We start from the raw sequence: 71,428 nt of genomic DNA on the forward strand, positions 1-71,428 counted from the left end.
TTGCAACATTATCAACACATAAATATTTTTTCTTTTCTAACAAAAAAATAAAAAATACCGAGTATGAGTTTAACTTTTTTTTTTTTTTTTTTTTTTTTGGTATTTTGCATAATTTTTTTTAATATGAGAAAATTGAATTATAATTTTATAATCATAAAACTTATCACAGTAATTGATATATATATATATATATATATATACACTAATTTTTATATGTGGCTGGCCACATGGTGTGGCCAGTCCGTTTCATATAACGGACTCCGTTATACCAAACGGGTCCGTTATTTTAAATTAAAAAAAAAACGTGTCTTTCTTTTTTTTCATTTTATTACATCAAAAGGTTCTTCTTTCCCAAAGTTTTCTCATTTTCTCTGTTCCATTTTCTCTCTCCTCAAACTGTTCTTCTTCCATTTTCTCTCTCCTCAAATTCTTTCTCCTCTAAATTGTTCTTTTCATTGATAATGACTAAAATCAAGATAATCTTCCCTAAGGGAAAGAAAGGATCGACATATACGCTGAACTCTCCTACTTCTAATATAAATCAAACCCTAATTTTAGTAATTTTTCGATTTTCCTGTCATCTATGCTCTGCAATTTGAACAAGCATCGAGAGATTGTTTTTGGTGGTGTGAAAGAATTCGTGAGTAGAAATCAAGCAATTTATGAAGAATTTCTAGAGAATGAAAAGAAAAAAAAAAGGCAGATGAAATGGAGGCTGCTAAGAAGATGCTGGAGGAGCTTGCTAATGTAGAAGATACAGCAATAGTTACTTTTTTCATCATGTAGGGATTACTTTTTAAAATTACAGTGTACTTATTTTAGGGGTTACTCGTTGGTTTTATAGGGAGGGGTTACTTGTTGATTTTACAAGGGTTGTTTGTAAAGTTTTAGGGGGTTACTTGTTACTCATAGTTTATTAGGAGTTACTTGTTAGTTTAATTTTACAGAATTTGTTGTTAAGTTAGAGGGGTTACTTGTTAATTTTTGTTGTTAGTTTTATAGGGGTTACTTGTTAGTTTTATAGGGGTTACTTGTTATTTTTAGGGGTTACTTGTTAATTTTTGTTAGGGTTACTTGTTTATTTTAGTGGTTACTTGTTAGTTTAACAGGGGTTACTTGTTAATTTTTGTTAGGATTACTTGTTTATTTTCGGGGTTACTTGTTAATTTTTTGTTAGGGTTACTTGTTTATTTTAGGGGTTACTTGTTAATTATACATGGGTTACTTGTTAATTTTTGTTAGGGTTACTTGTTTATTATTGTTAGGGTTATTTGTTTATTTTAGGGGTTACTTGTTAGTTTAACAAGGCTTACTTGTTAATTTTTGTTAGGGTTACTTGTTAACTATTGTTAGGGTTACTTGTTTATTTTAGGGGTTACTTGTTAATTTTTGTTAAGGTTACTTGTTTATTTTAGGGGTTACTTGTTAGTTTAACAGGGGTTACTTGTTAATTTTTGTTAGGGTTACTTGTTTATTTTAGGGGTTACTTGTTAATTTTTGTTAGGGTTACTTGTTTACTTTGGGGGTTACTTGTTAATTTTATAGGAGTTATTTGTTAATTTTTGTTAGGGTTACTTGTTTATTTTAGGGGTTACTTGTTAGTTTAACAGGGGTTACTTGTTAATTTTACAGGGGTTAGTTATTAGTTTTACAGGGGTTACATGTTAATTTTACAGGGATTACTTGTTAATTTCTTCAATTTCATTGTATCTATTTTCATCTTCCAGATCCAATACCTGATTACTGGTTTGGATTTCGAGATTCATCAAAGAATCTTCAATTTGTTCGATCTTTAATGATTCTTGTGAATCAGGTAATTTTTCGAATTCTTCTGCCATTGTTATTCTTGAATTTCTGGAAGAAAAATTGTGTGAGGTTTCGCTCAATTTTCGCATTCGTTCCTCGTAAATGAGTTGTTATGGGTTTTAAGGTTTAGAAATTTGCGCGTGTTTTGTTGAGCCATTTTGTTCAGCGCTTGTTTCCTAATCCCGTTATACGCGCGTCGTTCTCCGTTATTTTGCTGACTTGGAAGCAGGCCACACGGTGTGGCCTGCTGTACCAAAAAGGCGCCGATATATATATATAGAGGAAGGCTCATGTAAGAACCCTCCTCTATATAAGAACCCATTATATATAAGAATTAATCTGGTCCGTTGATTTGTTTTGATCGAACCGTTAATTTTCGCCCTTCAGTAATGGCATTTTCGTAGTTTTTGCAGCTCTCGTTTTCTTTTCCCTTATGTTTCCCGCATCAGTGCATCTGCATCACCTTTTTTCCCAAAAATTCAAAGTAGTTACTTGTTTCTCTCTCTTCCCAGTTTATTAGGGCGGAAATCGTCAATTGCATACTGGTAAGTTTGTCAATTTCATCCTCAAATTCTTCACGTTAATCGACTGTTTTAATATATAATGTTCGGTTCTTTTAATTTATTTTCAGTTTTTTGGTTCAACTCTTTAAATTATTGTCGATTTTTTCGACTCAATTTTTTTTCAATTTTTGTTTGATTTTTTCGGCATTATTTCTTAAATTGTGTTAGCTTTTCTGCTTAATTGTCAGTTTTTGTTGAATTATTTCGGCTTAAGTTTATTAGTTTGTGTTTGATTTTTTCAATTTCTTCATCAAAATTTCTGAAAATTTTAATGTTCGATTCTTTTGTCGTACATACTTCGTATTTTGTGAAGATGTCGAATTGTTTTAAACTGTCTACAACTTGATTAGTTAACCTTCCCTTGACATAATCTTTTTGATTTACTGGTGTTTGTACATGATTTACTGCTTATGCAAGGTTTTATGAAGTATGCTCACAAAAGAGGGGACTGTGTCTTCATCACTACAGCTTTGGGAGGAGTTGGGCATATTGTTGGGTAACTTGCTAAATTACATGGTTGCTGTTGCATACATTTTATGTATGATTGTATGAACTTAAATAAGAGCCATATTAGTTACTGAACTTTAATTATTTGCTATGATTTGATGTGCTAGTTTGGTAAGCATTGGTTGTAATGTGTGGTTTAGTTAGTGATGATCGTTTAACTTACTCTTCTGGTAAGAGTGTGTATATGTACTTGCTCTTAGTTTCTGTCGTTCCAGAGAATGGTAAAAATAATGTTGTTTTGGTCTACTCGTTAACTCTACCTTTTATGTTCTAAAGTTTATCCTTTTATGTTCTAAAGTTTTTTCTATATGTTCTAAAGTTTATTCTATGTTTTAAAGTTTAAGCCAAGGTTTCTCGAAAAAGTTTAAGCCCTTATGTTTGTAGTCATTGGCATAGAATCACTATAATCATATCCACTTAGAACTTATTACTTTGATGTTCCTGATTGTAACTTGTAAGTTGATATGATATTATGATGGATAAGAACATTATACTTCAAGAGAGTAGTGCACATGGCAATTGGTTGGTTTAATTAGGCAAAGAATAATTCAAGTGGGCTATAATAATTAGTGATTAGGTTCTATGTAACTTGGGATTGAGCTGAGGCGAATGTAATTTTAAATAAGTATTATTCTTCAATTGTGTCGATGAGTTAGTTTAGTCTAGTGTAAGTAAAGGTTTGGGTTTAAATGTTTATATACATTAGTCTTCTACCTCAATAGGTAGAGCATTGTGCAAAAGCACAAAAGATGTGGGTTCAAATCTCACGCAAGTTCATGTATAACTAAGAAAAATTTAAATGTAGGACAAAAATTTTGAATATAAGAAAAAGTTTAGAACATAAGATGAAAAATAATTTAGAACATAAGCAGAAAAATTTAGAACATAAGATGGAAAAAAATTTAGAATATAGGGAATCATTTAGAAAATAAGTAAAATAAAAAAAAAATTACATTAGCCTACTAGCTCAATAGGTAGAGCATTGTGCAAAAGAATTAAAGATGTGAGATCGAATCCCACGTAGGTTATTTGTAGAACTAAGAAAAATTTAAACATAGGACAATAATTTTGAACATATGAAAAAATTTAGAGCCTAAGATAAAAATAATTTAGAACAAGGAATAATTTAGAACATAAGTAGAAAAATTATACAACATAAGCAGAAAAATTTAGAACATAGGGAATAATTTAGAAAATAAGTAAAAAAAAAAAATATTACATTAGCCTACTAGCTCAATGGGTAAAGCATTGTGCAAAAGCACACAAAATGTGGGTTCGAATCCCACGTAGGTTCATTTGTAGAACTAAGAAAAATTTATAACGTAGAAAATATTTTGAACATAAGAATGAAAAAATTTAGAACATAAGCCGAAAATTTTAGAACATAAACAAAAAAATTTAGAATATAAGATGGAAAAAAATTTAGAACATATGGAATAATTTAGAACATAACGTAGGAAAAAAATTTTGAACATAAATTTAGAACATAAGCAGAAAAAGTTTAGAACACAAGTAGAAAAAATTTAGAACATAAGATGAAAAAAAAAATTTAGAACATAGAGAATAATTTAGAACATAACGTAGGAAAAAAATTTAGAACATAAATTTAAAATTTAGAACATAAGCAGAAAAAGTTTAGAACATAAGTAGAAAAAATTTAGAACATAAGATGAAAAAAAATTTAGAACATAGAGAATAATTTAGAACATAAGTACACTAGTTTTAGAACATAAGCCGAAAAATTAAAACATAAGATGAAAAATGAATTATAATATAAGGTATTAAAAAAGTTAGAACATAAGAAAAATAATTTAGAACATAAGTTGAAAAAAAAATAATCGTAGCATAGGTAAAAATTAATAACATAATCTGAAAAAAAAAATAATTTAGAACATAGAAAATATTTAGAACATAAGCTGAAAAAATAATTTAGAACATAGGAACAAATTTAGAACATAATCTAAAAACAATTTAGAACATTAAAAATAATTTGGAACATAAGTACAAAAAATTTAGAATATAGGAAAAACTTTAGAACATAAGCTGAAAAAATAATTTAGAACATAGAAAAAAAAAGTTTAGAACATAAGCTGAAAAAAATAATTTAGAACATAGAAACAAATTTAGAACATAATCTAAAAAACAATTTAGAACATTGGAAAAATTTTGGAACATAAGTAAGAAAATTTTTCGAATATAGGAAAAACTTTAGAACATAAGTTGAAAAAAATTTAGAACATAGGAAAAAGTTTAGAACATAATTAGGGTTCTTACATAAGAAAGGGTTCTTATATAAGGTGGGGTTCTTACCGGATCCCTCCCCTATATATATATATATATATATATATATATATATATATATATATATATATATATATATATATATATATATATATATATATATATATATATATATTTTAACAACAAAAATACAGATTATGAGTTTAATTTATTTTATTTTTTTTTAAAAAAAACTTTTTTAAAAAATCAAAAAACTTATTAATATAATTGATATACGAGTTTAACTGCAATGCCTCCCTTTGTGATGATGGCTGGGTAGGGTGGTAGCCAGAGATTGGAAAGGGGATGTTTTTGCTTCATCTAGGCGTGTTCGAGCCTACTGGTACAAATAGAAATTCCAAAGTTCAAACCCCGTCTAATTCCTCAAAAGCAACATGGGGTTTGTATCTCATCCTGAAGACCTGAAGTACAAATAGAGCATTACATTCTAAAAACCCGTTGATTCAACTAAAGCAGAGTACGAAGCATGTTCATCATAAATTGATTGTTTTTGCTCTACATCCCTCTTCAACACACCAGAGCTGGCTTTAAGAAGCAGCCCAGGATCCAGACCAGCTAGCTCGTATAATTGCAATCTTTGTTGCTTGGCCTCATCTAAGTCACCTTCCCAAGCGGTTTCAGAAATAAGTTCAAGAGCTTTCTCTATCTGGTTCTCAGGCAGCAAATTTCCATTTTGTAGTAGGACAAGATACACTTGTTCAGCTGAAGCCTTCCGTATCTGATACAACAGATAGCTTAGATGAATCCGTGATAAGTATTACCATTTACTCCCTTAGTCACAATATAACAGGCCACATTTCAATTTTAGCTGATCCCAAACTTACTAAATTTACAAAGCAGCCTCTTCAAGGTTAGTAATTTCCAATTTTCCACAGCATCTTTCCAAGTTCAGGGTCATTAAAATGAATGTCAAATGTGAGTAAGTAAGAAGTTGAACTTACAGGGTTACTAACCTAGTGTGAAAATTTCTCAAATCCTAGTTACATTTTGAATTTGGCCATATCTACCTTACTGATACCCTCACAAGATTTTTAAGGAAATATCACATTGGTTAGGTGATGTAAAGTTTAGATACTGAAGGTCTGAAGGATAGTTATGGCATATTAGTTAAATTTCTTTAAAAAGACCTCAAATCAAATGTGGCCTATTATAAAGGGACACAGAGTATAATTTTTGGCTAAAAGAATAAAAATGCAGAATCCAAAAACTCGAAAAACTGGCGAACCTTTGGATATCGATGCCCGAGGAAAGAGAGTAGATGGGCAAAGGCTTGCATGTTAATAGGTTCAGAAATAGATGCAATATAACCAAGTAGGGCAATTCCTGAATACAATTTCATAAAGTCTTTGCATGCCCTCAGCTCTACTTTAATTGAATCCAACAATCCTGCACAGAAAGTTGCTGTATGGGCCTGAAACCAATGACCAAAGGCACATTAATCAGAAGCATCATCACACCAAACAAACAACTAGCAGAAACCACTCAATTAATGGACGTCAGGCTTCTTATGGCGAATATAGCAAAGACACGACTTTATCTCTTCACAAGCATGAATTTCTAACAGAGTATTGGATCCAGGAAAAGGCAAATGCAAAATACAGAGAAATTACACTTCAACAATTATATCCATAGATACCAAATCTAAATACACTTGATCCTTCAGGAAGTATGAGGTGTTGTAAATTCCACTTGAAATTAAAGATTTTGTTGCTTCACAACTAAGTTTCAGGTTCCTATTGTACATCTTAGTTTATAGACAAATACAACAGTCTTCCTATGTTGTAACAAGAACATGATGAGAAGACCAGGGGAAAGTCTATCAGCAATAGATTAAACTAAAGAGACATTACAGAGAAATACCTCCATGCTCAGGAAGAACTTTTTACTGAAAAGAATCTCTATAGTCTGAAACAAAAAGGCAATTATATTAGAATGAAATTACTCTATGGTTCTATGCAAAACAACTTTAATATAACAGAAAGAATACAAAACTCCAAAATACTTGCAAGAGAACAAATAAAGCCACTAGAAGCCAAAGGCAATAAAACAGCTCAGTAAGTCAGTAACACATTTTCACAACAGCTTCTTCAAAGAATTATGATTATTGGATTTAATAATTTTTCTCATATAAACAAATTAATAATTATTTCACCGACATCTTCAAGACCAAACTTCAAGCAGGCCAATATTTTAGATTATGCTGAGAGCACGAGCAAATGATACAAAACCTTCAATTTTTTAAGGGTGATTCTGTAATGATCTTGCATTGATAAAAAAAATATAATAAGAAATTTACTAATTTTCAACTTGCCTTAAATCAGACTGAATAGCATCAGCCAATTTTTTCTCAATACAAAAAACAGAAGCCTTTCAAGGGGAAAATAATATACAAGAAAAAGAAAAAAACCTAACTAATCTGCATGCTCTTACAGGTTCATTGTATTATTAACATATGTCCTGTAACTTTAAGAAGCAGCTTCAGCTCTCATTTTAATCCGCAAGCTGAATCAAATAATGATTCTGAGTTGCATACTTGTCTGTAAGAAAGTTTAAAACATTTTGGTCTTAGAAAAGAAATACTTTAAAGAGAAGGATTGATTTTCAACAAAGTACCACATCTTTGACATAGAAGACACAATCCAAACTACAAGGACAATCAAATAACAATTTCTCTTTTTTGAAAATATATATATATATATATATATATGAGAAATTCAATCTTTTGTTATTTGCTGGAGCTTACATATCTCACACAAGGCAGCTAACTATTCCTGGACCCTAACCTAGACACAAGCCCAAAATGTATTGATATACTGAGCACACAAGGATAGTACCTTTTTCTGAGCATGTGAAAGGATTTTATTTACAAAATTTGGCTACAAGGCTACCAGGAAACAAGGATACAGGTGGAATTTCTATTTGGCAAATTCTGCAAGTCTTTCTACAGGACAGCATGCCATCAAAAAAATATCATAATTCTAATTTATATTTCAAGATTACGACGAAAAGTATATACACAAAGTCTCGCTGCCACCACAGTCAGCGAAAGGGATTGGAAGCACCAAAATCTATAATAAAACACCAAAAACTGCATCACTTTTAAACTTGAATTCTAATGCTCAGAAGATTTGCGTGATACTAAGCTATCTAAACACCTTCAGACAGGCTCAATAGGCATAAAAGTTATCTGTTGATAATAATAAAGATACCACCTCAAAAGTACTTCAGCAGCAAACTTACCTTCATAGTTGGTGTGATGACTCTATCACATCTTTTATATTCCTGCAGGACCCAAAGTATGTCTGTGGAAAGATTAAGTTCACGGGAGACTCTTTCATCAGCATTTTGAGCTTTGGTAACTAGCAGAAAATCTAATAAAGCTGCAAGTGATGCTTTTCCAAGAAACTCTTGTAACCCACCAATCGCTACAACCAGTCCAGATAGTAAAAATCTACTGTAACATCTAATCTCAAGTAATTGTATAAAACGAGGATATGAGAAAGTAGCAACCTGCAAGAAAAATCTCCATCAGGAAACAATCAATCTCTCACAAGATTGATATAAAACAATGAAAAAATACTTACACCCCACTTCAAATCTGCATCATTTGGTACAATTTCTTCTAACTTCTCCCTGTAAGGTATGAAGGGGATGAATATTGTTTTGTTGTAAAGAATTCTTTGAAGAACCTTGGCAGCAATTTCTCTCAACTTGTCCATTTTTTCTACAGCTTGCTTGAGAATTCCTCCAACTAGATTGATAGCTAGTTCTTCATTGAATAATGAGTTCACCTGGATTTTTCTGATTGCATCTAGTTCTGGGACTTGTGAAGCTTCTTCTATTTCTCTTTGATCGCCTACAGCATCACTTCTACAAAGTATATACGTGCATCTCTCAAGGGCAACCATAGCAGCCTCACGAACCCAAGAACCAACATCACCTCTGTTGTCCACCGAATAATCATCAAGGGCTTTAAACAAACTCCTCATAACTTCATTCTTAATGAGAAGAGGTGCCATATCATCTTCCCTAATATGCAGAGATGATGTGGCTCTTGAGTCAGCCAAACTTTCACATACAGCAGCAAGACCTTTGACAGCATTTACCCGTGCTTCAGCATCCCGATCATCAGGATTTTCCTGAAAGTCCAGTCCTTTTAGCTTCTCCAATCAACCTTAAAATTTTCTGAGCAAAAAGGCATAAAGAAGGTTTAGTTACCTCAATTTCACACGACTTTGAGAGCTTTGTGAGTACATCCTTCCATCTTTTAGCAAGGAATTCACAAGGTAAAATACCAAGTGCCAATGCAGCACCTCGTCTTACCGCGACATTAGAATCACTCAGCTGCTCGATATACTTTGATGTAATATCAGAAGAGCCTTTACCATTAGCCGGTTGAAGGTAAGCCGGAACAAAGTGTTTCAGGGCATCAACAGCAGCTATCTACTCAACACATTAAATAATAAAGTGAGGTTTCGGATCTAAGTTGTAATCACAAACACACATAGGTAGAAGATTGACCTGTATCTGAGAATTTGGATGCCTCAGATTCTCATTGAGTGTTTCAAGCAAACTTTGTTTTATTTTGTCTGGTAATTGTATATGGGCCAAAGAGGAGCACTCAATGAATCGAGAAACAGCTGCACGCATTATTTCTCCACCCTTTCCACGATAAAGACGTGCTTTTTCAATAGCAGGAACAAGGCCAGCAAGTTGTTTCTGCTTATCTGCAATAGAAAATACAAAAGTCTAACTTTTAATTTAATTTATATCTTTTAAATCTTTGGATACAGAAAATTTCAATAAGACCAATTACAGCAAAGAAGGGCCAGGTCCCATAATTCACAATCAAAGAATAAGATCTAAACATACTGTATATCAGATCAGAGAGAATGTTCCAGTATAAACTACAAGGCCGCAAAGGACTATAAAGAATCTGAAGAATTTTTTGAACAATGCATTACTAACAATTCCAACTATTACAGGTTACAAGAAAATTTGATCAGATTTTCTTTGAAGGAATCTGGGATATACCTAGCCAATGAAGATGTATTAGTAAGTAGTTGCATGACTTGCACTAGAAGGAAAATCTTCAAATATCAAAATAAAACTAAAATAAAAGTCTACTATTGTGCCTTTTATTACAGTTCAGGGAGGCCAGACTAATTTTGAGCACTCCAAACAAATATATTAGAAAGATTGAAGTGGGAGAGCAAAACTTTGGAGCTCAGACAATGGTTACTAGTATGACTGCTCATTGTTTACAGCCAAAACATGAACAAACTCACAAACTCTATCAAAATGAGATCCTATGGGTAGCATACTTGCAGCCATTTAGGAATTCAAGAAAGTTGGCAAAATGAAGATCAAGATTAGAACATTCCATATTCAGAGCAAAGTTTTAAAAGTTAAACAGCTCAGAATTGGCTAATTTTTGTTCAACAATATACTACCTCCGTTTCATATTTTTTGCAACTTTTGCCAAAAAATGGATGCTACACATTATTTGCAACTAATGTTTTCTTTCCTTTTTAGGTTATCATTTCTCTCTATCTCTCTCCTCATCACATGCATTTCTATTTTTCTCTCTCTATCTTACACTCACAAACAAATTTTGCCTAGGAGTCCGTGCACCCTTCAAAGTTGCAAAAAATGTGAAACAGAGGTAGTAGATTCACTTGCGTTCAGCATTTTAGACATAAAAAAATGAAAGGGAAATTTTCATTAGTGGCCATTAATTATTACTCATTCCATTTGTTAGCCATAATATTTTGTAATTTCCATGGCAGCCTTGTGTTACTAATTTTCTACAACATGACCTAAAAGATAAAATTTTTGGTTCATAAATCCATTTAGATCTAACTTATGTTAACCATGATTATCCCATGCACTTCAAAAAGAAAAAAAAGAAAATTCCCTCCATCTTCTGACCATCTCACCCATCAACATCATCTATCATCTCCCAGTTGCATCTGCAAACCTGCTTCCAGTCTTTTTGCTCCACTTAAATTGACAGTTGAGATTTGAAAATCCTGTCAAGTTCTTATTTTCAGTTTCTTTTTCAGGGATTTTGATTTGCCCCCAAATTTCCCTGTAGTTCTTTTTTCTTTTTCCTAACCCTCCCCCCACCCCTTCTCTCCATAATTTACCCATCACGGCAATACACAGTAGAGTAACATTTCTGCAGAAAGGGTTATCCACTTCAATGAAGGCCGGAAAAACATAAATCTGAGGTATAGTGAGGTCCATACAACAAAAACAACAACATTTGAAGCCTTAATCCCAAATATAAACTGAGGTCCATGTATGAGTTGTTTACAGTAATAAGCATGACGTTTTCATTTAAATAATTCAAAATCACAATTAAAATGTAGTGATATACACAAAAAACTTTCTGACAGTAACATCTTTAAAAAGTAAGCTTAGAAGGAGGATGCCAAAAGTAAACTGCAAACAGGAAATTCTGATGTTAGGAAGTAAATTAATTCCATGACAATCTATTGAATAGGAACACTGCAATCTATTTTGTACAGGAGAAAGTCTCTCCTCCTAAAGATAAATATACTATCTGCAAAAGCTTACATGAAGGAAACTAACCAGCAGAATGGGTATGATTGAGCTTATGCAGAGCCAAAACAACTTCTCCAGCTGCTAATGTTGCACCATGGCGCATGCACAAATCAGTTGATAGTGTGCTCGGTATTATTTTCCCTAGGACTGAGTTTGCAAAATGCTCTGGATCATAACTTACAAGGGCAGAAAGGGCTTTAGCAGCTAGTTCCCTTAAGCCTTTATCCTGAAAATATATACAAGAGTCAAATTATAGAAAAATTATGCATAAAAAAATACAAAGAAAAGACATGAGTTGGTAATGTTACACATAATGGAAATGATGTATATAATAGTATTATACCACTAGATTAAACATGCGCATATGACAATAATCAAGATTGTTTCTTCAGGCTCCAGCAAGTTATACATATAACAGTTTAAGCTAAAAATTAACAAATTTGATGGATGTGACTATATGAGTCTATATGGTGCAAAGTTAGGCCCAACTTGGCCCCTAAAGTGATGTGTGCTGTACATTCATAGTCACTTAAGTATTTGATATATTAATAAGTTATACCACTACATTAAGGGCAGCTCTCTTCACCTGATGTTTACTGGATTCAGTTTTAACCAAGTAAATCTTATCAAAACTAATACCATTCTTTTTACTTATTCAATTGAGTCTCTCATGAGCAGTTACAGATTAATACTGAGTTTTTACCAATAAAAACTGATTTTCATTGATCATAACTTACTCACAAATTAAACTGAATTTTGCTCATTAAACAAACAACTAATGATTATAACTATTTTTTCACTGGAGTAGTGGATATTTTTTATTCTTAATTGAGTACATGGCTTAAATTTCCATTTAAAATTTTCGTTCAAGATACCCTCCAGCAACCGAAACCCATTCTCAAGAAGCAAGCAAAAGACTTATGCCCCAACAAACAAGAATAACTGACAGCTTAAGTGCATTCAAAAGGAATAAGATCAACAGCTCCCTATAAGAGTACTGATTAATGGAGGATATGCTGTAAAATTTCAAAGCACATAGAGCAACGGGGATAAAATAAAAAAATAAAAATAAAAATAAAAAATAAAAACATAAGCCAGAGGGCAGTTAAGTACATTAACTATGTCATGCATAGCAGGAATATAGCAAAAAGCAAGTGGGGAAGGAATTGCAAATGAGCAGAGAAGATGCTTTGGGGCTAACCTCTAGACATTAAAAGCCAATCAGGTAATTAAATATCAACAATTCGCAAGGTTTGAAAATGAGAGAATGACATTATACTGATAGCAAGACAACATCATCATGAAATATAAAGAATGAGCAATATTACAACTTAATTGACATGAAATATCTTTAAGCGAAACAGTACACATATATGGTAGGAGAGTCGAATTTAGGAAGTCATACCCAGTGACACATTTTGCTATTTAGCAGTTCATCCACAAAAGGGTAAAGATACCCCTCATACTTAGCAATGCCAACGGCCACATTCAGATATGAGTTTGCACGTGATGAAAGAGCAAAGTAATCAGCAGTATTCACAATGTCAATACCATGCGGGTAATTTCCTTGTCTTCCTACATTTTCCTGAAAGGCTGCTGCAGCTGCTCTTCTACAGTTCACCTGAATCACATTTCAAAAGATTCAGCTGGCAACAAGAATCAATCCAAGTATAAATACACCATAGATAAGTAGCCACCTCACGGTCATAACAAGCAACTGTCAACAGATGAGGAGCAAGTTGTTCCAGTATGCTTCTCATGTCAGCATGGTAGTATGCACGACCAAATGCCCAACAAACATAAGCAGCAGCATCGCGAACATGAGCCCCAACACTATGTGGGCCCCTTCGAACATCATAATGCAGTGCCTGTAAAAATGAAATTAATAAATATAGTCATCTGCATAGCCCCAAAAAAAAAGGCCTTTTTTCTAAAAGGATGGAGTTGGATGAGGTCCTTCACAAATATTCTCATCCAACTTTCACTTCTACGATTCTATCCAGGGCTACATGGTTTGCAAAACCGCTATTTCATGGATTGTAATAACTGCATCCTTACAAGTCTTCTTCAACCTACCTCGGCTTCTTTTAAGATCTTTTTCATCTTGACCCTCCACCTTCTTTACCAGTGCATCCTTGAGGTCGATGTTTTACAAAACCAAACCAATGTGTCAATTCTCGCTTATTCTATCCTATATTTGCAACTCCAACTTTCCACCGTCTATCTACATTTCTCCCCCAATGTGTTTTCATACATCCATCTCAACTTACAAATCTCTTCTACACTCATCTTCCTAACATGCTCCTTAAAAAGCCCAACATCCTAAACCCGTATGATAACCATGTTTTAATTGTTTTATGGTAAAAAATTTCTTTTAACCTTAAAGACAAGCTATGATCGCAATCACAGTATCACACATAAACCCAGTCCCTGCTCTCCATTTGAGCCATTCAGACTCAATTCTACAAGATTTGATTAATCTGTGAATCCTTACATATCAGAGGAGGGGGGGGGGGGATTCTAAGTAGACATATATACATATTCTTCAAACCATGTGCTACATGTTCAACATTGTTCTTTTTTTATAATTTTAAGGCTATGGAAGATACATATCCACTGGGAATAGGATGGCATAGAGAGCTTAAAAGACCATATAGAACATTAATTTTATCAGAACTGTTATTTACTTGTTTCTGCATTAGTTGTCGTTATTACTCCCTATCTTGTTTTCAATTCGTTCATTTAGGGCACCGGTTCTTTTGGAAAGGAAAAAAAAAAGAGGGGGGGGGGGGGGTTGCATAGGCGGGCCTATAGCTAGAAAGTGTTAGTTTTGTTTTCATGCACTGCACATGTTAACAAAAAAACATATAGTCCATGTGTTGGTATTGTATTCAGCTTCATCTAGTAAGCTAAGGTATGGATGGTAGTTGATATTATTTGACACTTTAAAGACACCAAAAGACTAAGAGATGATCTTTCAATTTATTTGTCATAACATCACTACACCAGATGATCTAACCTTAACAACAACATTGACAACTTTTGGAAGACTAATTGGCAACAGCAACCCCCGACGAGCAAGTTCAGCTAAAGCTAGGCAGCCTCCATGCCATGAACCATCTCCCTGGAAAGAATAGCCAGAAAAGCCAATTAATTTTCAGCATATTACATACATATACAATGTAAATAATAATCTCTAACTGTTGAAGCTTCATAAGGCTGCAGAAAATTGATAGGAAGACAAAAGGTCTCCATCGGCCCCACAAAGGAAGGGCTAAAGTGGTGAAACATATCTATGTTAAATGAAATTGTATCCAAGTCTTAGAGGCCTGGCACATGTACCATACTGTTCATTTCCAAAATCTTATGTGAAAAAAAAGTTCTGAGAGTTAAAAAAACTCATAAAATAGCACATAGACGGTTTTTATTTGACAAGAGATGAAGAGATATATCAAAAACGACACCACAGAGGAGTCACCCATCAACAAAGGATGAAAGGGGCAATGATAAGCAACATAATTTGCAAAGTCCACAGAAAGTAGATTTCAATTTGGAAACTCATCATGCAAGATTTATTACTAAAGCAAAGACAGCATACCTCACGAGGTGAAAATAACTCCAGCACAGATGAAAGGACTTCATCAGAGAGGGAAAATGTGAGACGTGAGGTCACACGGCCAATACCTTTCGCTGCAGACCAACGAACAACAGTGTCCTGCAAATTTTTTATTATAATATCACTACAAGGATGTTGAGGACCAGAAGCATGGCTAAAATTCAGGTGGATATATTAGGTGGTGCCACAACAATCATGGGATTAAGGGTTGGGCCAAAAACTTATCAATTTAACTAAAAGAAACAAAGCACTAAATATGTAACACAGAAGAAAAATTATTCTTCGGTAAGAGAGTAGGAGGAAAAACTTGGGCCATTCATTAGCCTTATCAGCAAAAAGCATAGAGCATGGAAGCTCTGCTGAGCTCTTTCACTATGTAAAAGGTATTGTAATGTATTATGCAGATATACTAAGTTACTGCATCAAGATATGGCATAGACTAAGGCAACTGATGATGTGTATTAAGTTACCAGGGCTAAATATGGGTATTGAGAGCATGTCTAACTTGCCATGGATCGACAATTTTTGAACTCATTTGATCTTCAAATTCAGGATGGATCCCTTTACTATATTAATCATCAAATTTTGTGGGCTTTTAATGTCTGGAGTAGTATGTCATGGATGATGAAAGGGGTGGTGTTGGTTAAGGATCATTGGACCTCATCTACAGAATTGCAAGCTGGCAACCAGTAGTAATTGATGGGAAATTTTGCATTTAACATGCCTACATGAAACATAGAGGGGTAAAGGTCCAATGGAAAAATCAGGTGTGTTCAAATAGGACCAGCCCAAGAGCTGTGTTTGTCCCATAAACGAGGATATGGCCAACTCTAAATACAAAAGAGAGAATTGTGAAATTTAGGATTAATCATGATCCCTATTGTGTTTTGCATGAACGGGTTGTGGAAAAAATGGTGCACAAATCTTTGAGTGTGATTTTAGTAAGAATGTTTGGAAAGATATTCTTCAATGGCTTGGCTGCTCTTGAGACCTTGAGGTTGTTTGGTTGCAACAACTTTGACAGAAAAAAGTACTTCAGATACGATCTTGACGAGTTGCTCAGCACAATCTATGTATGCTATAGGGATAGCCAGGAAAAAGAAGCGTTCAAAATGTTGATTCCTGCATAGCATGTTCTGTTTTCAAAGGGTAATTCATTTATTTTGGCAGCCTAGTCTGGGATTGTAATGAATGAAAGAATTCGGTCCTAGTGTATGATAACTGCTTTGGTTTTAATAAATCTTTTTTTTTTAAATAACATATATGTGTATAGCCTCCAAAATCAGTAACAAACACAAGACCTATTGGAGTGCTCTCTTGTTAAGACCATGCTATATTGAAGCATCATGCAATATGATTTCTGTTTCCGAGTTTAATGCACAAGAGTGCAATGGAAATTGGATAAAAGAAAAAGAATCTCACCCCTTCAAACATACCGTATCTTTCAAGCCAGTCAGTAGCACTTCAATAATCTCTTCTACAAGTTCTGGAACATCAATGCCTTCATCTTCTTCACTGTTCATGCTTTGATCTATACTGGATGATTTCATATCAGCACTATGACAGCAGTGATCTGTTCCTTTCACATCATTGGTTAATAGATCCTGTCCCAGTGATGCGACTTTACCCTGCAGAGAAGCATATATATGTGAGCTTCTTGACAAAATTGAGACAGACCATATTTTTTTTTATAATTATATATGTTTCAGAAATTAGAACATATTATCCAGTGAAAAAAATGAGTAGAGAAAGAGAAGCGTGATAAGAAAACTAAATTACAAATCCTGTCAATTTCTTCAAGCCTATCTGATCAAATAATTCTTAAAGCCCCAGCCACCTTGACCCATAAAGACACTAGATTACTAAATTATGAAGGATTCCTCATCTTATACCGTTATATGTTCATACTGTTATTTTGATGAAACACTTTTGCCCTATCTTAGGAGGTGGGGGCGATTACACTCTCTAGAATATAACCGCACACAGGGTACATTAATCATACACATCGTCGGTTCTTATTATAACAGTTTTTTTTTTCCAGATATGATAAGTGGAAGACTGAAAGTTAATAAATGTTCGGATGAGACCGGAAGTTACTATGTAATTTTTTTTTTTTTTTTTTTTTTTTTTTTTTTTTTTTTTTTTTTGTGTAATTAGAAATTAAAAATTTGAGTATTATTAAAGGTTTGGAGACTTGCAGGTTAAAATTAATCCTAAATTGTTATACAAGATTAGACAGCTATCAAACTTGCTAAATTAGTAACTCAAAAAATAAGGGAAACACTCAATCCTCATAATCCACCTCTGACTAGAAGAGAAGAGTACAATCCTTTTCCTATACTATTTTTTCTCCATCACAAAAGGGGTCAAAAATACATATATTTTGCAAAATGGAAGAGATATTATCAAATAATGAATTATGTTCACAATCCAGGAACACACAAGCAAAGGACGTGCACAGTTACAGAATCAACGAACTAGGAGTTTCAGTTGTCCTGACCTTATAATGCCAAGATAGAGAACGATGAGGAAGGCAAACAAGACCAATACGCTGAGTTAGCTTTACAAGATACTTGCGAAGCAAAGGGCTTCTCCCTGCCACACTGGACTTCATCAGGGCAGATACATCATTCCAGACAATAGGAACCACATCAAGTAAGACTTTTCTGCTACCAGCCTGCATCAAACATTATCTGTACATTACTCTGTGGCAAACTCAGCTTTGAGTCCTAAAGAAAGAGGAACTAAGAATAACATGGAGTGAATCAGATCCTAACAGAGTTATTAGACACCCCAATTAGATGTATAGCACATATCAATTCTAAAAGTCCTTCTAGTCTTGCCAATTGTTTGATCCCCTCCCCTACTCCCTCTCCCCAAACTACCAACCAGCAAAAAAATAAAAATAATAGTTCAGCCAATAAAGAGAAACCAGTATAATAAGCAAGAATCAACCTTTAAAATGGCAGCCAAAGCTTCCACAGCACCAAGCAAACGGAAATGGTCCATAACATTATCGGATGACAGAGACAATACTTCATGAGTCCATTCAGTGAAGCTGAAAAACAAATCAGATTTTTTAATTTCATTGAGTTGAGTGGTAAATTTTTACTTCAAAAATCAATTCAAGAAGCAAGTCAAACATGTTCAAAAAAAGATTACATCAAAGAAAAGGTAACAAAGTAACTAAAGGTTAGTCATTATAAAACACCTAAAATTAATCACTCTGTCAACTGATATTTCTCTCCTTTTTTTTTTTTTTTTTTTCCTCTATTAAATGTCCCTAAATGTTTTTCAAGTTTCTAATGCTAAGAGAAAATTGTTGTAAAGCCACAAATCTATATGTTGATTACTTATTCTTGTTAAATGCCCTAGATATGACAATAATATCTGAGAAGGTTCACATTATGCTCAAATACAATGCTTCCAATTTTCAATTTCCCCATTACTTTTCATTTGATGACCTAAAGCTCAGGAAATACCCCTCATAGGTGCAGAAAGCAAAGGACTACTTGTGAAATAATCATCGCAAGGCTTGCTAATCATACACAACAGGCTTGAGTGGTTGTAGGACAGCACATGGATGGCCACATTCAGATGCAAAATAAACTATAAGGACAGGAAGCATTCCTACCCAGTAGAATCTCCCTACTCCATGTCACTCTCAAGTTTTATGCATAAATTTGAACAGGTAATTAGCAATTCCCATTTCTTTAACAACTTTTCTCGGGTTGACAGATGATACAGCCTCTTATTAAGCAAACTCCTAAAAGCAAATCAACATAGTCCTTTTATAAATTTGCTCAGGTAGTAACCATTCTATGAATTGACATCTCAAGTATATTTTTTTTTATATGTGAATTTTTATGTAAGCCTATCACTAGCTTCTCTTCAAATTGTTGAAGGCAGTAATTTCAACTTCCATTTTAAGAAAATTCTTTTCTGGACTCTATTCCCTAACAAGTGACTTCTTTATCTAAAACCTTTCTTCTTTTTTGTAAAATCTTTTTTAATAAGGGATTCGTAAGGGATGAGGCATCATTCCAAGTCGCAACTACTTAAAAATAGAAATGTGAGGAAAGGTGTTGTATTCCTTAGAATTCCTTCAATAAATATAAAATGAGGAAGGCCTTAAAAGTAAGCAACAATGAAGAAAATTCACCTAAATTTGCATCTAGTCAAAAGTCATCTAGTGATCTAGTTATACAAACAACTCAAATTTCATTAGAAGTAATGCACTCTGCATAATCCAAGAAATCTAAGAGCAGAGCAACACCAATCACCAATTCAAACAAAAAGCAACCTGACGATGGTCCCTGTTATCTCATATTCTGATTGCTCTATCTGCAGCCCATATGCATAAGTAAATCATCTATGGCATCTACTCCATTTTACCTGGAACACACGCAGTTTTAGGAAGATTTTAGAGAAGGTAAAGGACAGCTTAATAAAACTAACTTTAAACCTTAATATCTTCTTATCAGTGTTTGATTTATTTTGATTTAATTGTACAATTACCCTCTCTAATATCTTCCTTGAACTACGTGCCAAGAGGCTAACAGAGGATGTATGATCTAAGATGATGAAAATCATATCATCCTCAACCCCACACGCAAGCCGCACCTCCATCCTAGCATACACCTATTCTTTCTTCCACTCAAAGACTTGAAACATTAATCAATAGATGAGTGATCTTAAGAAGAAACCTGATAAAAGCCTTCAGCATATCAGGGCGTGTCAAAAGTCTTGAGAGTAGCAAGCCAGAAATGGTACGCATGGGGCCTGCATTTGAAAGATAATCCTTGCAGAACTCCAATATCCTTAGTACCAGGGGTGATGGCTCATCTCCTTTTAAATGGCCAGTTTGAGCAATACTTGTGTCAACTGAAGATATGTCAAACGGAACCAGAACAAGAATAGATAGCCACAATAGTATAACACATTTTGCTTCCATCTCTCCAGTGCTTTCATGGCGCAGGGATGTTGTCGTATTTGAAGAGTGGCACTTCTCTAGGAGAGATACAGCAAGTTCTAAGTCAGAAACCTGATGTGGGAAAAACTTGGTAACAGCCTTGTATCCGCAAACAGTAACTAATGTGTAGATTATTATGCAAACAGGCTTGACCACTTCAAGAATCTCGTCAGACTCTGTTCCTAGTTCAATTATCTTGGAACGGATGATGAACATCAAAGGAGAAACTATGCTTTCAAGGTAAGGCTCCAATAGTTGTCCTTCCTCCTGATACTTGTCCATCTACACAATAAAATAAAACAATCTTCAGTACTATGGAGAAGCAAGCAAGAAACACAGCATCATTGACCAATAGAAATAATGGTTAGCCTCAAAAATGATATTAAAACACCAACAAAAGGCCACAAAATGACCGGATTGGATAACCCTGCAGGAGAATCTATAACCAAATTAAATTTTCTGGGACTAGCATAGTCCCCTGTTGACAAGTTTTTACGAGAAATTAAAGCTTTCACATTTCTTCATCAATCCCATGGCTACAGAGTACTGCAAACAACTCCATGCTGACACAAAAGAGTATTGCACAGGACGATATCTAAGGTGCTTTTAGCACATTAGAAGAGGTGAAACGGAGAAAAACAAGTGCTAGAAGAGTCACCTTGAAATAAGGATGCTACCACAATATCAAGTAATTGCATTTATAACAAATTTACGTGCACCCTTAAATAAAGATCGAACCATTTGTGGCCTGTGGATATTATCTTAGAAATCAGGAGAGGCCCTGTGATTAGGTATGAATTTTACTCCCACAAGTGAATGAGAAAAATCTCTACATTTCGACTGGGATATTCCTTGATAAAAATTACTCGTAATCCTACCATGGTCAGTAATTTATAGCCTCAAAACAAATGCCTGACCGGACAGAAACCTTGAAAAAATATAACTGCTCGAAGCCCCCCCCCCCCACCCCACCCCCCACCCCACCCCCACCCCCACCCCCTCCCCATTCTTCCAACCCAACCAATCTCTAGTTCTCTACTCTTACCAACAACTCACAAATCTATGTCCAAAAGATATCTCAAAATTGTACAAATCACCATTAACATCACTCGGGACCTAAATTACATCCTCTTGACCCGTCCCCAACTGATTTCTTGTATTCCTTTAAATAATTCAACAAAAATAATGGCATTGCAACACGAGTAAAAAAATATTCCTATACATCCACGCATTGACGCTATTCCACTTTTTGAAATCATCCGACGATACGGAAGCCAAATTCAGATTAATGCAACTATTAAAAAATAATAAGCTCTAATGAACAACCAATACAACTATAAAGGTGCAACTGTAATAACTAAATTGAATTACTACGTAACTAATACGCAGATCAATTTTATCATATACAGAGTAATTACTAATAAAAACACAATACATTGATCAAAAACCAGCTCCATCCAAATGCAACACTTACTATAGCAATCAATTTATAACCAAAAACCCTAAAATCAGCTCCTAGCAACAAAATTACGAATCAAAACAACAATAAATAACAATCAAACGTAGGAAAGATAATCAATGATTGAAAGAGGGAAAGAGAGATTACAATGGAGCGGATCTTGTAAGCGGAGGCAAGATCGGTGACACGGCCAGCAGAAACGATGTCGTCGAGAATGGATTTGACGACATTCCATTCTTGAAGGAAGTACTTTTGCAAAACCCTTTCTTTGCAATCGTGTTCGTCATCTTCTTCAACCTTCTCATTTGCAGTTTCTTCGCCATTGTTGTCAAGCTTTGCTGCTGTTGTATCTTCCATCACCACCATTTTTTCTCGTGTTTCTGTTTCCCGCCACCAGTTACACACTTGATAGTGAGTTTATAATTTTATTGGGCTTTAGTGTTCCTAATACGTAGTTCTCCGTATTAGAGTGATTAATTGGGTGGTTGAAATGGGTACGATTAAGGTTGATTCAGCTCGGGTCATGTTTGAGATCTACTCCGTAGAAGTTTGAGCTATATTTGGGTGATATGTTATGCAATCGGTTTGATATTTTGGATTGAACGACTTTGAGTCAGAGTGTTAGACAATTCTTGGAATATGTTGTGGGTAGGAAGTTTATTTTTCTCATGTCCGTCACTACGCCACGTCAATAACAAGTATAGCAACAAAAAAAAAAAAATGAGTGTACTTAAACAAAAGTCTTGGTGCATTTAAGGGAGGTTCAATTGAAATACAATTGGTCAAAAATAATGAGTCAAATTCAACAAAAAATAAACTACAAAATATCAGTCGATTTCAGTCACTTAATATTACCTAAGCTACTAGAGATTCACTCATCAATTATTTGTTCATTATGGCTCGTATAAAAAAATTGAGGTCTTATTATATCATTTTCCAATGTTTGAACTCAATAAGGAGTTTTGTTATTAATGTTCTTAAACCTGTCTATCATGTCAATGTGTAAATTGCAAAATTTTAACAATAAACTAGTCATTATTTTTTATTTTTTTTGAAAGAACAATAACCTAGTCTTTTACTTATTGATAATAGTGTAATATTCATTTAAACTTATTTAAATTAGGTTATCTCTTATATAACAGTTAGAATACATGTGTTGAGCAAACTATCCAAACTTATTAATGAAAACATTTTCATTAGTAAATTCATCATTGGAAGGGTAATTTCATTGTAAAAATTCTATAATGTCATTCTTTTAAGTTTCATTTTTATTCTTGTAGTTTTCACCGTACACATTTTTTAAAGTTGAATTCATAGATACACCGTACACTTAAAAGTTGAATCTGATATTACTTTTTTTTGCATTAATATAATCAACTTTACATCCCCTATACATACAAGCTATTAATAATTAGAGGTTCTCAAATAGTTTGAGTCGCCACATTTTAAGGTATATTCCCTAGTGAGTTAATGGAGTACACACAAAATGTTGTTGCACCTTTAATATGAGCATGGGACGAGTACCCGTATCATTAGTACTAACGGTTCGGATACCCGATAATCAAAATCCCTAAAAGTGATATTCATAACCCGAACCGATAAGTTCGGGTACCGGATTTCGGATACCCAAATTTTCAGATCAGTTATCAGGTACCCAATAAGATACCCGGCCAATAATGATAATTAAACTTAATTATGTAGTTATTATGATATAATTTACCACTAATTAACAACAATATGTCAATATCATATGACTTTGACCAAATTATTAATAATATACTAATCATTGATATTATAAAGTAGTTATGAATTAAAGTAAGAGTTTAGATTTTAAAAAATAGATTTAAGTAGGAAAAACAAGCAAAAAAAATGCTTACCGGATCGAATAACCGTTAATTTTAAAATGATACCCAATAACCATACCCGATAATAAATTATCGAAACGGGTACCCAAACCGTTATGGTTATCGGATCGAATACCCTAATTTTCGGAACAGTTACGGATCGGTTTTTTACGTTTTCGATTTTTCGGTTAGTTTTGCTCAATATGGGTGGAAAGCTAGATAGTCAAAGACAACTGTAATTAAAATACTAGTAAGCAAGATTGCAAGATATATAGTTGTTGTCCTAGTAACACTAACAAAAGTGTGCAAATGAAACAAGTATCCTTCCTTAGAACAACTCTTTCACAGCTGTGATTGCTTTTAATTTCTCCACCTCCTTTTATGGGAGGATTCCAACATCACGTGGCTGCGCCTGCGCAACTTGAGTTCAACATAGGAGTATAATCGTTGACTTTGTTCAAGTTATCAATTAATTAAGTTCAAATCTACTTTTTCTTTTATTTTTTATTTATTTATTTTTTTTAACAAAACTCAAATCTACTATTAACTCAACAATATTTATTCGGTATGTTTGTACAACTTACTTGAGTACATGTTTAACTTTTCATATAACTATATAATACGGAGTAGATCATATTTTAGTCTTACAACACGACTTCTATCATATATAACCAAACTGTTATAATACAACTCGCCCTTTATTATTAAGTATATGTACAATTATATCACACAATATTTTGTAAATTATTTCGTACATTGATATGATTGATTCGTTTTTATAAGCCATATGGTATGAATAATATATCAAACGAAAGTTTTAGTACTAAATATAACTAATTTTGTATGATAATAAGTTACACGTACTTCGAAGTTCATGGTAACACAACTCAATATCACGTAATTAATTGCTTTGGAACTTTGTAAAAAAAAAAGAAAGAAAAAAAGACATGATCAAGATGCTCGAGGGATATGTTCAAGCATGAACTAACATAGACTTTTACACGATCTAGCGATCTTAGAAAATGCTTATTGTTCATAATTCATAAATACATACTTCATTCAAACTTCATATTGAGTAGAAAGTGTTACCTTTTGCTGCAATTTGCATACGATTTTCATATAATATTATTATTACAAAACTTTGCTAATATTACCAATAATTACAATCTTTTCATTATTATACATCTTACTTTGTAGGTCGCGTTAACTTTGTAGTAAAGACAACAAACAAAGCATTTATAGATCCAGAAAAAAAATTCAACTAAAAAACCATGAAATAATAATTACTTTAGTATATATATAAGACTAATTAGTAACGAACATTTAGCCATGCAAACAAAATGATCATCACAAAAACATCCATCTTAATTAAGGACGATGGGTGCTACGAGAAAAACGATGTCTTGTAACGTAGCGATTAACCAAAGCCAAAGCATTACTTGTGACCTTAGTAACACCTTCAACCTTTGCCTTAACCATATTCCTTACAATCTTCCCATGAACGTTGTCTTCAAAAGTCGCGACACAGTTAATTTGATCGGTAAGGGCTGTACTAGCCCAAGTCTCGACGTTACTCATATACCACATAAAATCATCAACACCAACTTTGTTGGTACATTTTCGGAGCTCCTTTAATGATAATCTAAGTTGGGCAACACTATCATTAATTTGGTCTATGCAATCCCCTATGGCTTGGGCCTCTTCCAAATGGGCTACTTCAAGCCTACTAGCCAATTTGGTCAAGTAGGATCTTGTAAATTTAGCCTCAGTTATACTAACCCTTAATGCGATCTGAGCTAGTTGCAAATGGCCAAGGTCGGTTGAGTTAACAAATTTTGCTAGGGACTCTTCACACACTTTGGGGAAGCTAGTGGCACTACATGACATGATAGTGAAGGCTCTAGCCCTAGAACACCGACGACAACTCATAACATTGCTTGCGAGGAGGAGGAGAGAAATCGATACCAACAAGAAGGGAATGGTGTATCTTGCCATTAGGTTGATATGGTGATATTTCTTATGAAGTATTGAAGATGTTAGAATGAATGAATGATTTTGGAGGTGGTGTTTGAGAGGTATTAGAAGGGTGAGAAGGTGTATATATAGAAGGAAAAATTAGTGTCTTAATTATATGCCAGCTTTAGTTTAGGGTCAATTGTTGAAGGTAATCCCATGTGCATAATTAAGTGCAAATTGAGCTTAGCTTAAGGTCAAAGCACTATATATGATATGCTTAAGAGATGGATCTTTTACTAATTATTTATATGAATCTTGTTACTAAGAAGGAGACCTAGAAAGATCTGTAGTAGATCTCTCTAATTCTATATAATTTTTTATTCATTTTATATAAAATGTCAAGGTATACGCATCTATAAAAATCTGGTGAGCAAGATCCCTTTGGAAAAAATAATTATTTTTTTTTTTTTTTTTGAAACACCTTTGGAAAAAATAAGTTAATAATATGGTTGGATACATAAGAAATGGAGATGTTAAATCTAGGGTTTCTCAATAGTAAAAAACATGCTAATAATTTAATTATTGAAAGGAAAAAGATTAAAAACCAGCTCAAAGTTAGAAGAATTATTATATACAGCATTACAGCATATAGCAGAATAAGAGAGCAGAATTTTTATTATTTTTTCCAGCAAGTGGTTTATAATTTACACATTTTATACAAAGTACATTATTTAGAAATTTTAATTTTTTTTTTTAACTTTTAACCACACCACTCTAAAAGTACAATTCTCATAATCCAACACTTCTACAAAATTTTTTAAAAAAAAAAAAATAAAAAGAAAAATCCCATATATTTTATTTAGCCCAAATCTTCCCTAAAAATGGTATCACAAAACAATTTTTAATCCTAAAATGGGAGTAAAAAAATTGGTTTTTTTTCCCCCCAAATGAATATCCCTTTACAGTTCTACTCTAGTATACACTAGTACATATTTTTTAAATAAAGGTAAGAAAAAGAACACTAGGTATCCTCATGAGGGGAAGTATATATTAACTGCAAGTGTCCATATAAAATTATAAATAGATAGAGATGCCAAACTTTAAATAATTTTGGGCCTTATCTAAAAAGTTTTTTTTTTTTTTTTTTTTTTTAAAAAAAAAAAAAAAAATTGGGTCTTATCTGAAAAGAATTTTAATAAAATTTGGGTCTTATCTAAATAGAGAAAAAAAAAAAGTCTTAATAATTCACATATATATTTTTTTTTTGAAGGATAATAATTCACATATATCACCTTCAAATATTTGTGACAATCACTTCAAATACAAGCAAAGGTGCTAAGTACTTATATCCATTGTATATCATGATACCATAATGCTAGCAAAATTAAGACCAATAGCATGAATAATTATTCCGACATTAACCACCAAGCTTGCATCTACTTCCATCTGTCTGTCAACTACTTATTATAAAATTAAAAATATATCAAAATGAAAAATTATTAGCCAACAGAAGCAGTACTTCATGCTATTACATTAACTGTATATGAAGTATATGTTACTAACACACAAGCACCCTATTTCCTTTGCCCCTTCCATCTTTTTTTCCCAACCTCATTTTAACAGGATGGACTCGTAACCTTATCTCGTAACCTTATTAACAGGAATTTGAAGTAAATAGTATAAATACACAAAATCAGTCCATTTTGCAACTAAGGTAAACTCCTTTCATTCGCTAGAACAGAGTCACAGACCTAACCTACCCGGAGATTCAAACTCAAGACATCGAGGTTGAAGCAAGGAGTTTGCACCACTAGACCATGCCAAAGCTTGGTGGCAGCAAGGCAAATAATTAATTTGAAGAAGTTTCTAGCAACTAACTAGAATACACAACCAGAGACAAGGAAGGCAACATCAGGTGTAAGCAATGCAAGCATGTGCTTGAACTTGCACTAGCAGATACTGGTATATGCACGTGCTACTTGGAACAACCGAACAAGAGAGACTAGTCAATGAGATCAATATTACTCAATGTACCCCATATTATAAGGGTCAGTGTCCCAATATTTGATACAGCCAACAATTTTTTTAAGGGTGTTTTAGGTGTCACTCGTTTAATGTTAATTCAAGTAATTCCTCTCTTTTTCCCTACTCAAGGGAGTTTGATGATAACCAAAGTATAAAGAATGGGGTCTTTCGGTCATGTGCCATTAGGGTGCTCCAAGCCTCCAAATGTGAGAATTACATGCTCCGTAACAATTAATCAGTAGTTAAAAAAAAATTAGGAATACTTATTTAAGAATGAAGGGTAACTATTAACTAATCATAGTAGCTTAAATTGCTAATTACTCCATAGAAGCCAAGGAAAGAAAGATCCAAAAGGTAAAAGAACATGAAGTATACATGCATTCAACAATTTCACTAAGGTTTTCGTATCATTCCAGTCCCTATATAGTATTTATTCCCAAATTCTTCACTTTACATACATTATACAATTCTTTATAACCAATCTGAGCCTAAGCAAAACGTTTGGCCCGAAGGAAAAATTTCATATCATGGTTATCGAATCAAAACCCACCAAGGACCCTTGACGAAGAGGACTCCCTGACCTTTACCCCCCCCCCCCCCCCCCCCCTCATGCTTGATTATACTGTAAAGGGTTCCAAGACTTCCAAGTTCTGACCCAGTGAGGCCTCACCCACTAAAAACAAAAACAAAAAAGAAATCTGAGTCTTTCCACAGTGGTCAGAAACCAGCCCAAAGTAAGAAACCAATATTGCAAGATCAGGAATTCAGGATCATAGAGTTACAAGAAAGAAGATGACAGGGGAAGGCTTTTCTTTTTGGGGGGTGCAATGCAAGGAGCCAGGGGAGGGCAAATATGTCATGGCAGAAACAGAATAATACAAATAATTCAAATGTGAGTCACAAGGCAACAACATACTAAGAAAAGGTATGCACCGATCATCATATGCTATAATTCAAGGACCACCAGGTGCACAAATGTTGCACCAAAATTGCCTTACGCAATAAGCATTACACTGAAGAACAAGCATGATGATGTAGATTCAACATAACAATTGAGACACCAATGCCACTAGCCCTTGTGGGCTTGAGACCTCGGAACAATAAGCACATTAGGATACAATTACTCTATTCCTACAACTACAAATTGGAGTAACACGCTTAACAAAGAGGCACTAAGAACAGAGCAACCAGCAACTACAAGGATACACTTAAACATTTAGTAAAGTAAACAGCAATAAATTACATATTGAATAGCACAATGGGATTGTGACCTAACCGTCAAAGAGAATACTCACTCAGCAACTTTCATGCCTGTTAAGTAAACTTTACTTTGAATTACTATGCCACCAATCCAAAAGCCGGGCATAACCATCAACCCTGCCTTTGGTTTTTGCTCACTTTCATCAAGTACCAGGTTTTTCACCACACTTTCCAAGTAAACCTCAGAGAACTCTGTTCCCTTGTTGACTTGAAATACCTTGACACTCGGATCAAAAGAATGTGCGAGTCTATGCAAGAGCCAGATTGATTTTGCCAGTTTTAAGAAGGCCTGGTAGAAAGGGGTGCGAGGATGTCCACCCCCCATCACATAGTTCCGCTGATCCAAATTACCAAAGAAGGAGGCCTCCATTTTGGGGTGTACCAATATTAGATACTTGCTCCTGCAGAATTTACCAAAAATGGAATCAGGATTCTGACCCAGAGCATCTAAGGGATCCATTTCTCTCAAAGCAAGGTACTGGTGAAAGAAACTCTCTCTGTTCACTGAAAGATCTTCAGGTTTCTCTGTGAAGCTTTCCTGTTGAAATCCCAAAAACATTCTTTGGCATATGCATGATTCAAATGCATATTTCTTGTGAGATCTCTTTGCATAAACAACACTTGGTTCAATCGACTGAGCTGCAGCATCAAGGTCCCAACCAGCAGCCTTCATCATGTTAATCAATGGTTTTGAGAAGTCATGGATAGCTTTGTACACAGATTCTACAGTTGAAATGAACAGATCAGGAGTTAAATCCACAGGGAAAAATCCATTTTGCTCTCCAGAAGCCTCTGAATCTCTTGTTGACAAGCCCCTAAGCTTGAGATTCTTTTCGAGTTTCTCTCGCTTTTGAGTAGCCTCTTCTATCTGATGCTGCAACTGATTTATCTCAGAATCTTTGTTCTGAATTTCTGACTGGAACTTTTTCACCATGACCTCATAGGTCTTCAATAAACTTTGCTGCTCTTGGATCTCTGCAGCTAACCGAGAATCTTGAGGAGACACACACATAGGTTTGGGATTGTTTTCCCGGTAAAAATGCTTAAGCTCTGATAGATTCTTCAGCTCTGCAATGACTTGTTTATCAGCAACTTGAATTTTATCAGGATCATAGGGAGTATGAGCTGATTGAAGCTGGATATAAGCTGTCTTCAAAGAGGAAATATTATTAAATATCCTTGATATTAGAGCATCTATAGCTTCGACACTTTGATTCATGGCCTCCTCCATTGGTTGAGGGTGTACTTTTTGGCTATTGCTCTCACGGAGTTGACTTTCCTTCACTTCACTGGGTAGCATAGCTACTTCAAAAGAACAGGTGGTCAAACAAACACCACTCTCCCCAGAGCAACAACTGCAAGAATTATTCGCACAATTCACACAGCAATAATTATATAGAGGGACAATTTGAATCAAATGAAGTATTAAAATAAACCAGACATTTCATTTCATCACTGATAATTCAGCCATTAGCATATGGAACACAACTCAATGACGAAACAAAACCGGCTTATAATCGATGATCAACGATATTTAACAGTGATCTAGGAATGCCTAACAATGGCAATATAACAAAACCCAATTAGCATTTACCAGACTATCATATCATTTAATGCATCAAATTCATCTAAGCCAATATAAAGTGGTTTCCTTCTCCAATTCCTATTGTTAGATCCAAGGCCGCCCAGGCATGGGCATTAAGGGTCAATTTAGGGTTCGAAACAAGCCCAAATAGGAATAGACTCGGTTCGAGCTTGAAAGGCTATTTTCGGATCGATTAGTCTAAATATGCAACACATTAGCAACCAAATTAGACTTAATTATCAAATTAGGGTTGAAAAAAATCACATGAAATCATTTCCGCTTAAAATATCAACGTAAATAACAAAACGAAAATACTAGCAACAAATTCGGGATATAATCTTTCATAAACTCAGTAATTTATAATCAATTGTTCAAAAATTCACCTTAGAAGAACCCTAAATTGGACAATTAAGTTAACGATAGTGTGCAATTAAAACCCTAGATCGTGAAATTAATATTCGATGATTTTAAATTTGAAATCATCTTACCTCAGAAGCAGTATTAATGGAGGAGAGAAAGCTAAGAAGCCACTTCAATGGAGAGCTCGGAAGCCACTTCAATGGAGGAGAGAGAAAGGTGCAGCGTTAGTGAAAAGCTCGAAAAAGGGAAAAAAAATTGAAAACATTAATAAAGATGATTAATGATGCGCATTATACCAACCGTCAGATCTAAATAATGCTCCGTATCAACCAACAATCAGCATTCATTGGTGTTTTTATAATCCATTCTCATTATGATGTCGTTTTATAATGGTCGTATCATTTTCCTATTACAGGCTTGATTGGTTTGATATACTCGTAAATCATGATAAAATGCACATCCAATTGATCAAATTGGTAAATAAAAAACATTTTTAGCGACAATTTGGTATAAAAAAAATAACTCCGGCAATTATTTGGTAAAAAAAATCTAGCCCCAAGCGACAATTTGGTAAAAAAATAATCTCAGGCGACAATTAACCCATAAATAACAAAAAAATCCGTCAACCTACTCGCAAATGCTTACATTAGTTCATTTATTCGTGGTTTTCTTACCCAAAAAAAAAAAAAAAAAAAAAAAAATCATTTGAACTTCTCAAAACTGCTAGCAGGCGTAGTAGCAAGTTAGCAACCTTTTCAAGGCCAACAACTTGAAATACCATGTCCATTATATTACTAACATATCATTTCCCCCCAACATTTGAACTTCTCAAAACTGGTAGTAGCAACCTTTACCTTAACCGTTTTCCCCCAAAATTTATAGGATATCATGATCATTCGTAGTCATCCTCAATCGAGGCCCTATAATTAGGCAAATTATGCAATGCATTTGCAACGTGTCATGGGTGTGTACTGCATCAAGCTAGTTACAGTTCAAATTTTGCTACTTTACCCCCTTGCTAGTACGGAGTGCTAAACAAAGAGAATTTCAACAAACATATCTGTTAGCCAGTCTATATATTAGTCATATAGAAGTGGCCTAGCCACTCTAACTCAATCTCCATGACTTCATGTTGAAGAAAAGGAATAATGGAGTCAAACAGAGGTGTCTCGAATAAGATCTCCCCCTGCTGCTGGGCCTGGTGTTTAGCACAAGCCAGCTTGTTGGTGCAGCTTTTTAACCGATGAATACTTCCTGTGTTCTCAATAAAGAAGTCAGGCCATTAGCAATATCATCTCCTAATAACCTCTGCGAAGTGTGAATTACTCAAATACACATACAGTAGTACATGCCAAACTTTATTTGCGCATGGTAATTAAGTACAATTTTGCTATACAATCTACAACAGTCAAAGGAATGTATAACCTTTGTTTTTCATTTAGTACAATTTGATAAAGCAGCCATACAGGTATGACTCTATGCATCAATCTAAGGCCTTGGATATGCAGCTTAGATCATTAATAGCTTCTCAGCTGCAAGCCTGCAATAATCTGATTACCTCTGGCCAAAGACCTCATGGCACTAGTTGACAATGGAATTCTTGGAGATATTACATATACGTCAAACTCTGTTACAGCGGGTATGTACAAATGTCATAGGAGCATTCAACCTGTCAGCTTTTTTCTAGAACTAGATCAAGCAGCCAGAAAATATAGACTATGCATCAATCTCAGGCCCTGGATATGCAGGTAGGCTCATTATTCGCTTGTCGATGACTGGACCTCCAACTGTGAAGTGGTAAAGACTTTGATAATCTGATCCTTTCAGGCCAAGCACCTCATGTACTGAAACAAATTACGGAACTTATTAACTATACTTGCAAAGTTGCAATTCGAAAACAAAAAAACTTCATCCTACAAATCTACAATCAAAAGGTTTTTATTATTAGTATTTATTTATTTTTAATTAGTTTTAGCACCAACTGCCTCCATGACATTTTTTGTTTCAGATTCTCCCAACCCTCTTAATATTTGCTAGCTGTTTTACAATAATTTTTGCCTAAATTAAATACAATAGGAAGGTAAGTCTACTGTCTGCAATGTGTCACAAAAGATTGTAACTTGCTTCATGATTGTAAATACTTCAATGATTCAACCTGAGATTTCAAGGTAAGGTATGAATTGGAGCCAAGAGCATACAATCATATACGTCTAAGAATTCTGATATACGAATGAATTTGTCGTACAATCCTAAACTAATAAAAAAGATCAATTTGTGAAAATGCTTATTTTCAGCCCCAAGGGATACGTATTTCATTACCCAATTACTAAATTAGCTTCCAATAATTTTTTGTAATACAGATTAGTATCCAACGGCAGAGACATCATGTATTGACAGTTAGTAATGCAAGACATCACTAAGAAATATGATTGGGATCTTGAAATAGCACAGAAAAGAAGTAACTGTAAACCTAATTTCTGCTGAATGAAACTAAAGGTCTCCTAAGTCCTGACCTGATTTTAAAACTTTTTATACTGATAGAGTAATGATGCAACAAAGAAGAAGAAAACACACTTTTTAATCCTTTTCTATGAGCCTAAAGGGTCCAGTGACACAAAGTGGCGATGTTTAGCAATCCTCTCAAACAACTCAAGCAACAGGGAAATCCAATTTCAAACAATTCTCCAAATTTCAGTCAAGCTATATTAAGTAATTAAATTTAAAGACAATTTAAGAGGACCAATACAAAGAAATAGGAGAGCATGAAGGGGAAATTTTATATCATTACCAGGGTCGTCAAAAAAACAGCCAATTCCAGTGGCAGAAATGCCCACTGCATGAGCCTCTAAGTAAAGCACTTGTCCTAGAACACCAGTCTCCCAGAAAAGCCGAGGATACATCCATGCACCCTTTGCCTGCAATGTAGGCTCAAAATGCGATATCATGCCAAGGCTGAAACATCCATCTCCAGCAATGTCCTGTGTTCAAAGCCAGATGTAGATTCAAGAATTGAGTTCGAAAGAATTCTAAAATGCTACAATAATATAAGTCTAAGAATTCTGTAAATTGATTGCCTTTTCACTTCTTTCTCTCTCCCTCTTTTTTCCCCCTATGATTCTGCCTCAATCCTTTATAGCAGTGTTCAACTCAGCACAACAGATCCTAATCTATGAAAATGCATAACTGCAAATACTGTCAACTCATATGAGATGGTTTAAGTAGCTTTTGCTAATTTCCTTTCATTCACTCAAAGGGGTATAACCAACACAGGAGTCAATACATAATGGTGAACAGGTCAGACTACATGTTGTGACCTGTAGGGAAAAAAATCAGTACTTTTTTGTGGAAATTAAAATATATTTATCCAAACAATTACTCGTACTAACTAAACCAATCAGATTCTTTTACATCAATAGCAACTTCAATTCACAACATGAAAAGAAGAAAAACAAATTGCTAATTTTACAACAGTACCTGATGGCAGGAAAGTCTTTTCGAAAGCTCCTTACAGTCACCAGGTGCAAGTTCATAAAGAGGAAGGTCGACAGGGCAACCCTCAGGTTTCCTCCAAGTAAACTCTGGCCTCATAGCATTCCTTAGATCATCAAAATGATTTTCATTTCTCACCAAGAAATACAAACCTTTAGGCAAACCTGACACCCTATGAACAAATAAAGCAGCATGTACTTCACTATCCCAAGAGAGAGCCCTAAATGGCAACGCCAAAGGTTTCCCTTGCTTCTCTCTGCTCCTTGATCCGGAGGGGAGGCAATGCAATAGAATCTGATAAAAAGTATCTCTATGAATAACAGTTGTTCCATCCATATCGACTGCACTCCTCCTCTTCCTAACCACCTCCCTAACTGTTAATCCCGTATAAGAGCTATCACTACATACACCACTGCATTGAAAAGGATCAATTATCACACTCTCCCCTACTGATAGGGGCTTCTTCACTGCTTCCGAAGTCCTATAGATAATATCCCAAACTACATGCTCTATACTCAGTACATTAGGCTCTCCTTTCCAATCCAACTTCGAAAATTCCGATATCCTTGAGCTCAAATCTTTGAAATTCACATCAAACCCCTCTTCTCCCCCACGGGGAAACACCGCCAATACACAATCCGGGTGCTCAAACTCAATCCCGGGGAACTTACCCTTAACGGGGCGACTAGGAATTGGCAATTTAGGGAAAGATTCAAACCCAAACAGCTTCTCTAAGTCATCAAACCCTAACCCATCAAGCAACTTAACATCCCAACCAAGCTCAGCAGCTGCAATAGCAACAGCTGCAATAGCATGCCCAACATCGTGATTACAATACCTAAACGCCCTTTCTCCATACTTCCAAGCTTCCCGCCAAAAAATCGACGAAAACCCAACAAAAAAACAATCATCAGGAAAACCTCTATCAAAAAACCCAGCTGGAATTTCAGCCCTAATCTCTAATCCATGCTCTTTAGGTGCATAATGAGCCACAAACCCAGAATTCGACAAACCCCCAATTGCAGGAGCAACAATATAAGCCTCAGTAGGATGCAAATTCCCACTACTAGGGTTCACCCTAAGAGACCAAGTTGAAAACCCAGTAGTTTTCCAAGCAGATAAAGCTAAAGAATCATATAAAAACTGAGAAATTGACGAAAATGAAATGGGTTTTGGAGGAGGAAGAGAGAGAAAAACAGGGGAATACAAAGGAACCCCACCTGAAAATTGTTGTTCATCTTCTTCAATTGGGAAATGTTGGAGAGAAATTAATGGAGCATCAATGTATCTTCGAAACGGGTTGGGTTGATTCGCCCAATCTAAACGACCCGGCCCTTTTGCGAATTTGGTGAAATGGTGTTTGGTTTGTTGATGGTATTGTAAGGTTTGTAAATGGTGGGATTTTTGCTGTTGTTTGAGTTCTTCCTCTGAAATTGAAGAAGATGAAGAAGAGAGTGACATTTTTAGTAGAATTCTGGAATTAGGGTTTGACTTTCTGATGGAATGGAGGCTGAAGAGGTGGTGATGATGACGGTGGAGAGAGGGTAAGAATCTGGGGAAGATGTAATGGTGGCATTGCATTGCGTTGAATATGGAAAATAAAGGGTTTGTTAGGAAACTAAAATATTCGTGGGAAAGTTTCGTAATTTTGAGTATATTCTAGAGTTGAAAGCTTAACGGTTTGTAATGACGGTTGAGTCACTTGAGTGATGTTCTAGATTGGACCCATTCGAGTTTTAGTTAGTTTGAGTCTACACAACCGTGAATGATCTCAGGCGTGAGTTTATTCTTTAATATTCGACTCACTTATAATTTTTATGACAAAAATCAAGCATACTTGAAGGAAATTATCAAACCCCCATATTTATACTTCTTAGCGGATATACAAATTGTACCCTAGTTATTGTTATTTCTTGTATTTGGGTGGGTAATAGAGTACAATAGTACGGAGTAGTACTTTCATTGCACTGTAGACTTTTAACATCGAATCTGTTGGAAGCTAGACTCCTTTTATCCACCGTTGTTCTATTAAGCTCTATGATTAGGGGTGTTCAAAAATCGTCCGGACCGAAAAAAATGACCGAACCAAATTGGACCGACCTAATTAATCGGTTCGATCTCTGGGTCTTTTTTTTTTTGGTCCGGTCCAAAACCTCATAAAAATCAGTCTCGGACTTGATCATTTTTTCCTTAAATCTATGCATAAAATTTTAGATAATGGTTAACATTATTCTTAATAAACTTTAATTATATGAGTTTTTTTGTACTTAACATACAAAAAAAAAAAGACGCTATAATAGGGTTTTCCATAATATTATTAAAAATTTAGCATTTTTAAAATCAAATTCTAAAATCGGTACAAATCAGTCCGGTCTGAGTTTTGGATCATTTTTCGATCCGATCCGAGTTCAATCCTAATTTAATCGGTCCGGTCTAAAATTTTTAAAGTTAACATTTTTGGTCTTCGATTTAGTGACTCTAGTCCAGTCTTGAACCGATGAACAGCCCTATCTATGATCATGAAAAGTCACTTTCCTTAATTTTATTTATAACATGTTTTTTTTTTCGTAGTTTTTTCCTCGGGGCCTATCCCCTCGGCCCTCGTGTGCACCAAAGAAAAAAAAAACGTGGTTCGTACAAAATTTGATTGGGCAAGTCCACCTCCTGTACCTCTTCTGCCATTGCCAACTATTTAAACCATTCCAATCTCTCTCTCTCCTTCCAAAATTCTTAAGCATCTGTCTCCTTTTCAGCTACTTCCCTTTCTTCTTCCTCCATTCTACCAGGTACAATTCTTTTACTTTTTCTCTATCATTTAAGAATTTTAACTTCTCAAGTTCAATTTCATAAGGGGAAAACAAAAAGTGTTCAATTATAAGTTTCAACTAATTCTTTGTGCTATAAAGTATTATAATTATGTCTTATTTATTCAGTTTAGGTTTCTGATTTTCTGGAAATTTTCATGATTACTTTTCTGGGTATTGGTAGTTTTTGGTACTGGAAGTTTGGATTTCAGTCTGATTGAACCCTAGATTTTGAATTTATTTTGTGGCTTTGCTTATATTTGAACTGGAATTTCTATTAATTTTGGATACCTGAATTGTAAAATTACTACGTACAAATTAATCTATCAATTCATCAATTGCGGCATTCACTTAATATTCAACATTAATTTATGCATTTTGCATATCCCAATTAATGGTTGTTGAAATTCTCAAAAGTGATCATTGGGCGTGCTGGGCATCGGTAAAAAACCAGCCCACTCCTCGGCCGAAAATTATGTGCCCAAACCCGCCAAACTAGCCGGGCCATGTGTCCTTTTCGGGCCGGGTCAAAAAACTCAACTAAATTTTGTGTAAAATTGCTTTCCTAACCCCGCCAAAAAAATTTAAAAATCGTGCCGGGCTAGAAAAACCTGTCCAACCCCATCCAAAATTGGGTCGGGCTCACTTTGATCACCTCTAGGAATTCTAGGTTATGTTGAAATGATTAGTACACTAGAATGCTAGATCATTCGGATAGCAAGGGCATGATGAGTTGATGATTTTGGCAAATAAATTCTTCTGTACCTTTTTATTTTACTGTTAATAAATGTTGAAATTCGAGATCAATCCTTGTTGCCCTTAGGAAAGGGTTGGGGGATGATATTAGCACCTTTACAAAATGGACATCTCAAGAGTTAGAAATATGCTTAGTTTTGCTCTGGAAATTTTTATTTTAAGGGGATAAATTTAGTTTATAAAGTGAGCTTATATAATGTTTTTGGGGGATAAGTAATGGTTTGGAAGCTGTGACTGCTTACGCATCGAAGTTTTTGATTGATCTATATGGTGGAGATGATAATCTGATAGTCTATTATACATGCAGCCATTGCAGGAAAGGAGTTGTTATTTTATAATCTGCTACTCCGTAAAACATTGTGTTTGTTGCGTTGATGATTGAGTTTGAAAAAAAATATATACTTAAATTTTAAATGTTTTCTCTCTTTGTACATGTGCTGTTTTCCTTCTTTAGTCATGCAGCAGGTTGCAAGGAGGGGGATTCATTTCATGCAGAGACTGCATGGAGCAAATATTCCTGAAGATATGATCGTTGAAGGCCAAAATCGAGTAATAGATGCCTCCCTCACCCTCATTCGTGAGAAGGCGAAGCTCAAGGTAGTTCAGCTATCCACATACAATGATGATTAAACTGTCCTTATTGGAGTTTATTCCTGATTGCTATGCCTTGTTGTCTGCTAGAATGGATGATTAAATCTCGCACTAGTAAGTGTGAATTTGTTTCATTTTAATTGTTGTTTCTAGGGCGAGCTTGTGCGGGCCTTAGGAGGAGCCAAAGCAACATCTGCACTCCTTGGATTACCTCTGGGGCATAACTCTTCATTTCTCCAGGGGCCTGCTTTTGCACCCCCACGTATTAGGGAGGCAATGTGGTGTGGAAGCACAAATGCTACAACCGAAGGAGGTAATGTCATCTCTGATTATCCATTGTTGATAAATATCATGTACCTTTTTTTTTTTTTTTTTTTTGAAGACAAATATCATGTACCCTGTAACTAAAAAATTTGGTAATCTGTAACTTTTAACAGAGTTTCTTTACGAGGACACCTTGTTTTCCCTTTTTAGTTCTATATTACCTTTTCTAAGATTTAAAAAATTATATTCTTATAAAATAATTAAAATGAAAAAGTATTCATGGAAACCATTTAACACCTCATGTGTGTGCAGGATCAGCTAACTGATAATAGCTTTCTGTAATCAGAAGGTTTGATTTCATATGTAATTGGTTTGTTTGATTTCAATTCAACTCACATCTGAAAGCAAGTACCATATGTTATGCTATGAGAATTTGGGAACATGTAGAAGATGTTGATATAGACTTTCTACCTTTCATTTGTTTAGCTTATATGCTAATTGTTTGCCACTAAAACTGTGACATTATGCAGGAAAAGAAATAGATAACCCTCGAGTCCTAACAGATGTAGGTGATCTTCCTGTTCAAGAGATCAGAGATTGTGGAGTGGATGATGATAGACTGATGAACATTATCAGCCAGTCAGTCAAGCTAGTTATGGAAGAAGTAAGTCATCCCTTAAAATCTTCCCAACTTACAAGTAACCTGATGTTTCCTTGAGCTTTGATTCTACATAGAGAAAATCTTTTCCAGCTTTCACTTACAGATATTGCACAAGCATGATTACACCTTTTTTTTTCATGCATGGGGTATACTTAATTTTTTTGATTCCACTAATACTAATATATACATTGTTGTAGAGTCGAGTTTGATCTTATGGCAATTGAACCCACGTTAAAAAAAAATGCGTAAATAAAAAGGGGCAAGGTCTAATTCTAATCTTCATGGTAGCTCACATGTTCATGTATACATGATGCTCATTCATCCTATCTACAGCTTATGATTTCTTCAACCATGATCTTGTTTGACCAGGATTTTACTTAATTTCTATGTCATCACTCATCATATAGCTCTACTCGTTGTATCGTTTATTTCCAGAGGTTGACCCTCTTGAATTTTTTTGAAATTGTCTTGTTCTGATTATTTTATTGGCAGGAACCTTTGCGTCCGATGGTGTTAGGTGGTGACCATTCAATATCTTACCCAGTTGTAAGAGCTGTGTCTGAAAAGCTTGGAGGACCTATAGATATTCTACATCTAGATGCCCATCCAGATATTTATCATGCATTCGAAGGGAACAAGTATTCTCATGCATCTTCTTTTGCCCGTATAATGGAGGGTGGCTATGCAAGGAGGCTGCTGCAGGTACTTGAGTTAATTTTTGTTTTTCCTTTTCTTTAAATTGTACAATAAAGAGACTCAGCCTGTGCTTGTTTTCAGTGATGGTGTTCTGTGATCTTTTATAAAAGCAATTACACCCTCACCTGTAGGCATCCTATAAAAAAGAGAAGATTGATTACTATGACCAGGTTTATCTAGTATGTTCAGGCTACAGTCCACCAAATTTATAGATGGATACATTATAATATTCTGTAGACTCCTTGGTTTTTGCAGAAACCACTAAGTAATCAGATTTTGAGCCATTAGTCACCATATTTGCTACTCCATATTTAGCTATCAGAGGGGTGGTAAAACAGGGCTTTGTGTTGCATGATTTCAATAGATCTCTTAATTAAGACCATTTACATCAGCATTTGGCTTGATGTCAGGATTGGCCTGCATTACCTGTATGGACTGGACTGTACCACATAGTGTCGTTTCTGTTGGGTATATATCATATTCTTCTTAGTATATGATATTAAATGCCAGAAATCAAGAACTGTTGACTTCCTATTGGCATAGTATTGATCTCTGAAACTATATGAATGTTATAAATTGTTCAGGTTGGTATAAGATCTATAAATAGTGAAGGTCGGGAGCAAGGAAAGAAATTTGGAGTGGAGCAATATGAAATGCGAACATTTTCACAAGATCGCCATTACTTGGAAAATTTGGTATTTCCTTACCTTTCTCATCTGCTTTGTGAATCTATGATTGCCAACTTATTATATACTGTTTATATGTATCAATGTATGTTCATGCTCATAAATATACATCATGCTTTTCTATGCAGTTGCTTCACTTGTTTGACATCTAAGTTTCAATCCTATTATCCTTTCCTGGATTTCATATTGCTTCCTTGATAACTCTCTTTCCTTAATTAACAATCTTTGCGCCCAAGAAATCCAACCTTCGTGATATAGGTGGAGTATTAACAACACTGTACATTCTCTAAATGATTTGTGTTCAATTTCTTGTTGTTACTCCTTTTTAAACAAAGCTTTGGAAATTTTCTTATTGTAGACGACCTGATGTTATCTTATTTGGGTACTCAATTGTCAGTCAATGAATTATCAAAGTCATTTATTTGCGTTACTTTGATGGCATACTACCTCAGTCCATGAAACCTTTAATATGCCTTATGTCCCATAGTAATCTATTAATTTCCAATATTAGCATCTTTCCTCTCTACTTCATCTCTAAAGTTGCCTCCCATGCCTATCCATCTACCTTTTCACTTTCCTAATGTCCGTGCAAATTGCCAACATGCAATTTTGGGGCGAAAGATGAAGTGTGGAGTGAATTTGTTTTACTTCATCAGGATATTCAAGTGTTTTTGTGACTTTTTTCTCCTTTTGCATTGACTCAGAAACTGGGTGAGGGAGTTAAGGGTGTCTATGTGTCAATCGATGTGGACTGTCTTGACCCGGCATTTGCACCTGGTGTGTCTCACTTTGAGCCCGGAGGTCTGTCTTTTCGTGACGTTCTCAATATTCTGCATAATCTTCAAGGTGATATCGTGGCTGCAGATGTGGTTGAATTTAATCCTCAGAGGGACACTGTTGATGGTATGACAGCAATGGTTGCTGCCAAGTTGGTGAGAGAACTATCAGCAGTAATGTCAAAGTAATAGTCAACATCAATCATTCATACAATAAACTAGACCAGTACGGTTCTGTTACACAACAGATGAATTGGTTTATAGTGTTTAATTTCAATGTAGTATTGTTGTTGTCAAATTGTTATTATCTTCCAAAACTTGGTTGAGATTGAAAGCATGATTGCCAAATATCTAAATAAATCCATGCTTAGCTTTTGATTTTGTGAACAAAGGTTCATAGCTAATTAGCTAATCTTCAATATTTTGCTCATTGTCGTGATTATAAAGTAAACAGTCTCGTAGCAGCTATGGTTTAGGTGCAATTCCTCTGCAAAAGACCGCATTCAGGTTCTCTACAGAGCATAGTACAGAGTAACTCATAAGAGTGTTAAGACAATTCGATTTCTCTAAAACTGAACTAGTATGGAGCAAGAAAAATTTAGGGCTGACGAAATCAGTTTAGCTGCAATTGTAGAGGCTTATAATAGCCTCGTTGCAAAGGTAGTACAAATTCACAAATGTAGTTCAATGACATTCCTTGAAAATTTTACAGTTAGATGCTAGCTATTGTTCAAGTCAAATTTGGCGTGGTCGCCTAATCTCAAGTTTGTTACAATGGGAAAAGATCAAGAGTTCAAAAAAAAAAAAAAACTCGTGTATAATGCTACTCTCAAGAATTTCCTCACTTGAACTATTTCTGCAATCAAGCTCGATGGTTTAACACATCATCTTTTTGAAGTTTCCTGTGAAGTATACATGTAATGCTAGAACAAATGATCTTAGCTTACAACTCTTTCCACTTTTCCACCTTACGGTACAATGGTTTCCGTTTCTTTACCACCTTCTCGCTTCTCTAAGGAGATACACTTGTACCTTCTTGCACAAAATACATAGAACCCTAGATTTACTGCAGTTAAAGCAGCCGAGAGGAAAAAGAACCTGTCTAAGTGCCCGTCATTCAAGTTGGGAGGCACCCAACCTGGCTTGCCATTCCTCGTGGTAATACGCATTACAACAGACAACATAAAGCTGCATAAGTAGCTTCCCATTGCTGAAGAGGACATCGATAATCCTAGTCCAATACTCTTTATACCATCAGGTGTTTGTGAGGAGAAAAACTCCCATTGAGCCACATAGACGAAGGCCTCAGCAATTCCTACTAGAACATACTGTGGAGTTTGCCAAAAGATACTCAAAGGACTTATATCCTCCCCACTCAAAATAGCATATTTCCTCCTTTGTTGTTCCAATAACCCTGCTACTATTATTGCAATAACTGCAATAGATAGTCCAACACCGATCCTTTGTAGCTCGCTAGGGGGCTTTGGCTTCCTCTTTGTGAGCTTAACATAAAGAGGGACTATAAGTTTGTCATAAAAGATGATGAAGGTCGATGTGCTGATTATGTCAAAAGCAGTCATACTTGCTGGGGGGAAGTGGAAGGCTCCTATCGCGGTGTTCATGGTGGCTCCTTGCTCAATGAAGAGAGACAACATTTGGATGAAAACAACTGAAGATAGTATGGTACATAGCCATATAGGTAGTAATCTTAAGATGCATTTCACTTCCTCGACTTGAGTGACTGTGCATAGCCGCCAAGGGTTCGTAGGGGATGTCTTCTCTGGTATAAAGGACGTGTCTACCGGTGTGATGATTGCTGCTCTATCGAGAAACCTGCAAGGAAAGAAATTACAGTGAATAAGGAACAGAGGAAGCAGAGTTTAGTAGATGATAAATGCAATTTATACATTCGATCTTGAAATATAACTTATAACGTATTTATTTAATTTAGAAAATGACTTATTATTTTAGGACAATCTAAGTTACAGCGTGATCAATTGTTACTTATAAATAGAAAGCGTAGATGATTCTGAAGCGAGATGATTACTTACTTGAACCCGTTCGAGTGGAGTAATTTTCGAGCTCCAATCATCTCACTATCCTTTCCTTGAATCTCATAAAGCCCTTCACCATGTTGAGGAACCTCAAGGCTCATTTTCCTAAAGGATGCCACAATCACTTGAAAGAACCTAGAGATTGGGTTACCACTAGGCTTAAAATGCCTATATCTCATAGTTCCACTAAACAGCAAAATCAAAGCAGCAATTCCACAACAGGTAGATATCCAAAATCCAAGCACCCAATCTCCCATTGTCTCAATGTATACCAAAATTGTCTCTCCTATTAAGGAACCCATGTTTAAGGCGACGTAGAAGTAGCTGAAGAACGAGGTCTTTGCTTGGCTTTCTTCAGGATCTTCCTCATCAAATTGATCAGCTCCGAATGTAGCTAGTGCAGGTTCAGCTGCCCCGTTACCTAAGGCAACTAAGTAGATTGATATGAAAAATATTGCTGTCTCGAATTTCGAGTGAGGATCACATTGTTGCTCTAGTGTTCCACAACCACCAGGTTTTAGTAGGAGATGTTGGGTTGTCAAGGAGCTTGCAATTAACCCCTGCACAGATTAAGAAGCACTTGTTTAACTTCATTTGTTCATACTAATGACAGCTACTTAGTCACGAGACTAACTCTAATGACAGTGTGATTTGAGCTTAATTGAATTATTGTAATCAAATAAGCAGTAATTAATTATTGGCAAGATCGCGCCTTTTTTTTTCTTTTTGATGAAAGGAAACACAAAACCTGATGATTGAATCAACTCTCTAGGAGTTGCCCTCTAATTCAATATGAACATGTAATACTCTTGGCATAGATATAACGCGTTAAAAATTTAAAATCTTTTGTCCCACTTTTTGTGCACTACAATATGTGTCACTCATGGTTCATGTTAATTTTATGAATCTATGACCCACAATTTCTAATTAACTTAAAACAAAATAACCGTACAAACAAATAAATTGAGGACTATATATTGTAGTACACAAGGACATATCTCTTAAGTTAAAACAAAACACGCATAAAAAACTTGAGTTTCTTAGCGTGTTTATACATGTATCTACGTGCTGTAATAGATTATATATTTAACGTTATTATGAATTTATGATCATGCAATGGTGAGAAAGGCTAAAAGATTAAGATCAAGAGTGGGTGAGGACAGCATGCATATATACTCACAATGGTAAGAACAGCTTGGAAGATTAAGCAAGTGAAATATCTTCCCAAATATGAATCACTGAGAAAAGCCCCTATCAATGAGAAGAGATACACCGCGCCCATCCACATACTGAAGGTGTTTGCTGCCTCGGCATTTGTCTGTCTCAACACCGATTTGGAGAATAACACCAAGTTCACTTCCACTCCCACAAATGCTAGTGTTGCTAGTACTTCATTACCTATTTTTTGAAAACATCAAAAACTTACATATCTTTAGAGCAAAAACGGAAAAAAAATAAGACATTAATTATAACTATGGTAACATCATGTTCTACACAGTTGTATGTCGCCCTAGCAATTACTATCTCCATCTCAAAATAATGTCATCTTTAATTTTCATGGTCATAGGCTTACAACATGTTGATTTAACGGTTGACGGGTTATAAAATACACATGCATGTCGATATATTTTAATTTACTTTAAGGTCATATTTACTTTAAACGTGTGAAGATAATTAACGAAGTTCGAAACATTTTTTTATATAATTGGGAGCGTTAAAGGAGAATTTTCTAAAGGATTTTGTCTTATATACAATTTGAGATTGTCTTTTCAAATACATCTTGAGATCTTAGTGATCATAATGTCTTTAAGATTTCAATACAAAAGTTATGTTTCATACCCAATCTTATACATTCATGAATGTATAAAGTAAACTCCTATTTTAAAAGTCCCAAAATAAGTTTTTCATTATCTTCTTGACTAACTTTTATTGCTCAATCTCAACTTCTATCTTTATCGTGACAAAAGGTAGAATCTCGCATGATTATATGTGTAAAGGATTTAATCAAATCATATTTATTGATATTGTTTATAGTTAGCAATCCCTTGATTTACTCTTTAGATTGATAGTCAAAGATATCCCTTATTCTTAGCTAATGTTCCTAGACAAGTACTCCAATGTATCTAGTCGTATTATATTGCTTACTCATGTACTATATATACTCATGGAATCACATCAATATAATTAAGCTTTCCAACATTCGCTTTTCTCATAACTTTATCATGGTATCATGAGCTTTTGATCCATCTTTTCTTGCTTCCGCTACTACCATGGTTACACTATCAAAACCTTTTGTTGACGCCGACAAATGATGGTGACCATATCAAACTTTCTTCTCGGAAAGCTTCAAACCAAAATCACATTTTTCACTCAACTCTTTTTGGCACCCCGTATTTCATATACCAAGAGATGCCATTGATATATTTTTTTTTCTCCAAACCCCTTACATGGAGAAACAAACCTTTTTCGATATCCCGTAGTTTACCTACCATGTGTTACCATATACGAAATTCTCTCCAAAACCATTATGGAGAAACATAACATTCTGTTCTAAACCACCATCACCACCATTAATATTTTCTATCTCGCCTTCAATGGTGGTGAAGGATCGGAACCTCTATATTTTTTTCCCTCCCATTTGTTGCAAGCATACGCTAGCAAATTTTTATTTATTTTTAAATATTTACAATCAATGGTTCATGTGTTTAAAAACCGTGAAAAACACCCATTAAACAACTTCTTATTCTCTCTCTATATACTATCTTTTTACTTCTTCATGCAACTCCTCCAAAAAAAAAAAAAAAAAAAAAAAAACTCTCTTAACTCTCAATTTGGTACGTACACCTCTCAATTGAAGAAACACCAACATCTTGAAGTGGCAATCAACAATCAAGAAGAACATTCATTTTACAAGATTGTACTTTCCCTTTGGCCGTCCATCTTGCGGGGGCGTGTAAAGGATTTAATCAAATCATATTTATTGATATTGTTTATAGTTAGCAATCCCTTGATTTACTCTTTAGATTGATAGTCAAAGATATCCCTTATTCTTAGCTAATGTTCCTAGACAAGTACTCCAATGTATCTAGTCGTATTATATTGCTTACTCATGTACTATATATACTCATGGAATCACATCAATATAATTAAGCTTTCCAACATTCGCTTTTCTCATAACTTTATCAATATGATATTTCAAAAGTACTAAATTTAGCCATCAACAAGGAAGAGTCCATCAAATTCAATTATGATTTAATTGAATTCAAAGTGATAATTGTCCCCATGCCACTAAACAACATAATAATAAAATTTTGGACAAAAATTACATATTTTATATTATGTAAACATTAAACAATATATATATGTATACTTCATATTTTAGCGCATGTTGAACTTATGATGATTTATTGACAACAAAATAAGGTACATAGGGTCCATGAGACCAACCGAAAAGGTGGCACATAATTATAAGTTTTGGGATTCATAAAATTTAGATCAATAATTATTTAATCTCTATTATTATCCATATAATAAGTCAATTTCTTAAATAGTTTGGTGTCCATCTTAAATATCTAATAACATGCCATTACTTTTTTACATACCGGTAATTTTTGTAGTTTAAAATTTAAAGCACATATTGCATGAATATAGATTTAGTCTAGGATAATAAAAGTTAAAGATATACAAAGACTGAGAGATTAGCAAAGTAAACTTATACTAATTTTTTGGTGGACCTAATTAATCATAATCTATTGTACTTATTATATCATGGATTGAAATTTCCTTTCGGTGACATGCTAAGTTCACAAGATTCATGATTTTGTATGCGAATGCCAACAAGTTAGCTAACTAGGAATTGGCACCATCATTTAAGAGGATAAAGTTTTTCCCTATTCTTTGACTAAAACTAGGTAAAATTCTCACTACCGAGTACATTCTTTTTCATCAAAGATTGAAATGACAGTTATTTGTATTTTCAATTGACCATAAATTTAGTTGTTACGTTATTACTATCTCTGTTTTATAATTAACAGTTGTTCTTATTTTTTGAGGTCAAACTTTGAGTCTCCCCAAATTATAATAAACCGCATTAATTTTGACCATATTAATTTTGATGGCGGGTGATACAAGGAAATAACATAACCTTACTTGGACAAACTCGATCTGAACCTAAAAGTGTTCTATTAAGTGTATATATATAATTGCAACAATTCGACTTAAAAAATTATCATAATTAAGTAGTTATTACCTAAGAGTAACATCCCGGCTCTCCACCCACCGGTTCTTCCTTTGGCAGCAGGCCTTCCATGTCGATCTAGTGATCCATCTTTCGTGTAGGAAATCCATGTTTTCGCGCTACTACTGCTGCTACTACCGCCCTGTGATCAATCAAATATTCTTCATATATAACTCTTTATTACACTCAAAATAAATTGGAAGGTAACAAAAAAAAATTCATATGATAACGTTAATTCTAGCAAATTATGATCATTAAAAAATGTTTGTACACTGCTATATGTGCTCCATTTTTTTTTTCCACTAATGATAGAATAACACGATGTACTACAAGTTAATTAAGCTCATAACAGTCAATCAACAAATTATTAACTCAACGTGCTTGGTTAACTCAAATTCATTAAAAAAATTTACCCAAACAAAAATAACGAAGAATTATATATTCGTACCATCTTGGGTTATATATTAATATATAAAATTATAAATGAAGTGAGTGACATCGACTATTGCCTCACTCATGATTAAACTTATTCAATAGAATGGAGTCAAAATAAACTAAATGCACATAAACATACGCGAAATATGTTCCTATGTTCATAAATTGTCTCATATATAACATGCGTTTAGACTTTGTTCGAACTCCGTTCATTTGCTAATTAAGTTTTAAATGCCAAATCCAAGTTTTTAATCGAGTTTTCGAGCAAGAAAGTTGTTTCTTTGGATAGAGGATACTCTTCAATTTTTACTACAAGACATCCAAAACCAGACATTATAATGAGTGAATTGTATCATCAAATATATAAGCCTTTTTCAATACACTTTTATTGGAAAATTAATTAAAGTGGTAGGTAGATTTGAAAATGCAAGTTAGTTATAATTGAGTAGTACAAATGTGCAATATATTTCCTCAATCTTTTTAATTGATGATCAAGCTTCACTCCTTGCGGCTTGTATCATACTTTTCCAAGACCAAATCATACTCGCTATCAAATCCTCCCACACTAAGGAATGAAATAAAAATCGAATAAAAAAATAAAACAAAAGGTCTTTTGAAGTTCTAATAGTTTGACTTTGAAGTACTCTAAAATTTGCCAAAAAAAAAGTGAAATTTTGTAATATAAAGACTTTGCGTTCATGTTGGTACCATCAGAATCTTATACATTAATAATTGCACATACTAGTATATATTGGTTGGGGGTTCAATTGTCACTATAGGAGTTAATACAAATTGAAGGTACTGATGTTTGGAGAAAGTTGCAGAAAAGGTACTGAAGTTTGAGATGTTGCAGGAAGAGTACTCGACACAAAATCAACCTACTACAACAGGTTACCAAAAAAAAAAAAAAAAATAATAATAATAATAATAATTAAATTTCTGACATTAAATCAGAAGGTACTAATGTTTTGGTGATTTTCAATGATGTTGGCTATATCAATCTACCTAAGAAATTTTCCAGAAATAAAACTCCATTAAAGCAACTCAAATACCTCCATTGAAGAAGAAAGATTGCTTACTCAATTCCTAGCAAAATGCTAATTTTACCCAATATATCATAATCACCATTGTCAATTTAAAAATTTCAATCACAAGAAAGAAATTCCCAAAATAAATATCTAAAATAAATATCTAACATTACTACTAATTATTTCTACTCTTCAAAACCCCACAAATTCAACCACCTCCATGAAACCCACGCCCAAATATCCGACCACCCTCACGAAAAACCCACAAATTCAACCACCCCCACGAAAGCCCTCAAAAATCCGGCCACCTTCACGAACATAGGCCACCACCCTCACGAAACCTAGGCTAACACCCTCGCGAAACCGCCCTCATAATTCAAACCAACCTCACAAAACCCAAGCCACGAAACACACCCACGAAACCCCTCACAAGTTCGACGAAAACCACTACAAAAACCCCACAAATTTGACGATACCTAGGGTAATGGTGGTGCCAAAGTCAGAAGGAAATGGTGATTTTCTAGTTCCAATGCTACAGCTCAGTTTTTTTTTTTTTTTTTCTTTTTTTTTCTAAAAGATTAAAATGGGGTAACCGGTTTTAGCAAGTTACCACCAGAATCTTTACCTCCAGTCATGGGTTCAGTACCTTACCTCAAACTTTTGTAACTTCAGTCCCTTTTGTGCAACTTTCATCAAACATCAGTACCTTCAGGTTGTATTAACTCGTCACTATAGAATATACGTAGTAGATCTTTTACTCCCATACCCCAACTGGATTGACCCAACTCTGTAGTCATTTCAAGAGTTTTTCTTTGTAGTTGTAATTAGCTAGAGAACAACTTTACTTGTCCCAGCTCATAAATTTGTTATGACATTAACACGTAGTAATATTGACTTTATCTACGAATAAATAATTGACGAGAAAGTCTACGCCAGTAATTACTCTAAAACTATCAGTAGTCTTGTCGGTGTTGTTAAAAAACTTATGATCATACCAACATGAGGCTTAAGGCACTAACAACCACTTGTTATTGTCATTAATGATTAGAGGAATTATTGATTAACACAGTCTCGATACTTGAAATTCGATTAATACAGTCTCAATACTTGAAACTCGTATGTAGGGAGTTTGTACTGTAGACGCCAAATTCAAGGAAAAATGCCCGGTCAACAATTTTCAATAACATATTGGTTCCATTTAATTATTGGAAAATTATTGTGTTGCAAAAGATTATTAAATGTTTAATCTTTGATAAGCAATTTTTTTTAAAAAAAGGTTGATCTTACAGTAATTAGCAATTATAAGATAGGTTTTCCCTCAAAGCATTAGACAAGCAACAATAATTAGCAATTACAATTGCATATAAACATTTAATGTTTACTAAATTATTGCTACTTTTAATTATAAAACTCCGTATCAGTAAAAATTAACTCAAAAGAACGATTGATAAAATTAATATTTTACTCTTTGTATGCAATCCTATGAATTTTTTTTATATACACCTGGGTGTATGTGTATAAAAAAAAATTATCAAAATCTTTTGAATGTCAACATAATTTAATTTTTTGTAACAATATTTATAAAAATATAGGAAAAATAACATGTATTTAATTGATATGTTTTCTTTTTTTGTTGACAGATAATTGATATATTTCCTAAAATGGGGAGAGTAACACCAAAGTGACGTATGTTAAGGGAGCATTCAAAACTTACAACCAAGAAGAAGAAAAAAGAGAAAAAGTTTTACAAAATTATAAATTATACAATACTTCAGAATTTATACATGTAAATAAAAAAAAATAAAAAAAATAAAAAAAGAAATGGAGTTCTACAGAATAAAATTAGTGAAAAAAAGAGAGGCTGTTTTTAATTAAAAAACAAAAAAAAAAATTACCTGGGATCCATTACAAAAAGAAGATTCACTGGAATGCAATTTTGTCTCCATCTTTCAACTTCTCTGGTTTTTTTTTTTTTTTTTTTGTTTTTGTTCTTCTAATTTAATTTATATTTCTGGGATTTAATTTGTGAAATGGAGAAAAAATAAAAAGGAAGAGGTCGGAAAAGATGGTGAAGAGGTAGAGTGAAAGAGATGGCAGTGAAGAAGAAATGGATTGCTGCATGCCAGAATGAGAATGAGGAAAATCAGCAAGTGATTTGTTGCCCCATGCAGAGCAACTCTTGTTTTTATAACCAAAATAATTAAGGCTCTGACATTTTTGTATAAGGGTATTTTAGTCATTTTATATGGATGTTGAGGAAAAAAGTAGATAAATATTTAAATAAATATTTTGAAAAAATAATGTATATATTTATTTATATTGATACATGCATGTTAAATACTTAAATGATGTTACAACAAATTAAATAGTGTAACAGCTTTTATTTCCATTAATTATTGTTGATATTATATAAAGAAAATCTGATCTGATTCTTATTAACAATGTCATACTAAGTGAGATTATATAGTTACCACAAGATAAGTGAGAAAATATGGTCTGATTATAGATTTTTTTTTTTTATTATTATTTAAAAAAAAAATCATATTGGACCTGCTCAACTATGGTAGTCAAATTCTTAGAAATAGTTCAGTCCAGTGCGAAGGATAAGAGAATTCTCACCTCCAAGAACTGCCGTTAATAGGGTTGTATAAGAGCTTAACGTAAATTACTTACCAACTACACCAAATATACTTCGTTATTTGGTACGGTGTAGCATAACAAAAATGGATCTTAGGCGATGATTTGAGAGAGATAAAACTTGATACTCAATAACAAAGATTCATTTATTAAGTTATACGTAGTATATACTTGTATATAAAACAACATAATACTCCCTTTGTTCTTTATTAATCAAAAATTCGAATTACATGAAGAATTTCAAACGAATTTCACTTGTTTGAGTACTCCCAAAGAACTATCCTTCACACAATTGGTAAGAACTCTCACGGTCTCTTTACATTACGTTTTTTTTTTTTCCTTAATTTTTTTTTTTGGCTGATAATTAAGTACTCTTTAAATCAAATTATGAACATAACAATGGATTTAAAAAAAAAAAAACTATATCTATTGCGAATCACTTTTAGAAAAAACATCACCAATTAAGGAAACAAATCTCCTAATACTTGTACACAACTGGATAGTCAGGATTTTAGTTCTTTTTAAGTGCAATTCATTAGGCACCTTTAATCTTTTTCTAACCTTTTATTAATCTCTTTAAAACCTTCCTATGTCTCACTTTGTTAGACTCATTTAACCATACTTATGTTAGTTGATATCAATGTTGTTTTATTGTCTCTTCTCCTCATTCTTTTTATATTGTACTCTCGGGCTCTCAATTGTTAGGATTTTAGGTTGAAGATAGTCTAATTTCTTTGGAAATTTGTTGACCATTGTTGAGCTATTCATTATTTATTCTAGTTTTTGTTGTTAGCTTTAATATGCTACATCCAGAGTGTCGTAGTAAGCTAGCTAGTTTGAGTGTTTTTTTTAGTCTCTTACTCTTTTTATAGTGTTTTTGAGTCAAGTTAACAAAAAGTTTGAATCGATGTATAAATGTTATGTAAAAATTGTCTAATTTTTATGATGGATGCATGCATGTTGTTCATGACCAGTCTCAAATATGACAATTATTTCAAGACAACAATCTCCATATACACTAGAAAAATGCATTACATTAAAGTTCATTCATCATTCCCAGTGATTCATAAATATAATATTATCTACTGTATATATTTAAATTTTTTAGAGAATAAGTTTGCTATAGTTTTTAGATTTGATCTGATTTTGTTTAGGGAAATGTTGATTGTGGTGTTGTATGACTTTTTCTTCAATGAAAATTTACCTTTCTAAAAAGAAAATTTTGGTATTAATCCGATAGTTGATATCACATTATTATGTCATACTCTGTTAAATTCATATACTAGCGTAGGTGATTCAACAAACTACTCATAGAAATTAAAAGGTTACATATTTTACTTTTCTCAATGTATAACACTTCTGTTACCAGAAAAAATATTTCATATATCAAGAGCATAAAATAACACACACCATGTCACGCGTACATGTCGTTTAAATGCTAGCATGAGAGCTTTGTGCTCCAGGGTTTTAGTTTGAAGAGATAAGAGAATGATGTAGCCTACCATTATGTATAATCTTGGTCCTACTCATCCCTTAATGAGCCCTATGCATTATAAAGTGTATGAGTGTTGTGTGCATAGATCCGAATGATGTATATGACCACAAAGGATGTCATTGACAATTAGTTTATTTGCAATCAACAAATATTTCGAATGTATGTAGATCATTCTTCAATTGAATACTACTTTATTTATTGGTCCAATATTTTTTGAGGGGACTTTATTGGATCAATATAATTAAATGAACAGTAATAATGTAAGATCATATATAATTATGATAATAATATGGACCACTTAATACAAAATGACATATAATTAATCAAGAAATCATGAAATTTGCCAAATTTCCTACATGCTAGTTTGATGTGGGTCATAAACTCATAACCATGCTGATGAACCCTTTTCAATTAAATTTATATTATCTAATAAATCTTATAAACCATGGTAATTATAATGTATGGTTTTAACTCATTTATGTTCTTTTTAGTGTCATATTTCTGTACAAGTAGGCCACATTAAAGTAGGTATAAATTATATGGGTGACTTTTACCCCTACACCATCAATACCTCATGTTAGTCTTGTCTCATGATCAACTTATCAAATTTTTAGAAAATCTAATTTAACTATGCCCTTCAATCCAATTGAATAATAAAATTTCATTGAGATTGCTTTTCTTGTTTGGAAAATTGGTCAAATTTGATATCAAATACGGACTATTATTATACTTTTATTTTATTTTATTTATTTTTTTTTTTTTTTACAAACTACAATAAGTAATCCACTAGAAAGATTGGTCAAATTTGATATCAAATATCACTTTTTTTTTTACACAAACTTTAATAAGTAATCTTACTTTTTTTTCTTTGAAATAAAATTGATTCATAAATAAGTCATACGACATTTATAAAGAGATTTAGATCTAACAAATACATAATAATTGAATCAAATAAAAACATTCTGTGAGCAAAGCTACGATCGTTGTTGCAAATCGTACATTCTTTATACCCTACCTCTTTCATATCGTTGTGATTTACAGCCTTCTTCAGCGAGGGGGTCTATTGATTTGTTGTAGCCGTGTAGAAAATTTATGTCTGATTCGTTAGATTGTTGTCGAAATATTAACCTTTTTTTCAATCCCGCACAAAATTTTACCCATGAAACAACTCTATAGCAATCCATGAAATAAAAAAGCAAATCCTCCCTCAAAAGAGAGAAGAAAAACCGGTCTTTCGAAGGAGCCAAATCCTCCTAAAGAAGAAGAAAAACCATGTCTTTCGAGGGAGAAATATTCGAGGGAGAAATATTCCTCCTACAAGAGAAAGAGTTATTATAAACCTAAAACAAGAGAAAAAGCACACAAAAACAACGATTGGGGCTTTCCACCGGTAAAAACCGATAGAAGTCCCTTTAAAATTCAACTATGGGGGTCAGGGTTTTAGAGAGAGGAGAGAGTTTAATAAGTAATCTTACTTAATTGAATATTAATTGACTAGAGAAAATATTGTAGACTTTTGTTTTTAATTACCATGATCGATATATTTGAAGTGGACAAGTTAGTCCCCCTATATCGCTATATATGTAAGTTGTGATGGGCTCTTTGTGGTTATGTGTGTTTTTGCCTAAAAAGTTATCAAAGGTGATAATAGTGTAAGACAATGATTAAATTAATCTTTTTCTAACACAAATCTTACTCTCAATTTATTATCAAAACTGATTTTGATGATAAACAATTGATAAAATCATTGGTACATGAAAATAAATTTTTAATATTCAGTAAAAAAAAAAATTATCAATGCATATTGCGAATCTGAAATGATCTAAGATTGAATCGATCAAAACTGATTTTTGTTGAAATTAACTAACATCAACAAGTTGAAGAAAGAGGAGAGATCATGGTGGAAGCAAGGTTTATGAGATTTTGGAGTCCCAAGGGTAAACTAATAAAGATAAAATATTCTAATTTTGAGGAGGCATTTTATCTATACCTTGATCTAATTGATGGATTGACACAAATGTGTCTATACCTTGATCAAAGTGATAGATTGACAAAATTGATCAAATTGATGGATTGACACAAATGTGTCCTTTGAGTTAAAAACATTCCTTGGAGAATGCGCATATTTAAAGATTAAGACTTATTTTTATGGTCACCCATTTTAGGTGGTAGACTCGAATTTATATATATTATTATGGTGGTGTCGTAATGTTATTATAATATCTTATTCTATTTTTTACCTTCCAAGTTGTATCTTATTCTATCTTTTACCTTCCAAGAAGTTAATTATTCATAAATATTAAATTATATGTGTATGTAAATTGTGTTACATGATATTTCACTAAAATAAAATGTATTTATAAGGTGAAGTAGTACTTACTCCGTTTTCACTGCCTTTGTTATTTCTTATTTCTATATGCTTTCTTGAATTTCGGCTAATTTATGAGAGAATGATCCGCTGCGACTAGGGATGTCAATATTAGGTGGATATCCACTAATCCGCTTCACCCGCTTTAAATAAATGGACGAAAATCCAAATTAAATGGATGAAAAGCGGGTGACGGATGAAGTGGGTGATGGATCGGATCGGATGTGGATGATAGTTTTTTCACCCGCCAACCATCCACCCACCCGTTTAACATATATTAAAACTAAATGAAGCTCGTGCGATGTACGGTTTGTTTGAATTTTTTAAATATATATATTTATGTGCTAAAATTTGTTTATATTTAGATAAAATTCCTGATATCAAAAGATAATATTTTATATTTAATTAATTTAAACTGGGAAATCTCATTCGCCAATTTTGCTTACGTGTCATTTAAATTATTTAATTCTAAATGAAATTAATAATCTCGTATTTAATTAGTTACCACTAAAATTTATTATCCTACATGGCGCGCTGAAAAAATTAAATCCTACGTGACTCTCTAAAAACTCGAGAAAAAACTCCCCTATATATATATATATATATATATATATATATATATATATATATATATATATATATATATATATATATATATATATATATATATATATATATATATATATATATATATATATATATATATATATAAGATTTTAATCCAAGAATTTTAATAATAAAATATGAAATGTGCAAGAAAATTACTTGTTTTTTTTGTTGCAAATTAATTTTTCAAACAATGTGTTGTTATTGTTTCCTTTTTATTAATAAAATTAAAAAAATTATAGTATAAATAACCGATAATTAGAGTTTATGTGAGTTTTTCTTCCACTTTAATACTCATCCATTAGTTATCCGTTTTACCCGTTTCATTCGCGGATGATGAACGAACGGATATGGATGATGGGTTAAGCGGATGACGGATGAATGTGGATGGAACGATTAGAATATAATGGATGGATGCGGATAAAGCTCCACCCGATCCAAATCCGAGCTATTGCCATATCTAGCTGCGACCATAGAAGTCTTAATAGTAAAAATGTACTCTGTAAGTTATTTAACTTTAGTTTGAAACATTATTGTAATTCCTTTAAAAAAATTATGAAAATTGTTTAATTAGTCTTGAATAAAGTGTCATCAACAAATGAAATTGCATTTTTAATTACATTTAAAATAAAAAATATAAATATTTAATCACTAAGTAAAAAAAATTATAAAGTTCTTTATTTTAGAATTATAAAAACAAATGAGATTTAAGAATTCAAATTTAATTTCCATATGGCTCAAAGAACGACGAATAGTGATGGAGGATTTAAATAATTAAAAAGGCAAAAATTATCTTTTGATATTAGATATTTATCAAAATATTCGATAAATATAATGTAAACGAATTTTTAAATTTTATTTTATTTTTAATTAAATTAAGTGTATCAACAAATAAAATCGCATTTTTTATTACATTAAAAATAAAAATTTTACATTTCTAATAAAATTTTAATTATAGTATTATATGGATTTATATACAAATATTTTATAATTAAAAAAACTTAGAATTTAAATAAAAATATATTTCTTCGATTTATGTAAAAGAAATTAGGATAAAAATAAAATATTTTAAAGATATAAATCAAAATTAAATATAAAAAATATCGTAAAACTATATATAATTATATGGGTTAATTATGTGTAATATTAGCCCTAATTTTTATTTTTAATAAGTCCCATTTTTCCCTATTTTATTTTTGACATATGAGACCACACTTTTACTCTCAAAACTACCTCATTAACCCTTATCTATGTAGACGTAGTTTAATGTAATTTGTTAATTGATAATAATTTTACGTAATTTATTAATATGTAAAGAAATTTAATATTATTTATTTATTTCACTTTTCATATCTTATTAACTATATTTCTAGTATGATTGATCCTAGCCGTCTGTTTTCATCACTTTTCCTTCCCATCGGTGTGGAACCTTTTAAGTAATGAGGCGGTCAAGTGGATTGGTAGAGGTTTGTTTGTGTTGAGATGTTTCCATGTTATCTAGAGTTTACGAAGCTACATGATACCCACCAAAATCTTGGTTAACTTTAATTTTTCTTTGAGTGAGCTTCATTATGTTTGCTAATTAATATTTTGTTTTGCTAATAAATACCGTCAATATTAGTTGTGTAATGATTAATAAATGGTATTGTTTGTTTTTCTTAAAATGAGAATGGAAAGCGGTTTTGGTCTCAATTATCAAGTTAATGAAAGTTTGAATTTAATTTTTTGAGAAAGTTTACAATTAATTACTTGCTTTTTAGCCTACTAAATTAGTATTATCATTTTCAAGCTTCTTCCTATATAATTTAAGTTGTTGCCATAATTTAGCATCTGCAATTACTATACTATTTATGTCAAAGACTCAAAGTGCAGTGATAACTCTACTAATATTATAGGTTCAACACAATAAAATTAAGAAGTTTTTTTTTTTTTTTTTTTTTTTTTTTTTTTTTTTTTAATAATCTATTTAGTTGTAGCCTAGCTCCAAAATGGATCCTTTAATTTGGTAGTCGATGATATCCTTTCGTAATTGAAAATTTTTTAATAACATGATTTATCTGGCACTTATGGAAAGCATTGGAATTGATACCATTATGTTGAATCAAAGATCCATGGTAGGTTGGAGACGTTTAGTCTTTTGGCAGAATCATTCACATACTTGCAACACTATTAATACTTGTATCTGGAAATTTGGATAATGAACTATTGTTTCATCTTATTCAAAGTTTAAATATTACAGTTGATGTCAATGTAAAAGCATCAAGGAATGAAGGATCACATGCTTTACATATTATTCTATAGCATTTTTTTTAACTTAGCTTGGTAATGATTTTCTAAGTATTCAAATTATTGGGTCTACAATATATTTAGTGTAGATGTTTCATACAAACCCTTCTATAGACATATACATAAGATTCTCATCACTCGCCCTTTCTAAATAGAAAATAAAATAATAAAGATTTTTGTGATGCTTAGTTACTTACTACCTGAAATATAAGTTTATAAAAAAGTTTGCAAAAAATATTATACCTTAAACTGCTAAGGTTTTTACTAATATGACAATAATAAGAGTGTAGGATTAAGGTGTTTTTTTATTGGTTATTTACCACCTATATTTGCCAAATATTTTGAACTTACCACAAAATATTGGTTACTGTCTAAACTCTAAGTTTTCGTCCAATTAGGGTCAACTAACTGTTTTTTTTTCTCATGTTCATTCCACGATTTCCCTCGTACTCATTATTTTCTTGAACTTGGTTTCTTATTTCAAAAAAATTCTATCAAAATCCAAAATTAGTTAAGGGCTTTTATATTATTTGCAATTAATTTGCCATAAATCAAGGTTAGATGCAATTTGAAGAAATTAGAGTATTGAAGATAGTAGCTATATAAAAAAAGTTGTTTAATTGAAAATCAAGAGTTTAATGTGGAAAAAGAGGGGAAATGAAATTGGACCCCATCAACGCAAAAATGGATGACAAGTCGACAATGCTCAAAACATTTGGCAAATATAGTGTGGTAAATATATATATATATATATATATATAAAACCTTAAATAAGATAGCAAATACTAAAGATGGCATTGGGTCGGGTCGGCCCGAAGCCCTAACACAACCTAGCACGAAAAAAGCATGGCACGGTACTGTGCGTGTGGGCCAGGCCTGGCCGCCTTTATTTTGAGAAGCATGATAAGGCATGGCACAGCTGGACCCAGCACGACAAAAGCATGCTAATATATCAATGCAATTTTATTTAGGCACGCAAGCCCGACACGATGATAGGTGGGCTTGGGTCGTGCACGACCAACCTTTTGAAAACTTCGGCCTGTAATGTGAACGCTGGAAAATTAGGTTGTTGACTAACCTCCTCACGGCCAAACAAAATTTATAATAATCCTAAACTAACCCCTAAACAAGTCTAGTGGTAAGTTCGGAGTCAAACCCACAAGGAACGGTAATGTTAGATTGTTCTTGATCTAATGCTTAATCTACGCCGAAGTCGATTTATGGATAGAGGACACTACAACTACACTAACACACATATAAAGAACAAGATATTATAAAGTCTACTAGGGGCAAAGATCCACTTTGAACAATTAACAAGTTAATGAAAATCCATTTAATAATCAATCATGCAAAGAAAGAATTAAAATGGGAATTAACTGCACTCAAAAGCAATCTCTCAAATTCTTAGCCTAGATTCCTCATTGACTAGATGCATAGAAGAAATTTACCCAAAATGCAATCAAATATATCAATTCTAATTCACAATCCCTTGTCAAACTAGTACTAATATGCAATTAAGTTTGCTATTATGGGAGATCAATCCAATCTAAAACAAACAACATGCCATCATCAATTTAATCACACAATTATCATCAAATTTATCTCAAATAGCTCAATTAACCATTACAAAGCTTCACTCAACACCTAGTAGAAGGAAATTTACTTAAACATGATTAACAAAGCAATTAAAGAAAGCATAAAGAGAAAAGAGAGTAAGAATGCTCATTAATTTAAGATGAAGATCTTCAAATCATCAAATTCCTCATTTGATTATCCACAATCTATGAAAACCATTGTGTTTCTCACTTTCTCTCTGTAAATATTGAGAGTTTCTCTCTCTAAAAACCTAAACCTAACCTAAAAACTAATGAAAAAAAGTATTCCTCCTCTAAAATGAGCAAAAAAAACTATTTATATCTATTACTAAATTGCCTAGGAAGCTCCTCAAAAAGTCGAGCAGCACGTTTAGGAGCGGGCTAGGCGCTCCAAAGGTTGTGCATGGACGCTCCTTGCTGCAGTAGAAAGTGGCAAAATCGTTTCAGAAAGTTTGGAGCGGGCGCTCCTCTTAGACTGCGCGCCCGCTCCTATGTGCTGGACAAAACTACTCAGCTTCAAACAAACATAACTCCCTCGTTTTACATCAGAATTGAGCATGTGACCTGTCGTTGGAAAGCTCTTGAGATAAGCTTTCATCTCCAATTGGAATCACTCCAAAATGTTTTGTAGATCGAAATATATACGCGATTGAAGTTCGATCTTTGCAAATCAAGTGCACATTTCTTCATTACTTGTTCTTTTATATTTTATATTTCTTCAATCTTGAACAATGAACTTATCCAATTGTTCCTAAACATAAGAACAAACCAATAAAGTTTAATCTAATGCAATAAGCAACCAAAATATGCAAGAAAAGCCAAAATTGAGCAATAATGACATTTCACATTCAAACATGATGACAAATGTAATAAAACGTTATTAAAACTCAAGTAAAAAATATCAAAAATATGAAAAACTAACTAGAAAATCCTAAAAAATAGTGACATAAATGACACTTATCACTACGGCTCGACACGAAACTCGTGAGCCGAGCCATGGGTCGGGCCTAACTAACCCAGGCCAAACCATGTGGGTCTGACACAAGGCACAACCTGGCACGGCTAGAGCCATCTCTAGTGAATACTAGTTAACAAAATGTGATAAATATCAAATATAAAAAGTGGATAGTATAGTTATCTTCTCATACCTCATTTTTATCTGTTGTCGAAATTAATTTGTATAATCTATCCTTTTCATTTCAAACTAAAGTTTTTTTTTTTTTTTTCAAATTAATAATCATATCATGACGTCAAATTATCCTCACCTGACAAAAACTTACGAAAAATAACAATTTTGGGCATCGTCCGGGACATTAATTTTTTTTGGAAATGAAATGAGCACATGTACCTATAGTAACAATTAAGTCCAAAGCTATTAAGTATATGTGTCTATTTTTGTCTGTAAATAGCAGTACCTACGTCAGATATATACACTATGCTTGGTCGAGATTTACACCACCCAAGTAAAAGTATAGACCCAAAAAATTTGATAAAATGATAAACGAATGAATAAGGCAAGTATTGCAATTCAAAGCGCACCAGTACTCGATGGTTCCTAGTCCAGTTCCAACATTTTATGAACCAGTTCTATTGATTCCAAATTTTAGGACCCGTTTTCAACCAATTTCGGGTTTGATTTCTCAGATTCTAATCGGATACCCGATTTACTCATCCTAGTCTTAGAAACCCTAGTATGACCAAAGATTTTGACCAATTGAAATAATTACGATTTTCCACATCAACTTCTAGAATAAGGTAAAATAGTTTATTCTTCTAATTGAACTATAGTAAAAACTCGTAGAATTTAAATCATAGTTATTATAACCTATAAAAAATATAAACCAAACCACTCTAAACTACACCGTCCTTAGAAACTGGAGAGGATCCGAACTCTTAACCCCAAATAACTCGGGCTCTCGGACAGTTCAACTGTTCAAGGCAAGAGATCCAAATGTTTTTTCATAGACCAGCTACTTGGCTTACTTCACTAGTCATTGAACATACGTACCTTCTCACCTCTTACCCATCCCAAATTTCCAGTATCCCATCCCTCTTTCACTCTCTTTCTCTCCTCAGAAAACGAAACATTGTATAAAATGGTGGGTGTGGCGGGAAGCCTATCAAACACAGTACTACTACATCGCTTTAAATATTTCATTCCTTTCCCCTCTTTTTGTAACAAATTAACTGCACTCTCCAAATTACGACAACATAAAAAACTTCAATTTCATCTTAATTTTGCTAATTTCTCCACTACCCAATTCGATTCTCACAAAACCCATTTAGCAAATGTGGATAATTTGATTGTTCTTGGGATTGAAACCAGTTGTGATGATACTGCTGCTGCTGTTGTAAGTTTTTGTATTTGTTTTCATTTTTTTTTTTTTTTTTTTTGGGTTCTATAATGTTGTTTAGGAATATGATATATGCAGTTGTAAGGGCTAATTATGATCGACGTGTGATTTTGTCATGATTCCGACACTAATATAGTTAATTCTGTATAGCAAAACTAAAACCCGTTTTGGAAAATGAAATGGGAGTTGTTTTCTCTTTTTGTGGGCTTTGATTGATTCAATTGACTGTTGGGGTTTCAGGTGAGAGGCAATGGAGAAATTCTTAGTCAAGTTGTGTCATCTCAGGTTCGATTGCTATTTCACTGATAATTTTGATGGTTGAGATTGAAATTATGCAATTGAAATAGTCAGAATTAAGAAACAAAGATTTGATATTTAATACATTTATATTTTAGCTATTATCTGTAAAATTATTCATCATGTGATTCTATCTCTAGTTTTATTTGTGTAAAATTATTCATCTTAAACTATCAATTTGATTACTTGGTTGAAGAGTTGTTGGGCATCGGTGCATTGAATTGGCACCCTGTATTAGAATGTTGGCTGAAGAGAGTGTTTGAAATCCCTAAGGGTGCTACATTGCTAATAATAGAGAGATTGTTTTTGTTAATTCTAGGGTTATCTGAGTGACTGATGATAGGGAAGGAGTATAAAATAACAGGCTGGTGCATTCATTGAAGGGGGATTGGAAGTTTTCGTAAGTTTGCAACGATGCTCAGTTCATGGCCTCGTGGGTATAGGCTAAGTAGATTTTCAACCACTGATATCATTTTGTAATGAAATTATATTGTAATTCTGTACATAGATTTAATTATTGGTAGCTAATATAAGTAACAGTCTATTGCTAATTTGCTACCTTTATTTGTCCTCTTTTGATTTCGACCCTGTTGATCTGTTATTGCATTTTGGTATCTTGCTATATAGGTTGATATTGCATAATCACATGTCCCTAACTGGAATTAGCTGAATAGATAACCATCTTTTTACTTGTTTATATATCATTACAACATACTCCGTATTATATAAGGAGCTACAAGTTTGTTAATTTACTTTAATTTTTTTTATTTGTTTATTAAGGCAGATCTGCTTGTCCAGTATGGAGGAGTTGCCCCAAAAATGGCCGAAGAGGCTCATTCAAAGGCCATCAATCGGGTACATTTCATCAATCTGACTTGCTTCTGTTGCTAATAAGTTACTCTTTCAATTTCTATGTATAAAATAAGAATGATTGGAGGAATTGCTTCAATTTTTCTGAAAACGTCTCCTTGGCTCCTTGCTACTTTGTTTTTTTTTTTTTTTCCAGCCAAACTTCTGATATATTTTCTTGTGAATCATTCTGTTTCTTGTATTCCTTTTTGCATGCAATCATCTCACTGTTTTAATTTATTTTCTTTCTTCTCCATCTGCAGGTAACACAATCTGCACTTGATGAAGCAAATTTAACTGCTAAAGATCTTTCTGCAGTTGCTGTTACTATTGGTCCTGGATTAAGTCTTTGCCTGCGTGGTAATGTATTTGGTTGACTATCTGTGTGTCTGGTTTTATTTACAAAATAAAAATCTAGCTTACAGTTTTTATATGCCATGATTCTTGTGAGCTGTGTGGTTCAGAGCTTCTAGGAATCATCTTTGCTAAAGTATTTAACTTCTCTTTCTTATTAATGTAGTTGGTGTCCGTAAAGCTCGAGAAATCGCCCGTAGCTTCCAGTTGCCTTTAATTGGCGTGCATCATATGGAGGCTCATACTTTAGTAGCAAGGTATGACTGACATCCCTGCACACAAATTAATTGCCCAATCTGATATTAATCCACTTAATAATATTTCATATTTCTTACTTATTATGTGGATATCAGGGAGTTTTGACTGTTTAGAATCTGATTTCTTCTGCACTTACTAAAAGCTACTTGTTTTTGCGTTTCATAATTTTTCTGTTGTCCAGGTTGACAGATAGAAACCTTCAATTTCCCTTCATGGCTCTGCTCATTTCAGGTAATAATGATTAATTGATATTGTTCCTCTTGCACCTTTCTCTGTAGCTTGCTTTTCTTTTGTCATTTTGAGTCATTTGACTCCAATTAATATTATGAACTCTCAAGCTGAATGAACTTGAGTTACGAAACAATCAATGTTGTTTTTTATATCTTTCCAGTCTCCCACAATCCTAATCATTCTATATCAATCAGATTTTAAACAAAATGCTTCCCCTGCCTATTTAAATACTGTATTGTTCCATACATTTGCAAACATTTTGGAGATTATGGCCAATGTTTCAACAATTGAGTTGAAGGCAGTCAAGGGAAACATGAAGTCTGACATAACTAATATTATAGTTCTTAAAAGGATTATAAATTTTGTATATCAGGTTGCACGCGGCAGTATCTTACCAAGGTCTTCTTGGCATTCTGTGAAGGATACTTTTGAGAGTTGTTAGCAGCTATATATTTTCAGAAGTCAGAACCCATTGTTCCAGGAGCTTAGGTTCATATGTATTTGTATAATTAAGCTCTTAAGTTACGATTAATATCATAAGTCTGATGAGCACACTTTATTGGTGGAATTCCCACTGGCATCACATAGAGAGCTGTTTTCTAACAGTTCATGGCAGTTTCCATATCAGAACTGTTAGAAGCAACTTGTTGGGTACTTGGGGAGTTGGGGGTATTAATAGTTGAATACACTCTCTTAAACAGAATTTGAAGTGCGTTGTTTACTAAACCTGCAATTTGATTTGTGTTTATTTTTCAATGCTATTTGCTTTGTCCTGTTTTGGCTTTAAACCAAAAACGTGCTAATATTTTCACTTAGTGAGGGGACAGAAGACATAAAAGGATATTTGTGGTGTTACAGGCCACAGCAGGAAATTCTTTATTCTAGTTAAATCATGTGAAGAATGCATTTTTTAACAGTTCATAACAATTTCCATGTCAGAACAGTTCATAAGAATACATTTTTTTATTCTAGTTTAGACTGGTTTTCCCTCACACAGAGCACTATTTTCTAACAGTTCATAACAATTTCCATGTCAGAACTGTTAGAAGCAACTTGTTGGGTACTTGGGGTATTAAACTATTAATAGTTGAATACACTCTCGTTAACAGAATTTGAAGTGCTTTGTTCACTTAATCTGAAATTCGATTCGTGTTTAGTTGTCAATGCTATTTGCTTTGTGTTATCTTGGCTTTTAACCAGAATCGTGCTAGTGTCTTTACTGAGTGAGGGGGTAAAAGACATAACAGGATATCGGTGGTGTTACAGGCCATAGCAGAAAGTTCTTTATTCTAGTTAAATCATGTGAAGAGTATTTTTTAAGCTTTTGATTGAGTTGGTCCTCTAACATGGTATTAGAGCCAGGCCCACGATCTCACGATTGGGGCCTTAATGGCTAAACTATACTGGGCCAAAAAATTATGGACAGCTCACATGTGAGGGGGAGTGTTGAGCCCAGGAACAACCCACATGTGAGCATTCTCTTGCCCCATAATAAAACACTAAAAAGTGGGGAGTGTAGTGGTAATGGAATCCCACATTGAAAGAATTCAAGAGTTACCACCACAATATAAGGCTAAGGGGTTAGTCCCCTCATTGCCATATGGTTTTGAGGTGGAACCTCCTTGGTCTTGTAAAGTGGTGGACTTGCACTCTCCCGTGACGGGTGCGGTCCAAACCCGTATCTAACATTTTTCCCCCCTTTTTAAAAGGTTCTTATGTTTACAAAATTGATAGGATTCAACTTCCTATGACTTTTTGAGATTTTTTTTTTTATGATGTAAATCTTTCTGAGCATCTAAAAGAGTTTTTGTTTTCTTTAGGAGGACACAATCTTCTGATTCTTGCACGTGACTTGGGCCATTACATACAACTAGGGACAACCATTGACGATGCTATTGGTGAAGCATATGACAAGACAGCAAAGTGGCTTGGCCTTGATATGAGGAGGAGTGGTGGTCCTGCTGTAGAGGAGCTTGCTCGAGAGGGTGATTCTGAGTCTATAAAATTCAAAGTTAGCTCCTATTTTCTTAAACAACTTTTCTAGTCACATCTGCAGACTGTATACTTTGGGTTATATATAAGCCATATTGTTGGGCAATATTCATCACCGATTCTTGTTTACTTATTTTTTATTAGACCCCAATGCTACATCATAAGGATTGCAACTTTTCCTATGCTGGTCTGAAGACTCAAGTGAAGTTGGCAATTGGATCAAAAAACATGTAAGTATCTGCTCCTGCTAGGGGCAAAGTTGTTCACATCTTGACCTTCCAAGACTGTCTATTGATATCTAAACTGAGTGTTGTGTTTATTATTTGTATCTCTTGGTCTATAGAGCATGTCTTCACCTTAAAATCTTGTATAGATGTCAAGCTTGAGGTCCCTGCGCCTTGTGGCTAAAGGGACGGCAGAGGTGTATGTGTTGCCTACGGAAAATTTGGAAATATAATGCCGTATCAAAGTTTCTGTTGCTCATTATAGCATTGAGTATCTGTTGATGCAATTACCCTTTATTCATTGCCTAGTCTGCTTCAGTTTTGGCTAGATTAGTTTATTGATGTTGCTTGTGATGAAAATGTTCAATAGCTATTGGACTAATAATAAACTTTATCTCCAGTTGTTCATGAGTCTTGGGCTGTGTGCAGTGATGCGGAAATTCCACTTTCCTTAGCAAGTAGTCATGACAGAAGTTCTAGGGCTGACATTGCAGCTTCTTTCCAGGTTACTTCCTTGTATCAAACAATATTTCTGTTTTTCTTTCTTCCTGTGTAAAGTGGCTCTTTGTATAGCATTGTTTCATTTGCTGACGCACTTGGGGAAAATTTGGATGCAGCGAGTAGCGGTGTTACATTTGGAGGAAAGATGTGAAAGAGCTATTGAATGGGCATTGAAAATGGAGCCATCGATTAAATACTTTGTAAGTAGTCAATAATTGGTTTATAACTTGCTACTGAAATCTATGCTTTTGACTCTCATCAGAGATATTATGCAGGTTGTCTCAGGTGGCGTAGCATCAAATCAATATGTGAGAGCAAGACTTGAACAAATTGCCAAGAATAAAGGCCTGCAGCTTGTTTGTCCTCCACCCAGCCTTTGTACTGACAATGGTAAAATCACTGTCTTGCTGTCTCACATTCTAATTCACCTCTAGATTATTCCTTAACGATGTAAAGATGAAAGAAACTATAAGATCCAGACAGGTTGAATAATCTAAGACTGGTTTTCCCTCCTTGAGTCTGTGAGACTAACCCAATTACTTCAAAAGGTGTCATGGTTGCTTGGACTGGCATTGAGCACTTCCAGATGGGAAGATTTGATCCACCGCCACCTGCTGATGAACCTGAAGATACAGTGGTATGTCTATAATTCCGTATGTATCAGTTAAAAGCTTCTTACTGTTGTCTCTACGATTTTGTCTGGTTCGGAGGAAAATCATATTCCATGAAATCCGGTTTGTGAAGGGGTAATGTTCTTATGCTTTAAAAAGTTTTCCGCAAGATGGACATTGTTCTTCTTGTCTAAGAAAGGAATGCCACATTTTCTTCCTTTACCCTCGCCTTCCTCCTCTCCTCTTCTCCACCTCCTCTCTTCCCTTTCTCCTTTTCTTTCTAACTCTTTAAGCAATGAACTAAGGAAGGAAAAGAAGATTGAAACCTGATTTCCATTGAATGTAGAATTCACTTAAAAAAAAAAATATTTTCCTTAGAACTAAACACAGCCTATTTTATATGCCTTGTTTTACTGCTTACTGCAAAGTCACTTTCTGAACTAACAGTTAGCTGAATATAATGAAAAGGATTTTGACCCTGCTTACGCTTTTGCTTGGTATTGCAGTATGATCTTCGACCTAGATGGCCACTGGGGGAGGAATATGCTGAGGGAAAAAGTCAGGCACGCTCCATGAGAAAAGCCAGGATGCATCCATCTCTCACATCTCTCATCCAAGGCTCAGCCAAACAACACTTGTAGCATCCAGCAAGATCTCCCAGTTTCTTCATTATGGTAAGCAGCGATGCTTTTGAGGGATCTGATGCTGCTGGGTTATCTCACAAATTGCTTCCTCTTTCTCCTAGCTCAATTTTCCTGTCTATAAAACAAATAACGGATTTTGCTAATTGAGTTGTAATGAATTTGTGTTTTTCCATTAGGTTGCAAAAATGCTGAGCTACGCTTATCTGCAGGAGTCATCCCTAATCATTCAGTCTAAGAGTTGACAATTGTTCATATTACAGCATATGCACTGAATTTTTTTGCTTACAAGTGAAATCCAATTTCAAGGGCAATGATAGTCTAAAGTTTCTTCTTCTTCTTCTTCTTCTTCTTCTTTTTTTTTTTTTTTACCCTGCAACCTTGAAGCGATCTTTTTTTTAAAAAAATTTGAAGCTCCTAGCCATAGGCATAGGCTGCTAAACGCTCCTTCATTCGGAAACAGCAGTTTGAAGGTGAGCAAACCTTCGAGGAAAGCTACTTGCACATTTATTTACTTATAAGTCAAGCAGCTAACACTATCAGTTTATCACTAGACTATTGGTCACACACTACGCACATTTTTATCACATGCTTTACTAACAATAGTCCTAGAAATCCATACAGGCTACAGAAAATGATTCCTAGCCTTCCGAACATGGTATATCATAGCGGTAAAGGCAGCAATACAGCATTGTGTCCAAATCTTTGACCTTGAACAAGTTCTGCTCCAAACCTTCCTCATTGAATACACACTGTCCCGTTCTCTGCATCTAATCCACAATTACGATTTGACTTGACTTGCTAGTCAATTTTTTTTTTTTTTTTTTTTGACAAAGGGTGCTAGTCAAATTTTGCTAATGAGCAAATACTATAACTGATTATACATTGCAATGTAGAACTAGTTGTATGATTAAAATTTTGCTACTCGTATCATCGTATGGTTTTTGTGGTTCTCATATTAAAGTGATTTACATCAAAAAAATCACCCAATCATCCCTTTAATATTATATTATTATAGAGTTCTAGCATAAGTTTACTTCCATCAGTATTACCTGTAACCTTTTATGAAAATTAGATTATGCTAGGAATATTCTTTAATCCAATCACCCTCTTTCAAAACAAAAATGCTACGGTGGTGCATGAACCATAAATTCGAAACTTCAAATCCTTTTTCCCTGTATTTGTATGGAATAATGTCGTCCTCCTTCTCTCATAAAATATTTAATTCAGTTTAGTTCAGCTCCAATAAGTTTAGTTCAATTCAGTCAATCAGAACAGACCTTTATGTCTATTATTTTACGGGATACTTTTTAAAAAAATTAAATTCTTACAAGAAAGTTTTCTTTTAAAAGTCCAAATTTTTATTATTTGTACAAGTATAAATATTGTTATTTTTATTTTTCAAAAATATCCGAATTTCTGGAAGTTTTTTTCTTTTTTTTTTTTTTGGTACTAGTGAGCACAATGATACGAAGTTGAAGTTGATTTGGCGCGAGATAAAGAAAGTGGAAGGAGAGAGAGAGAGAGGAGGAATCGAAAATGGAGGTGATGAGAATGGCGATTTCAGGAACACAAAGAGGCAAACTGATATCAGCAGGCTACACTTCTCTCTCCTCTCTTTCTTCTGTCTCTCCTCTTCTTCTTGCTCGAGGTTTCTTTCTCCCTCTTTCGTTTTATGCTTTACACTCCTAATTTAACGCACTTATTTATTGATTTTAATTTCTGTTATTTCGATCAATTTCTGTACTTTACTAAGATTTTAGGGTTTGTTTGCATAATTTCGTAGCTGTTGTTGATTAATTTTCCTGTTTTTTGGGCACATCTTCCTACTGTTCGATAAAATGTCTAGCTGAATCCCTCTCAATCCTTTTGCTTTTTGCTAACAAGTTTGGCTGATTTTGGATCTGTATTGCTTTTATGTGATACCCTTTTTTGTATTGAGTTTATGTACACGAATTATTTGACTATTTAGGTCGTTAATTTTATTGTTTTTGTCTTCCTGAAATCATTATTCAGTTCCCATTTCTCATGCTTTTCTGGGTTTTGATTGTGATAGTTATTGGCTATGTAGGCTGTATTATGGATTTCTACATTGAATTTTCAATCATTTCTTCTTTTAGGGTTAGGAGGGACTAAGAATGAGGGGGTTGCTAAGGATATTAAGTAAATCGGTTTGCTGGACATACAAGTGAGGCAATGTCTCATTGTTTCTTCGTGCAAACCCAACTCGAAACAAATGTCACTAGTTAATTCCTTTTGGATATTTTGTTTTGGGGTTGTTGTGACGTTAGTTTGCGGCTAATACTTCTGCAATATTGTGTTGTACTCTAAAGCTTTGTTCAAGTTGGGTTAATGAATTTATTATTTACAACATAAGATATGAGGATTCTTTATACTGGTCAATTTTGTGGCTGAACTTCAAGTTTATGAACTAACATTCACCAGGCATATGATGAGACTTGTAATAAAGTGTGAGAACACAAGTCGGTTTTTCAAGCTTACATTTCCATTTCTAGGATGCCAAGTAGCTTCTGAATGAGTTCAGTCCTCATGCATTGCTTATTTTCTTATAGGCTTTACAAGTTTACTGTGTGTTGCTATGCTTGCAATTGCTGCTGCAGTGCTGCTCTTGTGATGAAAATTTTTATTTGTTAGTTGTCATATGTACTAATGTACACATAATCTTCCTTTTTTTCCTTGTCTTTTTATATCATTCAGTAATTATATGTCAAACTGCACTTTCAAGTTAAAATGCTACATTCTATTTCTAACAGATTTAAATATTTCGGAAGTTGAAGCTCTTGAAATATTGAAGGCTGCATCGCATA

The 71,428-nt window shown here is 33.7% G+C and overlaps 7 protein-coding genes and 1 pseudogene across 11 annotated transcripts in view; 3 read left to right on the forward strand and 5 right to left on the reverse strand.

Moving 5' to 3' along the window:
• Positions 1-5,420: 5,420 nt before the first annotated feature.
• Positions 5,421-22,404, reverse strand: LOC145586722 (tubulin-folding cofactor D-like). The gene is made up of 17 exons (XM_081643626.1): positions 21,942-22,404; positions 20,070-20,617; positions 18,319-18,421; positions 17,864-18,040; positions 16,800-16,991; positions 15,346-15,462; positions 14,767-14,871; positions 13,445-13,615; positions 13,153-13,368; positions 11,775-11,973; positions 9,699-9,904; positions 9,396-9,620; positions 8,762-9,316; positions 8,418-8,687; positions 7,038-7,082; positions 6,403-6,588; positions 5,421-5,895 (listed from the first exon to the last, which is right to left on the reverse strand). The coding sequence occupies exons 1-17, from the start codon at positions 22,158-22,160 to the stop codon at positions 5,605-5,607; spliced, it is 3,825 nt and encodes a 1,274-aa protein (XP_081499752.1). The 5' UTR covers positions 22,161-22,404; the 3' UTR covers positions 5,421-5,604.
• A 2,506-nt stretch (positions 22,405-24,910) lies between these two features.
• Positions 24,911-25,660, reverse strand: LOC145585612 (pectinesterase inhibitor 9 pseudogene; annotated as a pseudogene).
• A 2,818-nt stretch (positions 25,661-28,478) lies between these two features.
• On the reverse strand, positions 28,479-31,109 carry LOC145585613 (protein GRAVITROPIC IN THE LIGHT 1-like). The gene is made up of 2 exons (XM_081642319.1): positions 30,953-31,109; positions 28,479-30,234 (listed from the first exon to the last, which is right to left on the reverse strand). The coding sequence occupies exon 2, from the start codon at positions 30,177-30,179 to the stop codon at positions 28,911-28,913; it is 1,269 nt and encodes a 422-aa protein (XP_081498445.1). The 5' UTR covers positions 30,180-30,234; positions 30,953-31,109; the 3' UTR covers positions 28,479-28,910.
• Positions 31,110-32,146: 1,037 nt separating this feature from the next.
• On the reverse strand, positions 32,147-35,945 carry LOC145585615 (uncharacterized). Its single transcript, XM_081642320.1, has 3 exons — positions 34,299-35,945; positions 33,613-33,802; positions 32,147-32,668 (listed from the first exon to the last, which is right to left on the reverse strand). The coding sequence occupies exons 1-3, from the start codon at positions 35,892-35,894 to the stop codon at positions 32,541-32,543; spliced, it is 1,914 nt and encodes a 637-aa protein (XP_081498446.1). The 5' UTR covers positions 35,895-35,945; the 3' UTR covers positions 32,147-32,540.
• Positions 35,946-36,907: 962 nt separating this feature from the next.
• LOC145586723 (arginase 1, mitochondrial-like) lies at positions 36,908-41,947 on the forward strand. The gene is made up of 7 exons (XM_081643627.1): positions 36,908-37,099; positions 38,328-38,470; positions 38,618-38,777; positions 39,259-39,392; positions 39,882-40,091; positions 40,670-40,780; positions 41,476-41,947. The coding sequence occupies exons 2-7, from the start codon at positions 38,330-38,332 to the stop codon at positions 41,734-41,736; spliced, it is 1,017 nt and encodes a 338-aa protein (XP_081499753.1). The 5' UTR covers positions 36,908-37,099; positions 38,328-38,329; the 3' UTR covers positions 41,737-41,947.
• A 268-nt stretch (positions 41,948-42,215) lies between these two features.
• LOC145585616 (protein NRT1/ PTR FAMILY 7.2-like) lies at positions 42,216-51,449 on the reverse strand. Its single transcript, XM_081642321.1, has 5 exons — positions 51,197-51,449; positions 47,851-47,980; positions 44,782-44,999; positions 43,599-44,161; positions 42,216-43,380 (listed from the first exon to the last, which is right to left on the reverse strand). Exons 1-5 carry the CDS (start codon positions 51,245-51,247, stop codon positions 42,516-42,518), a joined length of 1,827 nt encoding a protein of 608 aa, XP_081498447.1. The 5' UTR covers positions 51,248-51,449; the 3' UTR covers positions 42,216-42,515.
• Positions 51,450-62,273: 10,824 nt separating this feature from the next.
• LOC145586724 (putative tRNA N6-adenosine threonylcarbamoyltransferase, mitochondrial) lies at positions 62,274-69,898 on the forward strand. Of its 2 annotated transcripts, XM_081643629.1 has the most exons (14): positions 62,275-62,639; positions 62,883-62,927; positions 63,720-63,794; positions 64,052-64,148; positions 64,309-64,399; positions 64,582-64,631; positions 66,452-66,642; positions 66,768-66,853; positions 67,277-67,352; positions 67,465-67,548; positions 67,624-67,738; positions 67,897-67,985; positions 68,466-68,633; positions 68,780-69,898. In XM_081643629.1, exons 1-13 carry the CDS (start codon positions 62,385-62,387, stop codon positions 68,598-68,600), a joined length of 1,389 nt encoding a protein of 462 aa, XP_081499755.1. In that variant the 5' UTR covers positions 62,275-62,384; the 3' UTR covers positions 68,601-68,633; positions 68,780-69,898. The 2 variants fall into 2 exon arrangements, with proteins under 2 accessions (XP_081499756.1, XP_081499755.1); XM_081643630.1 differs by having other exon boundaries at positions 62,274-62,639; positions 68,466-69,898.
• A 153-nt stretch (positions 69,899-70,051) lies between these two features.
• Positions 70,052-71,428, forward strand: part of LOC145586725 (DNA repair protein RAD51 homolog 3-like) — a 5,120-nt gene continuing 3,743 nt past the window's right edge. Inside the window, exons 1-2 of one of the 4 annotated variants that reach the window (XM_081643633.1) lie at positions 70,052-70,251; positions 71,393-71,428. The exon at positions 71,393-71,428 is cut by the window's right edge and continues 45 nt beyond it. In XM_081643633.1, the coding sequence (XP_081499759.1) occupies positions 70,140-70,251; positions 71,393-71,428 (148 nt within the window). In that variant the 5' untranslated portion in view covers positions 70,052-70,139. Of the gene's footprint in view, positions 70,252-71,374 lie in introns of those variants that run through there. The other 3 variants (XM_081643631.1, XM_081643632.1, XM_081643634.1) reach the window with 3 other exon arrangements.

The sequence above is a fragment of the Chenopodium album genome, chromosome 16 (assembly GCF_948465745.1).
Source record: "Chenopodium album chromosome 16, dcCheAlbu1.1, whole genome shotgun sequence".
Lineage (NCBI taxonomy): Eukaryota > Viridiplantae > Streptophyta > Magnoliopsida > Caryophyllales > Amaranthaceae > Chenopodium > Chenopodium album.

Coding starts and splice junctions, on each gene's coding strand:
- LOC145586722 (XM_081643626.1), bottom strand. CDS start 22,160: ATGGTGGTGATGGAAGATACAACAGCAGCAAAGCTTGACAACAATGGC. Junction 18,041..18,318: donor CTTTGGCTGCCATTTTAAAG/GTTGATTCTTGC, acceptor TGTTTGATGCAG/GCTGGTAGCAGAAAAGTCTT. Junction 9,621..9,698: donor ATCCAAATTCTCAGATACAG/GTCAATCTTCTA, acceptor TGTGTTGAGTAG/ATAGCTGCTGTTGATGCCCT.
- LOC145585613 (XM_081642319.1), bottom strand. CDS start 30,179: ATGCTACCCAGTGAAGTGAAGGAAAGTCAACTCCGTGAGAGCAATAGC.
- LOC145585615 (XM_081642320.1), bottom strand. CDS start 35,894: ATGCAATGCCACCATTACATCTTCCCCAGATTCTTACCCTCTCTCCAC. Junction 33,803..34,298: donor AAAGACTTTCCTGCCATCAG/GTACTGTTGTAA, acceptor CTTTGAACACAG/GACATTGCTGGAGATGGATG. Junction 32,669..33,612: donor CTGTTTTTTTGACGACCCTG/GTAATGATATAA, acceptor AATTTGTTTCAG/TACATGAGGTGCTTGGCCTG.
- LOC145586723 (XM_081643627.1), top strand. CDS start 38,330: ATGCAGCAGGTTGCAAGGAGGGGGATTCATTTCATGCAGAGACTGCAT. Junction 38,778..39,258: donor AAATGCTACAACCGAAGGAG/GTAATGTCATCT, acceptor GACATTATGCAG/GAAAAGAAATAGATAACCCT. Junction 40,781..41,475: donor GCCATTACTTGGAAAATTTG/GTATTTCCTTAC, acceptor GCATTGACTCAG/AAACTGGGTGAGGGAGTTAA.
- LOC145585616 (XM_081642321.1), bottom strand. CDS start 51,247: ATGGAGACAAAATTGCATTCCAGTGAATCTTCTTTTTGTAATGGATCC. Junction 47,981..51,196: donor CTTTTTGTAATGGATCCCAG/GTAATTTTTTTT, acceptor GATTGATCACAG/GGCGGTAGTAGCAGCAGTAG. Junction 43,381..43,598: donor CTCCACTCGAACGGGTTCAA/GTAAGTAATCAT, acceptor CTTTCCTTGCAG/GTTTCTCGATAGAGCAGCAA.
- LOC145586724 (XM_081643630.1), top strand. CDS start 62,385: ATGGTGGGTGTGGCGGGAAGCCTATCAAACACAGTACTACTACATCGC. Junction 63,795..64,051: donor ATTCAAAGGCCATCAATCGG/GTACATTTCATC, acceptor CTCCATCTGCAG/GTAACACAATCTGCACTTGA. Junction 66,643..66,767: donor CTGAGTCTATAAAATTCAAA/GTTAGCTCCTAT, acceptor ATTTTTTATTAG/ACCCCAATGCTACATCATAA.